Source organism: Citrus sinensis, chromosome 2 (genome assembly GCF_022201045.2).
Source record: "Citrus sinensis cultivar Valencia sweet orange chromosome 2, DVS_A1.0, whole genome shotgun sequence".
NCBI classification, from domain to species: Eukaryota; Viridiplantae; Streptophyta; class Magnoliopsida; order Sapindales; family Rutaceae; genus Citrus; species Citrus sinensis.
In genome coordinates this window covers 19,178,940-19,237,507 of record NC_068557.1, presented here as the reverse complement: position 1 = coordinate 19,237,507, position 58,568 = coordinate 19,178,940, and the positions used below count along the sequence as shown (strand labels likewise).

Sequence of the window (58,568 nt, the reverse complement as noted above, 5' to 3'; positions counted from 1 at the left end):
TGTAACTTAAAAGTTACAGTACTAAAATATTTGGTAAACACAAACTGCTGTAGCTTATAAGTTATGTTGATATGATTTTTAATTTGTATAATAAAAAATCTATTATATCTTTAATAATTTTGTCAAAATTATTATTTAAAATTTATATTTACTACATATTATTAATTTTTATTTGATAATTACAATTTTTTTTTAAGTAACGACACTTTAATCTCAAACGAGAACTAAGAGTTTTTCAAATTTTTAGTGACTAAAAAGAGCCATATTAATTGAATCACGTTTTAGTTATGCTTTTTTTTTTTTTTTTTTGAGTTGTCCCATACATTGATCGAAACTTTTTAATAACCTTTTGAGTGTCCATATCTTTTGTCTTAGATCTTCATTATGTGTGCCCGGGAGTGCAGCCACTTTTGATTATGGCCCTACTTGTTTAAAGAACTTGTTACTTGTTGCTCTTTCCCTTCTCTACAATTTAGTCTTGATAAAAGCGATAGGAAAAAAAAAAAAAGAGGTCTTAAAAAGTGATTACTTGATTTTTGTGTTCGTGTGAGGAGGATCAATTTTGATATTTAGAATTCAGGTTACTACTGTTTTTTTTTTTTAATTTATATTATTTTTGAGCTGTGATTACAATATCCCAATGGTATTGTATCATGCTGTTTAAAAAACTTCACATGGTCAGATTTTATCAATTTTTGTTAATTTTCTAATCATCCGACAACATTCACACTTTAGTGGATAATACCTCTACACAATCACTGAAAGACTTTTCAAATAAAAAGTAAGTTTTATTTGAAATAAAAGACCCTTCAAATAAAAAGTAAATCTTATTTAAAATAAAAGACTCTTCAAATAAATAGTAAATCTTATCTAAGAGCCACATAATTGTTAAAACACTCCAAATGATACTTCGATTATGATTCTCCAAATAAAATATGTTTTTCACTATTTAAATTTTCAAGTGAATTTCTCCCTCTTTAAATAATATTTTATTTTTTTATTGGAGTAAAAAAACAGTTATAAAGCCTATAATTACTATTTTTTTCCTTAAAAAGAAATCTATTAAATATCATTAATCTAATACACATCTCACTGCATAATTTTTTCTAATTGTTGTATATTTTCAAGTAATTTTATGATTAACACTATATGTTTAATTTATTAATTACTAGTTTTTTTTAATTGGCATGCACTAAATAAAAAAATGGACAAACGTAATGGAAAAATATATTAAGAATTATTAATAGATAAACTTATTTAAAACATAATAATTATAATGACATTTAAAATCAACACAAAATTACTTATAAAGAAAGAATTGGAGTAATGAAATGGAGGATAATTATATTTGTTGGGAGAAAATGGAGGATAATTAATTTTAGTAGAGAAAAATGTTTGATTAAAATAATTTTAACTTGTTCATATTTAAAGAGAAAGCTTATTTTTTTTATTTTTTTAAATTTACTATAGAAAAATAAAATTTAAAGAAACTTTTGGTGATGCTTATCTAAACTCTTATTTTAAATTTTTACTCAAAGAATTATCCAAACGATTCACATTTTGCTGTGAAAATAAGAGATATAGGATTCAAAATAAGAGTTATTGTTGAGATTGATACGTGTTTTGTCACATGAATTTTAATGGCTTTTGTCTTGAAATGGTTCAAAAGAAAGAAAAAAGTAAATACCCACAATGCCAACTAAAATGTTTGATTATTAGTGTGAAACTTTGATCAATCGGAATTAAGGACAAAATTATGGTGCAACTGTGATACCATGCCATAGTTACACTCAACTATTGAATACAAACACAATTATCACCATAATTGAATTAAATGGATGAAAGCAACTGTCATATGATATCACAGTTGCACCATAGTTGAACTCCGAAATTAACGAAACGAAAAGGATGCTCATAAAATTCGAAGACCAGCTACCAGTAGTATTCAAAAGAAGCCTTTAATTTGCTTTTGCAAATTCACGTGACCACCGTCCTGTGTTGAATAAAAGGGCAGTCAAATTCAATACAAAGACGCCTGTGTGTTTGGGTGAGAGCGCAAGGAAGAGGCTTGATTTGCTCTTTTTGACTCACCAATTTAAATTATGCGGCCAACCTAACATATCATTAGAGATCAAACTCATCTAGTTTTGTCTGCTAATTATTTGATTTTAATTCATTCCAATTTTCAGTACAAAAATTTGGTAAACAATTTTTTTAAAATAAAATAAATACCCTCGGCTAAGTAAATGCCTTTTAAATGTAAATAATGAATGAAATGTGATGTTTTAAATGGGAAAAGTGTTTATGTAACAAATTTTGAAGATATGGAGGCAGAAATATCGTGCCAAACCAATTTGATGGAAGTGACAAAAGTTAGGTATATGCGTTTAATATAGTGAGAAATTTATTACTTTTTTTTGCAAGTGGTGCATGCATGCAATATTTATGCGTGTTTATTATGAATCCACTAAATCTTGTAAAAGCAAATATTTGTCTCTAATTAAATTTATTTTGATAAATTCAATATAGAGCTATACTTTTTGATGATCCACATTTGACCCACATGCATGTAATTTTGTTGGTGCACTTTTACCTCATTGAATAACTATTTTTAATAACAACTATTTTGTAGATCTAATTATTGAGATTAGTAAACCAAAAAATTTAAACTCAACTTTTAATATTCCTTTGTGGAGTGTGGGCTAACAATTTTTTATAATTTGAAAACAATTTCGGTCGGACAATTAAGCAAATGAATAAATTAATTATTTTGAGAAATATAAATTAGCGTGTATGAAATTAAAAAGAGCTATTAGTTACTAACAAGTGCGTAGATTAGCTGACATGGGACTGTTCTAACTTAACCAAGATTTTTGGTTTCGAGGTTTGAGAATGCAGTTGTGTTAAATTCTTATTGAGAGAGTTTTACCACCCTAGTGGTCCTACCCGGCTTGAATCTGAATTAGTCGGGGTCTAATATAATCTTCAGAAACCTATGATTTAATACACACAAAAAAAAAGCTATTAATTCTACAGTAAAAGAATAAAAATAAAAATAAAATAACTAGATTTTGGGGGGAGGTTAAAATTATGGATAGGTGTGGGGACCACTAAACAATGTGAGTCGAGTACATGGCCAAGTGATTCGGTCTTTAAGCAGCGACGGAGTCAACCCGTTATTGTCGGTAAAATACGCATGGAACCAGTCCTACGTGGCACTAGTCAAATATATATCGAGATCAGTGGCCCCCACGGAGTCAGTATTCTCACAAACTGTGTGGGCCCTAGGTCCCATCAATACCGTTGACTCAGATTACCCTTTTTCACTGATCCAGAGGCGCCGGGCCAATCGGGGCGATGAATTTTTGGAACGCGTCAATCTCCACGCTGCCTCTTTTCTTTTCATTTTCCATTTCTTTTCTTTTAAATCGAAAATCTAATTTAAATGAATTTCACTATTGACCGATTGGGGCCCACGTGGGCCCATCCCCGTGGGTGGTCGCATTGGCACCTCAGCTACTTGTGGGAGTCGGTTTTAATGCAAATCGCCCAACCCTTTTAGTGGCAAATGTCATATTATCATGCAATTGAAGGAAAATATTTTGACTCTCTTATCTCTTCTCTTTTCTTTTCCTTTCCTTTCCTTTTTTGTTTTAGATTGTACCGGTGAAATTTAATTTGGTCATTAATGCATCAAAATGTCACACTTTAAATAGGGATGATCTCCACATAAATTTGATTTAATCTCTTTAAAATCAAATTAGATTGCATTCAATTTTATCTTGAAATCACTTTGAATTGAATTGAATTTTGCAAAGCTTAATTGATATTCTATTGCATTATAATGTTCCCTCAAAATTTAAAAACATATTTCTTCTATAGAAAAGCTTAAAAATAGTATAATTTTCATTGCACTAACTTTTGTTTTAGTTGCCATGGGACTTGTAGTCGAATAGTCATGATTGTGAGGATGGTGTATTTTTTTTTTAAATGTTATTAGTAGGGTAAATTTTTTAACAATACTCAATAAATATATGAGTTGATTCTATCCCAAATTGTAATGCAATATCTCTATATCTCTATGAATGGTAGTAATTTAAAAAAAATATTTTTAGTCAATAGAAAACAATAATAAAATGAAAAGAATGAAAAATAAAAAAAATACATCTACCCAAGTTGTAAAGTTTGTAGATCCCAATATTTAAAAAATAAACAATAAATCCCCACCATTTTAGAATGGACATTGATACTCTATTTTGTTAATGAATTATGTCTTTGAAAAGAGATAAAAACATTACGATATTTTAATGTTGGCTAGCATTTCAGTACATTTTTGTTATTAATAAGGTTTGAGTGTCATTTTTTTTTTAAAATAGTAGTGTAATTTTTCGCTCGACTTAACTTTAAGCTCTGACGACCATTAATTTTTGCTAGAATTTATTTTTAAAAAAAAAAAAAGCGAAAGGAAAAACTTCCTTCAATTGCTTAGAACACAAATCTAATAAAAAAAAGTAAAAAATAAAAGTAAAAAGCAACAAAAGAAAAGACTAATTAGTAATTAGCAATTAGTGATCATGACTAATACTACTGTTTGGTCTTCTTCTAAAGTCACCACCCCCTTTTTATTTGCCGAGTCCATTGCACCGTCTCAAGACTTCACTCTCCACATCTCTCTCTCTCAAAACCTCTTCTTCATTTATGGCCAAGGGAAGTGGACTCTCCATTGATCATAATATTTCAGATCCCATTGCAGGCAAGAACAAGAACTTCTTTCTTTGTCATCAGCCCGCTGTCCTCAATTCTTTCTCCGACGATCATCACCACTTCCACAAATTCCATTATTTAATGGATGCCAAGAGGTCTCCTGCTACCACTCCATCGACTATTCAGTTCCCCGTCTGCCTTAATCATGATGAGGATTCTCCCCAGCAGTCGTCTGATGATCACCATCATCATAATAAACGGAAGGTCATTGATGAGATGGATTTTTTCACCGACAAGACTACCCACAGCCGCGATCATCACCATTATAAAGACTCCAAATTGGAGCTTAACGTCAACGTGAGTATTACCTACATGATCATGTTCATGGCTATTGACTTATCTCCGTTTAATTTTTTTTTTTTATATTTATTTGATTCACAAATTTTTTGAATTGAATGCTACAGACTGGGTTGAATCTTCTCACTACAAATACCAGCAGTGATCATTCCACGGTCGATGATGGAATTTCGACAAATATGGAAGATAAAAAAGCTAAAAATGAGGTAACAAATATTAATCTTTAATTAAGCTTTTTTTATTTTTCAAAATTTTCGAGTTTGTGAATTTTGACTAATTAATTTAAGAAAACTGTACTATTGGTTTTGTTCTTCAGTACGCCGTCGTTCAGGCAGAGCTTGAGCGAGTGAACGCGGAGAATCAACGTTTAAAGGACATGGTAAACGAGGTTACCAACAATTACAACGCGTTACAGTTGCAATTGATGGCATTTATGCAACACCATAATGCTAGGGCAGCTGATGAAAACAGTGATGGGCGGCAAGTTGAAGAAAAGAAAGGACAGCTTGCGGCACCGAGGCGGTTTATAGATCTTGGTCTGGGCGTTAATACAGCCGATACTGCTGATGAGCCTGCGCTTTCTTCTTCAGAAGGAAGGAGCCGCGACCTCGGAGGTTCACCGGTGAATGGAAATTCTAATAATAATGAGGAGAGTAACGTTCTGTTTGGTCAAGACAAGAAGGAATTCGTTAAGAGAGACGATAGCCCCGATCGAAACTATGGGCCTAATAAGGTTCCTAAGTTTAGTTCATCGTCTAAAAATGTCGATCAAACCGAGGCCACGATGAGGAAGGCTCGTGTTTCTGTTAGAGCCAGATCGGAAGCTCCCATGGTAATTGAGATATATTATAATATAATTTGTTTGATTTGAAGTGGATTAGGTAACTCACTGATTTGAGTTGTTGAATTTTTTGGCTAAAGTTTGCTTAGCTTTTTTCTTTTGTTCAAATATTTTTTCTAGATCAACGATGGATGCCAATGGAGAAAATATGGACAGAAAATGGCGAAGGGAAATCCTTGTCCTCGAGCTTACTATCGTTGCACAATGGCTGCTGGTTGCCCAGTTAGAAAACAAGTATGTTTAATATGCTTAATTTGCATTTTAATCGTGTATTTAGTATTTATTTATTTATATGTTACTTAATTTAGTTTTTTATTAGAAAACAAGTATGTTTAATAAGCTTAATTAATGAAATAGGTACAAAGATGTGCTGAAGATAGAACGATTTTGATCACAACATATGAGGGCAACCACAACCACCCATTGCCGCCGGCTGCAATGGCAATGGCATCAACAACATCATCGGCGGCGCGATTGCTGCTATCGGGTTCAATGTCAAGCGCTGACGGACTGATGAATGCAAATTTTCTAGCAAGAACTCTCCTCCCATGCTCCTCTAGCATGGCCACTATATCAGCTTCAGCCCCATTCCCAACTGTCACATTAGACCTAACACAGACCCCCAACCCCTCAAATGTCCAAAGGTCACCAAACCAATTTCAAGTTCCATTCCCAAACCCATCCCACAATTTTGCCGATGGGGCAGCGGCAGCAGCAGCCGGTTCACTGCTGCCTCAGATATTTGGGCAAGCATTGTATAATCAATCAAAGTTTTCTGGGTTACAAATGTCCCAAGATATGGACCCTTCTCAATTGGGTAACCAATCACAATTGCCATCACCAGCAATGCAACAAGGGCAGCAGCATAATTCATTAGCCGACAGTGTGAGCGCTGCCACTGCTGCCATTGCTGCTGATCCCAACTTTACTGCCGCTTTAGCAGCAGCAATCACGTCTATCATTAATGGTGGCACCCCCCAATCAAACAACGTTACCAACAATGAGAATACCGACGACCTAGCAACTACTACAAATGGCAATGTCAAGTTTTCTCAATCATCATAATAGTTTAGTTTTTTTTTTTTTCCTTTCTATGTGATGGGAGAAAGTTTAGAAACGAAAGTTATACATGTTCAACTTCTTTCTTTTTAGGGTTAGAATCAACAATATGGTTTATTATTCTTGATTATTTCAATAATTCCAAATTTGTAAGTCAATATAATGCCCCCCCCCCCCCCCCCCCCCCCCCCACCCCTACCAAAAAAAAGAAGAGGGAAAGAACTAAGAAGAAAAAAGAATACCATACTAAATTGTTATTGTACGTATCCGGATTTCAAAGTGAGAGGTGCTTTAATTCTATCCTTTTTTGTCTGTGGTTTCTTTGTGATGAAGCCGGAGCTAAGACAAAGAGATGATGAACAAATAAAAAGATAAAGTAGACAAAATCATATTTATTGCCTCATTGGAGTTACGTGTTTGATGTGCCAAAGCAGTCAGGACGAAAAACGTCCACAAGTGGTTAAAAAAGAGGAAAAACAAAAGGATGGGATCCATTCTACACGTAATGAAAGTGAAAAAGAGAGAGATGATTGATTGTGATTGTTTGTCACATTTGTTAATCGTTATTGTCCTTTTTCTCCATTTTAAGCTCCCACTTGACGATCGAATGACTTGCTTGCGAGACTGTGGATCGATTTAAGTTCAAATGGATATGATTTGATGGCGAGTCCATTTAAGCTCGTTTCTTCTAGGGAAATTTACACCAATAGCCATAAAAATTTTGGCTTTTTTTTATCTTAACTCCCCAAATAAATTTCTATCAACATTAGCCATAAAAGAACCTTTGAGAGCAAAATACCCCTCTCTCTCATCTCTCCCCCAACACTCTCTTTCACCCATCTCTCCCAAACCGAACAAACTCCCATCATCGGCGGTAACATCAGCCCTCGTTGGCGGCTGCTTCATCCATCGTCGGCGTTCGATCTACCATCTACAGTCTTCAACAAAACCTAAGTTAGCTATTTTATTTATTTTCATTAATACATAGTGGTATGAGTTATTTTCTGAACTTGCTCGAGAGTTTCAGTGAACTGCAAGTCGTGGGTGAATCTGGCGACAAGCAACCTGTCGCACGAAGCTTGGTGCTACAGGCTGCCTGTCGCTCCAAGCCTTGGGCGACAGGTTCCCTATCGCGTGAAGCTTCGTGCGACAGGCAGCTTGTCGCCAGATTCACCCACGACTGGCAGTTCACTGAAACTCTCGAGCAAGTTCAGAAAATAACTCATACCACTATGTGACACCGATTAATGTTGGATCTGCATATATTATGATCGGATTTCACTTTTATCGTTGCCTTTTGTCGTCGCCGTTGGTTGATGATTCAAGAGTAGAAAGCTACCTTTAGTTTGACGAAAGGGGAGAAAGAAAGTTGCTTTTGGTTTGTAAAGAAGGGTAATTTAGGGAAAAAAGCGTGTGTTTGGCTAATGTTGATAGAAAAAAGTTGAGAGGGTTAATTGTGAAAATAATAAAAGTTTTATGGTTATTTTCATAAATTTCCCCTTCTTTTCTTCGGTTGGTTTCCAAATTAGGACCACAATGCTAGTTTCGACTTTTGAATCGCCTAATAAGTTAACGAGCTTAAATACCATGATATTTGAGACACAAACTTTTTAACACAAATAAATGTGAGCAAATGTGAAACCAGCACATACTTGAATGAAAACATTGATTCTCATTAAAAATATTATATTGTATATGACAATAACGAAATAGCTGAAGCAAAAAATATGATAACGAAAATAGAATAATAAGATAATTGAGCACCTTGTCAAATGCTAAATTTATCAAGTCCAAAAGATAAAAATAAGAAGAACCAAAATGAAATAAAACGCTTCCTAAATTGTCGTACATCATACAACAAAAATGTCCCATAATTAAAGTTTAAACCAAATTGCAGCCACATTAGTTAGATCTAGCCCATAACAATGAAAGAGATTTCTAAGATGGGAACTAATATTCTAAGTAAAGAAGAATGAAGATAGTTGTGAGAGACAAAGAAACAAGCCCGATGAGACTATTACTCAGCTGGTTTGTTGCGCATACGCTTGCATTTGCATAGAGCCATAGAGAGACTAGTAGGCGCTACGACGTTACACCTCAGTGCCAGCCACAAACAATATCTTAGGCCCTAGGGTCCGGAACCTGAGGCTTCATTTTAAAGAAGAGCCTACACTGCCTATTAGGCCTTGGTGTATCTAACTCCCAGCCCATTAACAAGTAGGCTTCGATTTCTAGCTTTAAATGTCAAGTTGCATTACCAACCTGCTAGCCGCTTTGGCCCACAGCTACATTTACAGCTTTATCAAACAAAATTTGCTCCACCTATTTGGTGGGTGTGGGGTGGAGGGGGATGGGGAGGTGGGGCGACGAGGGGGAGGGAAGGGATTCACAAAATATATTATAACAATCAATAATTAGGGGAAAAAATGCGACAATAGGTGATAGGGTGTTTGCAGATTGGATTTTGTGGATTGAACATCAATTTATATCAAATTCACGATTTTGTAGATTATAAATTTTTAATCCAATCCAAAATCAATCCATATATTTGTATATTGGATGCGGATTTGATTAATTTCATATCCAATCCACCATTTTGTAGATTGGTTTATGAATTTAAAATTTTTAATTTTGTCTAATCCACGAACTAATTAAATAAAAAATTAATATAAAAAATAATTTTACTACTGATCAAATTCAAAATTGAATAAAATTTAAATAAATTTATTACTTAAACAAAGCTAGAATAACACATCCAAATTTTCAAAATATAACACACCAAAAAGAAAAAAAAAATCTCATTTGTTTAGATCAAAACGTGAAAATTAACTATTTAGGAGGCTATGTTTGTTTCTTTAATTATTAAATTATTTTTATTTTATATTATTATCATATAAGATATAATATAATATTAAAATAACTACATTTTAACTTATTTATTAGTAAGTAGTAATGCCACATTCACAAGTTTATGTTTAATTAAATAATTATTTTTTTTGCGAATTCACAGATTTTTGTAGATTTACAAAAGTAAATCTATATCAATCCATCGACTGTGGATTTTTAAATTTTTTATTCAATCAAATCTACCAATCCACAAATCGAACTTTTACGGATAAGATTTTTGTGGATCAAACGGATTAAGTGGGTTGGATTGAATTCTGAACACCCCTAATAGGTGATTCCTATGCGTATACTTCTAAGAGATTTGATTAAATGATTCTTCATATGAGTTAAAAAATCTACTATATCAAATAAAATAAATAGATGCATTGAGATCTTCTTCAAAGATGATGATATCGTGAATTGTGGAATAATTTGATGAAATTTACATAAATAGCCCAATAGTACCACTCATTCCCAAAACGTATGCAATTTCCATCAGTCCTCGCCCATTTTTGAATTTCTTGGTTTATGCTTTGATCATTATTTGGATATAATGTTACATACGGAGTTTCAAGGCATGTCAAATTTTTTTAACTTTTACTTTTACAGTAAAAATTATTAATTACTTCATAATTATGTTAAGTTTACCTTAGAATACTTATAAGTAAAAGATTACCCAATTCGCAAAAAAAAAAATTTCTTAGTAGTTGCAACTTTTATTTTACTACAATCTGTAACTTAAAAGCCAAAATATCTCTCTAAACAATAAACACTTAAGTAGCGTTTGTTTTTTTGCCTGAAATTTAAATGGGTCTAAATTTTTTTAAAGTCTGAATGGGTCTGAATACGAAAATCTAAATGACATATTTGTTTTTATTTTTTTAATATCTGAATATATGTGGCATCTTGTTTGTTTTTACAATTAAAAAAATCTTAAACTTGGTTATTTGACATTTATGTCCTTATAAATTAAAATAAAAAAAGAGTATTAGATTTTATAGTTTAAGAAATAAGTTATTTTACAGAGATATTTTTTGAATATAATATTTACTTGTCATTCAGACATTTTTCCATTCAGATAAAAGTTACAAAAGTTTACTTTTTCTATTCAGATGTAAATGTCTGAAAATCAAACGTAAGTTTCAAAAAAAACAAACAAGTAAATTTTAGAAAAGGTCTGAAATTAATAAAATTTCAGACTTCAGATATTTAACAAACAACCTCTTAGTCTCGTGTATATGTGATTAAATGAATCCCATTACAATGTAATCCGTCGCAGTTGTTCGTGTCCTTCCAAATAAAGTCTTATATAATAGGTCATTACATAAGATCACAATAAAATAATCAAATAATCACAACCAAATTAAGCGACCATCCAAAGTTTAAAAATTTCGGCGGCATTTGCACCTTCTAGATTTAGGCTTCGTTTTGAATTTTATGGCCGGTAATTATAAGTTGCACAAGTTGTGAAATAAAAATTTATAATTTTAAAATAAGAATCGATAGTGTTTGATAACATAACTTTCAAATAATAATTTAAATAAAAATTGTTATAAATTTTTTATTAAACTAATATATATGGAATAACTTTTAAACCATAATTACAAACTATAGACCCGTTTGGAATAGCTGCGCTGCCACCGCGTAGTTGCCCCAAACGGATCTTATATCTTCCTAAGCCAACTAAAGGCCACGGCAACCAAACCCCTTTACCAGCTCATAATCTTTAGCTTTTCAGCAGAGCAATCGGAAACGCACAGGAGTCTCGTTTAACTTTTTACTTTCAGTTTCATCCCTTGCCTTGGCCGCCAATGTCTCCCTCCCAATATGAATAGTGAAAGCAAAATGACAGTAGAATAATTAAGGGGAGAAAAAGCACACGTGTCAAAATTTACATAAATTGCGAAAGACAGAGAGGATCTAAAAATTGTAAAAATTATAGAAAGATATGATGAAGAAAATAAAACCTCATAATTATTTTTATGAAAATTCGAACACATGGTCGTATTAATGGTGAGAACAAATGTTCTCCCAGTAAAGCCAAGATTTATCGGTAACAATTGTAAGTAACTTGAAAAGTCAATAGTTGTCGGTAATCTGCTGACAGCCAAGCACTAGTGTAACGTCAAAAAATACCAAAACTTTGTATAAGAAGTTAAAATAAAAATAAAATAAAAATAAAAATTGTATGGTTTATGCGGCAAGCTAGTAAATGCATGTGAAGGCTGGATAGCATTCTTCGCACCATGGAAGTGCGTGTTGGAATAGTATTTATCTTAGAAAATTTAAAAAAACAAAGGATGTTCTTTTTACTTCAGGATTAATAGAGAGATTCAGGGATTGTGGTAATTCATTTCAAAAAATAATAGTTTAAATTAAATAAATGATTACAACATAGACGAACATTGGTAGTGTAGCGAAAAAAAAAAACAATTAGGGTGGTGGATTGAAAATATCATCGATGAAATTTAATTTCCATATATGGTATGCTATATGGAAAGGGTAGTGACAGATTTGTAAAACTGAGCACATTCTTATTGATAAATCAACAGTATATAAATACATTAGAAGATAATTGAAGATCCTATAAACTAGGGAAGTTACAAACTGAATCCTATATCTATGGGTGACAACTATATACAACTAGATACATTGACTAATACAAACTGAAATGAAAGTCTAAGTCTATCAGTTGAAAACAACTGATTATCTCTATTATGCCCCCTCAAGATGGAGCTCGGGAGAGAAGTCCAATCTTGTGATAATTGAAGATCATGAGAGGTAGTTGGTGGAGGTGAGTTTTAGAGGGGTTTGGGCAGCAACATTTATGCTGATGAGGGCGTTTTGGGATTCATTGGTGCTGAGAATGGAGGGGAAAGAGGTAGCCATGGCTGTTCAAGAGTGATGAAAGGAATGGGATGTGAGAAGAAAAATAAAATGAATATTTGAGTTTGTTATCTCTGGTTCGGCTCTGATACCATGACAGATTTGTAAAACTGAGCACATTCTTATTGATAAATCAACCGTATATAAATACATTAGAAGATAATTGAAGATCCTATAAACTAGAGAAGTTACAAACTGAATCCTATATCTATGGGTAACAGCTAGATACAACTAGATACATTGACTAATACAAACTAAAATGGAAGTTTAAGTCTATCAGTTGAAAACAACTGATTATCTCGATTAGGTAGTACAATATATAATTGTGAATGAAATAGATTCTAGGTATAAAGCAATATTGCAATATAGTTCTGACCGATATTCAAACTCGAAGTCCAGAACAAAATTGCAATTTAGGGCATTGTTTTTGTGCATTGGTGATTTGTCATGTATGAGAGAAATCACCATCCCAAACACCGTTCTCAACATAGAGTGGTGCTCTTCCTTCCGTAGTCCCGAGAAGGTCGTAGATGTTTCTGGAGATTATTCTTTATCTATTCACCATCTGATACGAATATATCATAATGATTGGTTAAAGTATATACATGATACGAAGTAAATGAAAAAAAAAATAGTACTCTAAGAACATTCAGAAATTTTCCAATCTAGCGACATGAATGTGTCTTGAGTCATTGTCTTAGTAGTCTTCATCTAGGTCATTAATAAATAATGATTTTTACTTGCCAATTTGAAATCCATCAATGACAATAATAGAATATAACCACATGTCATGAGATAAGAAATATAAATTTCATTCAAGTATCATTCAAGTTACATGACATGATTCCGTATGATATTCAATTCAACTGATGGTACAAAAGACCTCACACATATAATATTGAAATAATAACCACAAAAGTACTATTAAATTCTGCAGCAGTTAATTGTAAACCATTAAAACAACTGGCCATACACTCCGATCAACACTCATTGTGACAAATAGGTTAAATCCATCATTTGCTTGCCCTAATCCTACATTGTGAGGATCTGAACGAAACTCTGGATAACGTTCATCAAAGCTTTTCTAGGCTTCAGAATCAGTGGGATACCTCAACATAACATCTTTGACACGATCATTTTCATGCCACTACATAAATGAAACTGCGTTTTGTTTTTTTTTCATGTAATATCTTTGAAGCCTTGGTATCAAAAGAAAATACCGCAAAATTTTGAAAGAATTTTACGAGTATTATTAAATGATTGGTTTGCAGCTTCTGGTGTGGCTTTCTCCTCTAGAAGCGCCAGATACTGAATATGAAGAGTGCTGACTTTTTCTCTTTCCTGTATATATAGCATACAATCATTAGTACAAGCGTCGAATTGGTTATACCCGAGGCCCAAATCATTAATGGTTTTCTTTGCCTGATAAAATAACTTGGGCAATATTCACATTTTAATTATTTAAATTGTAATTTGAGTAATAGTTTCATATAATTTAAAAAAGAAGTCACTTGCAGTTGTTGCGGGGCTCAATGTAATTCATTGAATATTAGTGAACAATTTAGTACATGCAGCCTGCATGATAAACAATTGGGTAACTACCACTGTGGCAACGTAGTTTTGCCTATTTTCAATATAATCTATCATTATTATTTATATCATTTTTTTGGCAAAAGTTTTGATAGGTTTATAAATTTTTTCCCTGCAACACTTTATAAAGTCTCATGACAATTAAAATTGCTCTAAGAACATCGAAAAACCGATGAGTAAAGAAAATGTGTTATTCATATTACTTTATATATTTTATTAGTGGTGGGCTTTCATTTCAATTCTATTAATCAAGCGGAATTGTATTATGGCAGTTTGATTTGGCGGCAAAACCAAATGGTTCATAAATCTTTGAACCAATTGATTTTTATTGGGTTCTATTTAAAATTGAATCAAACTGAAAAATCATACAATTCAAATAAAAAAAATTTAGAATAGATTTTATGCTATTGAGTACGTGTGATTAATATTGTGATAGTAGACACTTTATTTTAATTTACTTAATTATTGCTGTGTGGTTTGCTTTAAAAGATAATATAAGTATTATGGATGTAGATGTGAGTTAGTAACTTAGTGTGGAGTTCTAGTATATATTGTTAAAGACATTTTAAAGAATCAAAAAGTTGTGAATATCAATGGTAAATTGGCAATGGAACTTGAAGTTTATTTTATATGTGATTTTTATTTTTGCTTTCTTATTTTATTTATTGTTGTGGATTCATAATTTGTAGTAGATTTTTATACTATGTAAGTTTATTTCATGTTGGACTTTATTATGTTAATTTATTCAACTTATTATATTCTTTATTAGTTGTGAATTTATAGATTCAAGATTATTATTCTAGTAGTAGCATATTACTATTATTTTTTTTTTTCATTAATAAATAGGGTAAAATTGCTCGAAACAAACAAAACAAAATTGGGTCAGTTAATTTCTATTCTAGTGTTTGGTTCATATTTGATTTACAAAATCATAAACTAATTGGTTTCGATTTGATTTGCTTCTAGGCCAAAATCGAACAAATCAGATTTTGGCCAAACGTAATATTTTGATTATTGATTTTTTAACTAAATTAAAATATACATTTATCATAGCGACATCTCTCTTAAGTATATCATAAAAATTATTGGCCTACATTAAAAAAAAAATTAGAGGTGATAAACTAAATATTTAAAATATCAAGACACAAAAATAACATGTTTATATGAGAAACTTGATTAGTTTATATTGTAAGGTGATATTATCAAATTTATCTAATGCTAATAAAGGCCAAAGATAATCAAACGATTTTAAGTGACAAAAAAAAATTAATTGATTAATCGTATAAGGTAGAGGGACTTTAAAATAAATTATCCTCTAGGTGAGGACATCGGCTTGGGATAGAAGAAACATCCTCACCTTTTCCTAAATCGTAATCAACATCATAATGACAAATCGGACAATGTAGATCAATGTCCCCCCCGCTTTTTTTCGCAAGTGGACTAAATAGCAACTGTACTGTATTCGGACAAGGATTTTTTTAATTTTTTTCCTCAATTTTTTTAGTAAAATAAATCATTAATAACTAATTAATTTTTTTATTTTATTAACTAAATCAATTTTTTTTCAATAAAGGGCGTTAGTAACTTAAAGTGACTTAACTTAATTAATTAAATTAATTAGAGGTATATTTTTGTAATGTAATTAGAATTTTTTTAAATAATTTTAGTTTAATATAATAAGTCAATTTTATTTGCTTTTTATTGAATGGAGAAATAAGCTAATTAATTTTTAATGTTAAAAATATTCCTACTTTATAATTTATTTTTCATGTTTATCCAAAAACCCATACATACATATTTACTTAATAATAATCTCATTTTATGTACTATTATCGAGAATTTTGTGATAAAATTTAAAACTTTTAGTATTTTATATATTATAATTTTAAAATCATTAAGTATTCACTTGAACATAATTTTATGTGTTATGGTATTTGTGTTCTTTGAAATATAATATAATAACATATTAATTATTTGACATTCAAATTTAATAAAAACACAAATATAAAAATACATATTTTTAATTTTTTAAGTTAAAATAACAAACAACTTTATACTTATTTTTTAATTTTTTTTAAAAAAAATATTATTTAGATTTAAAAATTCAGATTTATTTAAAATCTATTTCAAATACTTATTTTCAGATATTTATAAAAAAAATATTATTTAAATTTCAGAAAAAAAGAAACACTTTCTAAATTTGAAAGGTTAAGAGAGTAAAACGAGTGTGGACCAATGGATTCGTTTTACTATTGCCAAGGTGTCACAATGATACAATCTCATAACGCCACGTCACCATTTCGGTGCCATAAAATAGTGACGACCGCCAACACCGTCGGATACAACAATTCAAACTCGAATTAACGGCCAAAGCACATACTCCAGAAACGCATTTTATTCGCTTTTCTTTCTTTATTCTGACCCTCGATTTCTCGGTCTCGTCAGTCCACTTCTTTACTCTGTCTGTGCTCTTTTGAAAGATACTCAGGTATTTAAGCTAACTTTGTTATTGTTATTTATTATTTTAAATTTAAGTAAATAATTTCTAATTTTTGTCTGAGATCGTGTTAATAAATATCTTTGTAGATTTTACTGTTAATTTTTCGATGGACAGTTTCAGTTGCTTTCGACTGTTAGGACCTCTGTTTGGCTGCTAAGAAAACGCGAGAAATTGAAAATTAATTTCTAAATATGGACTTGCTAAATTTGAAAAATGTAAAAGTCAAACCTAAAATGTTCCAAAGTTTCAGTTACATGTATTATACCAGTGGTTTATGATTAATTAATATTTATTTCAGTTGTCAATGTTCTTATTCTTCTCTGTTTTTGTGTTTTCAAAAAATCTATCATGTGCTTAAATTGATTATGATGATCCATAATAGCTTGTTTTGATTCTAATTATTATTATTATTTTTTACCAGCAGCACTTTGTGTATGTTGCGTGTCAGCTCAAACTAATGGTTTATGTCGATTACAAAAACCTTAATGGTTATATTCTTCTCTTTGTAGTTTATTTGGTTGCAGAGGAGATGATTGAAAAGAAATTGATTAATTTTGAATATAATGATGTCTACTGTTTTTTTAATTTAATTATGACTGACAAGCGTGTCTTGATGGTAGTAGGTTCTACTGATTTAGAATGATATTTCTGTGGTGGCTTATGTCATGATAAGAGTCAAATTTTGGACAAACTTATTGTTTATTACAACTTGCTCTTGATGATCAAATAGAATTTGTATTATTGGTTTATCACAATTTTTCTCAAGTTTGGTGCCTCCTAGTCCTATGTATGATTGCTAAACTAGAAATTCGGATACTGGATTTTACAGTTGTCGACATGGGAACCAAATTCACAGCCATTCGGGTTGCACTTTTTCTTTTTCTCATTTTGTCCCCTGCGGCCTTTGCTTTGCCAAATGATGGATTGGTAAGAATTGGGCTGAGAAAGAAGAAATTGGATCAGATCAATCGCCTTGTTGGACAGACTGTATCTAAGGAAGAGGAAACGATGAGAACACCTGTCAGAAGATATAATCTCCATGGTAGTCTTGGAGATTCTGATACTGATATTGTTGCATTAAATAACTTTATGGATGCTCAGTATTTTGGGGAGGTTAGTATTGGCACACCTTCCCAGACCTTCACTGTGATATTTGACACAGGAAGTTCTAATCTTTGGGTGCCTTCTGCGAAGTGTTATTTCTCAGTAAGTTTCTTCTATCTCATTACTTAAGTTACTTGAGAACTTTTTCTGTATCCAACTTTAATGTTGTTGATTGGGCAAAATAAGATTTATATGTTTTCTTCCAGGTTTCTTGCTATTTCCACTCCAAGTATAAGTCCAGCCATTCAAGTACCTACAAAAGGAATGGTAAAGTCCTTATTCCTGGTTCACTATTTGGTTTTAGACTAGATTATGTTACTCCATTCAAGTCTTTCCCTTCTCCCAACACTATCACCCTTACTAGAGATTTTTTATATATTCTGATGATTGATCCCTAGGACGAAATGATACTATTTTACCATTGAGAGCTAATATTGTTTCATTTCCTGTTTGCTATTTGAAATATGTACAGAGTCACTCGCTTACACACATAAATAAGTAGGAATATTTTATTCATATTGATGGCTAAAGAACCATATATTTGAATGACAAGGATCTGAATAATTGGGTAATTGATAGACTATTAGTTATCACTATTATTCCTTATAGTACGTCAGAAAAACACGAGAGCTACAAAACTAAGGTAAAAAATCCAAGGTGTAATATAGGAACCAATTTATGTATCCCCACAAGGCCTTTTTTAAATATGCTTATGACTGTCATAAGTAGTATTTTCATTTTTATGCAGGGACATCTGCCGCAATCCAATATGGGACTGGAGCAATTTCTGGTTTCTTTAGCCAGGACAATGTGAAAGTTGGTGATCTTGTTGTTAAGAATCAGGTAAACTTTGGCAGGATTTACATATTTGCGATTTTGAGTTCAGTATTCTGTTTGAGTCACATTTGCTATTTTCCATTAGGATTTCATTGAGGCAACCAAAGAAGCTAGCATCACATTCTTGGCAGCCAAGTTTGATGGTATACTTGGGCTTGGATTTCAAGAGATCTCAATTGGAAAAGCCATTCCAGTCTGGTGTGTCATTGCATCTCAGTTGTTAACATGTCAAGAATTGTCTGAGTGAATCTTGAGTTCATACAATAAGTTTTTCCCAATATATGCTATACATGACTCATTTGCTCAGTAGACTATGACCAAATTATCCTTTAAATTGAGCATTTTTTGCTATTTTCTTACAGGTATAATATGCTTGATCAAGGTCTCGTTAAAGAACCAGTTTTTTCATTTTGGTTAAACCGTGATATTGAAGGTGAAGAAGGTGGGGAAATTGTGTTTGGTGGGGTTGATCCTGATCATTACAAGGGTGAACACACATATGTGCCAGTGACTAAGAAAGGCTATTGGCAGGTTGATTGTCCAAGCTTTCCATCTTTGCTTGCCTTCATAAACTATATTTTTTACTGTTTGTTTCTTTCTCAAACTTGGTTATCTATTTCATTTGTTGGCAGTTTGAAATGGGTGATGTCCTGATTGATGGTGAAACAACTGGTAACTATCTGGAACTTATTTTGTATGCTTCTTTATGTGTTTCTATAATTGTTACTGATATGGTAATAATGGTACTGAGAGATGATCATACCACTTTCAGGATATTGTTCCACTGGTTGTAACGCAATTGCTGATTCTGGAACCTCGTTGTTGGCGGGCCCAACAGTATGTATTGCCAGCCATTAGAATGTGGTTTTGTCCTTTTTGGTTGCGTTATGACATGATTGGTCATATAATGTGATTGCACTCGTTATTCATTAATTAGTTTCCCATAGTGTGTGGGCTTGAAATGGAACATCCAAGGATTTGTCAGAGCTTTGTACTGGTCATAATTTTAACAGTGAGCTCAACTGGCTGAAGTACTCATGAATATGTATCTGGTCATGTTTGTCTTTAACAGTCATCTTCAATATAACTGCATCATCTAGTGTGAAGTTAGCAACATGCTAGTATCTTGTTTGAAATTGATTTCCATCTGGTTCAACCTTCTGTTAGGGCCTATTAACATAAGCATCAGCGAGGTCCAAGTGTTGTAGATGAAATCACCATTTTGTCCAGCGATATCTCTGTATGAATAAGTGGAAATTTTCTGTCCATTAAAAATCTATCACGTTTCAGACTTTCTAAAGGTCTGTTTGCTAGTTGACATATTAAACATCAAAATTTGTCATCTCACTTTGTAACTACATTGTCTGCTGTTTGGTCATAGCCCTGCCTCACTTTTGTTTTGCTATCAGATTCATATGAATTGCATTTATTTGTAATTGATACTGCTCTGTGGCAATTTCACTTTTCCAGACCATAATTACACAAATTAATCATGCCATTGGAGCTTCTGGTGTCATAAGCCAAGAATGCAAGACTCTGGTTGACCAATATGGAAAAACCATATTGGAAATGCTGATAGCTGAGGTAAATTGATGGATGTTTGATTTTCCTTTTGCCACTTGTTTACCCGTCAGTGCTCTGCCATCTGAGACAATTAGACAAATAAACGTGGCTAAGATATGATCCTACTTGCCAGTTTTGTCATTTGCCATATTTCGATTGAAAATTTCTTGTGAACTGATAAGTGCTTTATGCCTGATTGTTTATTAGACACAACCACAAAAGATCTGCTCTCAGATGGGTCTATGTACTTTTGATGGGACTCGAGGTTTTAGGTCAGTATAAACCACCTTCATACACATGTTATAATAGATTGTAGTTCTCATTTTGTTCGGGTTTTCTGCTAGTTTGTAAATTACTAAGCTACTTTTTTTACCAATGTGAACAACAATACTGTCTTGCAGCATGGGAATTGAGAGTGTCATAGATAAGAGCTCAGACAAGTCATCTGATGGTGTGCATGACTCTGCTATGTGCTCTGCTTGTGAGATGGCGGTCATATGGATGCAGAACAAGCTGAGGAGAAATGAGACAGCAGATCAAATCTTGAATTATGTAAATCAGGTATATATTATCATTCTTAGTCATATTTCTTGGGGAAGTTTCCTTGAGACAAGCTTATGCCCTAACTTGCCTTTGCATGGCAGCTTTGTGACCGTCTGCCCAGTCCAAATGGAGAATCAGCTGTTGATTGTGACAATTTATCTTCCATGCCCAATGTTTCATTTACAATTGGTGGCAAAGTATTTGACCTTGCACCGAATGAGGTATGGTTTTATGCTGATTTTGAGGGATCTATGCTCCATTTGGTCAAAAAACGACTCTTCTGTTGCTCCCTTGTTATTTTCATTTCATTTAATTTGTTTTACTTGTAGGAATATGAAAAATTTTTGTGTCTAATTAATGCTGCATTTTTCCTCTTTTTTTTTTCTTGTGATAACCCAGACTCCCGCACCGGCCCAGACCGTGGGTGTGGGAGTCTAATGTCTTCCAATTGAGTTTTTATTAGTTAGCTGATAATCATATGCAGTTGGGTATTTGAGTTTTTAGCTCCTTTCATCATTATTGATGATCCTTTGGTTCTGTGTAGGTGATCTATGTTATACTTTCAGGATTTGTTTATCATTATATGTCTTTTGATGTGCCATTGGACTTGTAGCCCACTGGTGGGCTGGTGCCCTCTACATTTTTTAGGGCCACCACTACAAGCCCTTATGAGGCTCTTTATCCCCTTTTCACAAAAATAATGTGAAATAAGAGTAGACGTCTCCCCAATATTAGTGAGAGTAGATTTCTAAACTGTGCTTGGTAGACCGCTGGATTGTACTATGTGTATGTATCTGGATTCCCAATAGATCTGAGACTGTAATATACCTATACACTGTATCATTAGTTGTATCATTAGAACGGCTGGTGAAAATTTGATCACGATTTAAAATAAGATATGGGTTCACTTAGTGGAGAATAGTAGTTTACATTACTATTTGCCCATCATATTTTTATTTTCTTAGGACCCGTTTGGGATTGTTTTTTAGGTGCTTAAAAGTGATTTTGAAAAGCTAAAAGTTAATATTAGTGTTGGGTAAATTTTTTTAGAAATCACTTTTGGCAAAATTAGTCCATCCCACAGTAGATTTTGAAAAGCTCATTAACTTTAAAGAGATTATTATTATTATCAATTATGTTGATATAACAAAATAAAAAACATAAAATTAATGATATAAAATATTTATATTAGTTATCCATTATTATATATACACAATAAAAAAATATTTCATATACATGTTTAGAAATGTATAAATAAATTTTATTTAGACATTATGTCCAATTTAGCCATCTACATTCTTACAGCAGTTTGATAGTAAAATTTACGAAACACATTTGATTCTTTTTAAAACTCACAGTAATTTTGTAAACAAGTTTTACTAAATATTTAATTGATTCTTTTCCCAACTGATAATTTCTACAGCACAAGTAATAGTAATTATTTTAAAAGCTACAACATTATCAAATTGACCCTTAATCTATTTCCTCAGTACTCATTGCTTTATACAAATATGTTTATAAACTTGAGTTTATTATTGTCCTTTCTCTATGCTAATGCTTTCTTTTTCAAATTTATTTATTTATTCTGGATGGTGCTATCAGTATGTTCTTGAAGTGGGAGAGGGAGTTGCAGCCCAATGCATCAGTGGATTTACTGCTTTCGATGTGGCCCCTCCTCGTGGTCCTCTCTGGTATGTTTCTCTTTTGCTCTCAGCATATTTTTTTACTGTTTCTTCCTGTTGTTGACAGCATGGATAACAGTAACTATGAAGCCGTGGTCAATTTAAACTGAAAGCATTGTGCATCATCTGTACTGAAAATTTTGGGGAGTGGATTGCCAATGCAGTAATTCTGGGTGTCATGTCTATTGAGAAGATTTCAGTAATTGATTTTCAATCTTTTTTTTTAACTTTTTTCCGTACATGATCAAATTATCCACTCAAAAGAAATAGAAAGAGAGTTTATCAGGTGCTTTAAGTTTTAACAATACATCATTATCCAGTATTGGTCTGTTTAAAGAAAATTCTGGTTCTGGGTTGTGTTGCATGCACAGACAGTTATATGCTATATCATTTTCTCGTTATATGGAACATCAGCTTACATATGCACAAGAACATTGCCATTATGTGGGGATTCAGTTTTAGATTTTGTTGGGTTCTATGTGGAACATCTGCTTGTGTATGCACATCATGTCGGGATTCAGTTTTAGATTTTGTTGGTTTCTATGTGGAACACCTGCTTGCATGTATGCACAAGAGCTTCGCCATTATGTTGGGATTCAGTTTTTGTTGGGTTCTTTATTTCACTTGCTGGCAAAACACACACAGCATTTAAAATGCCTCGAAAGCAGCTGCCGAAATTTAAGATTTCTTTAAAGTAGTCTGCCATAAATTTAATGTCATCAATTCATCAAACCACATGAAATTATCATCCACCAACGTTACTTGTTTGATACAGGATTCTGGGAGATGTTTTCATGGGTCGCTATCACACTGTGTTCGACTACGGCAACTTGTCTATTGGATTCGCCGAAGCAGCTTGAACAAAATCCACTGGCTTCGTCCATTTCCATAACTAGCTTGTTGTAATAATTATATACACATGCATACATACATATATATGTGTATATATATGTGTGTGTTTGTGTCTCTGTGTGTGTATCATAATCCAGTCCAGGATCGGACTTTATTAGAATCCGGAAAGGTTATTAAACCGTGCGGTTTAGGTTTAAAAGCATAATGCCATTCTACTATTAAACCATGTAGTTTGATCATTTTCATGGTCATTATACTATTAAACCAAACGGTTTAATAACTTTCCCAAGCATTAACAAATGCAGATCCTAAACTAAAACATTTATCTATATATGCACCATGGTGATAGGATATAGACTTATACTAAAACTCATTTGTAAAATATTTGCAGTTAATAAATAATAATGTGTATTTGCCATAAAATAAAATACAGTCATCTAGTAGAATATTATTTCAAATGTAAAGGTTTTATTTATATTAATTCGAGAACATCAAAATCAATTTTTTAGCATTAAAAGGAAAAATGGACAATTCTGTAGTGATTCATGTATTTGGGATCATTTTCGATTCTAGAATAAGCAAGAAAATTAACACGAGCGCGGCGATGGCGTGGCTATCAAAATCAGCGGCTTCCTCTTAATTTCTGGAAGCAATTTAAAAAGATAAATTAATTGGACGGGCAGATATTACACGTGCGCAGGCAATAATTAAAAGGTCATCGTAATTTTCGACCTTTACCTTTGTAACGGAACGTCAAAGCAAGCAAGCAAGAAACATCATCGGCTCATTACAATGCCGGCTAACAACCTTATCGTTGCGAAACGAAGCAACGCAACTCTCATTTCTTTTGTTTTTTGTTTTTTTTTTCTTTCCGGAAAGAAAAACTAATAAAACGTCCCAATGAGAGTAGTTCAAAAAACATAGCAAATATTGTCAGCTCTCATTCCTTGAGTGCACAACAAAACTAACCTAGATATAACTTATAAGGGCTTTCTTTCTTTATTTCTTTTTTTTTAAGAAAATCAATAAATAAATAAATGGAAACATGTTCCATGACACCACTTTTTTTTAAACGTAATTTCTTGATCATTGGATCTATAAACTTTCAATGGTTGAGATTTAGTTTGAAATATGTCATTGATGCATTGCAAATTAATGCACACTTAAGATTTAATCTCAAATATTGATATTGCGTTGACTTCCCAAATTAGGGAATTGGAATCGTGGGGTCCACCACAATTTGAGAATGAGGAAGAATGAGTCTCTCATTCCTAGAATTGATTATTTTGCCCTCCCCAAAATTAAAAATACCCATATTATTCTCATTTATAATTAATTAATATATTATAATTAATTAATATGTTATTAACAATAATTATTAATAATTATAATTTTTGATAAATAATCACAATAATTTATATATTTTTATAATAATAATTAATATAATTATTATAATTCATTAGTATATTATTATAATTAATTAATTTAAAAAGTTTACAATTAATTAATATGTTAATATATTATTGACAATAATTAATAATAATAATTTTTGAATATTAATCACTATAATTAAAATATAAAATAATAATTATGATAATAATTCATTAAGTACTTTTTAGTGATTTGTTATAATCTAACTCATTCCGATTTCGATTCCAATATAAAATAAACACATCAATGATACTTCAGCTCATTCCGATTCCGATTCATGTAGATCAAGTAAGAAACTTATTCTGATTCTGATTCTCCATTCCCATTCCAACTCATTCTGATTCCAGTCCATTTCAATTCCAACCCATACCGATTATTGACAAATAAACGAAGCATGAAAGTGCACTAATGCAGTGGTCTAAAGATTACATAAGAACTTGTGTAAAAATGTCCGATGCTAAACAACCTAACCATTACAAATGATATTAATGATTTCTCACTTCTTTTTGCCAATTTTGTTTGAAGGACTTTAAATCATACGAAATATTGTCTAAATGTGGGGTAGATTTCTTCATTATTGAAATTGAGCAAATATCTCATTTATTAGAATCATGTTTTAATTGCATTTTACTTTGATATACTGATAAGGATTGATCTGAATGGATTTTTCTTTTAATTGTATTATTAGTTAGATTGTAGTATAGTATTTCAAATACACTATATATATATATATATATGACACATATAATAATTATAAATTAACTCCAAAGAATAAATTTTCTTCAAAAAGAAAATGGCGGCAGAGTTATGATGAAAATATGTTGTCATCCTTATGCCACTACAATATCTGTTGATGCTGGTGATTGGTTGAATAAAATAGGGAGTTTGAGTGGAAGAATTAATTTAAATTTATAATCGTATAGAAGAATAATATGAACATAAAAGAAAAAGAAAAAGTCCACTTATTTAAAGAATTAAATTAAAAGAGCGACCCTATAGGAAGTGAGTAATAATATGAGGACCACCAAATTTAGTAGAAGCTTCGATATCACTTGCATTGAACGCATGCGGGCAAGGCCGCAAGGGCGTTACCGTTTCCTACCATTCGCATGCGGCCACGCTCTCAAAATGACATCGTCCAACGCACACACCCGCACCCGTTTTTCTTCTCCACGTATAAAACGTGCTCTCTCTCTCTCTCCTCCTGTTTCATGACGTACACACGTGTTACCTCATGCTTGCAATCTGCCGAGGGCATCACTTGCGCTTTCTGTTGTGGACCCCACTCGCTTTCTTCTCATTAATACGCAAAGGCTTGCATAATAATAAAAGCAAATGATTTAAGAGAACTAAGGATATTAAAAAATATATATATATATATATATATATATAAACACGTGACTTGCGTGTGAGTAAAGCCTTCACTAACTCCTTTGAACTTTTCTTCTTCTTTCTTTGTTTCTCATTTCATGCTTAGCTATCTTATAAGCCACGCATAAAATATCTTATGCGCCTATTGCCGTATCTCTTGTTGTTCTAGATTAATTCGATCCCGCCCGCATATTCTTTAAATTAATATATTATTTTTAGGGGCTTTTAATTATTTACTGGTTAACAATAACTAAACCCCACCACCTTCACCTGCTAGCTACTGCTTTATTTGTTTGACCAAATTAGGCTTTAGCATTTTGGCATTAGTTACACCTTCTATAACACCCTTCTTTTTTTTGCTTTCAATGTGATTGTTGTGGTTGATTGATTCCTCTCTCTTTAACTTCTCCTTCACACCAACAAAACTAAACTAAACTAACTTCCCCCCATCTGCTTCCAAGTTTTAATTTAATTAACTATTTAATTATCCCAATTCATCATATTAATTAGGACTTGTATTTTTGGATTTTATTGAATTGTTATCTTCTAATAGTTAATTAGCATTGAATCAATACCGAAGTTCTCTGTTCGGATCTCTCATGTCCTTTGCCTCAATTAAGAATATCTATTACACAACAGTAATACTACACATCTTAAATTTTTTATTCCAAAAAATTATCCCAAATGATGTGTCATTTATCAATTGGTTGGTGAGATAATACAATTAATTCATTTGGACCTTCTAAAGAATTATCAACTACTCAATTAATGACACATCATTTGAGATAATTTTTTGGGATAAAAAATTTAGGATGTGTAGCACTACTGATTACACAATTAAAATATAAAAATGAAAGCTTGAGAATGATATCTTTTATACTTAATTCTTTTGTAGTGATCTATTATATTAGGCATCCGTTTCAAGCAATTAAATCCAAATGTACACGAATAAACGGCTTGTATTATTTACTCAAATGTCAAATAATATTTGCCGATTTCACAAACAATTTCCTTTTTATTGGGATTGTTTTTCAAGTGTACCTTTTAGAGGATATATATGATTATAGCTTTTCAGTCTTGGACGTATGGAGAAGAAGCCAATTAATGAGTTTATAATTATAATTTGTTAGCCAGATGGGCAGCTTTAAATGGGTCAATATCAATTCTTTGCATGCAGTATTGACAAGCAATCACGGGATTATGCTAGTATGAGTACTTACGTCCAAGATTTGATCATGATTGCTTTGCTTGCAGTACAAATTTCCTCCAACATTAAAGTCTGATTAATTGAAAAATAATTGGTTGCTCCAAAAGTAACCATGGTTAATAATTAATCACAGTAGTTACAGGGTATTTAATTCGATTATTATTAAATTACAAAAGTTTGGGGGGAAGTCTAGAAAAAAAAAAAAAAAAAAACGAACACGTTATCAATGTTAAAATAAAAAATGTTCGCGAAAATCCTAAAAGGTGCACGGTTTGGATATGCCAAATTCGAAACTAATTACACTTGGGTAGAAAATAACCAAATGTTCCCACTCATTTGACTTTGACACACACCCATTCTAGACTTCAATTTTAAAAGATATACATCGCCACATAATTGAAAAACCCAAGTAATTGGTCCGATTCAACCCATCATAACAGCACAGGAATGATGCTAAAATTCAACCATTTTTTGGTGGTTCAACCCTCCCCACACCCCTTTACGATAAAACCCTAAAGATTCAAATTTTCAAAAGTCTACTGTCGTCTCGTACAAAATCCAACACTAGGCATCCACCAAATAGAAGCTTTGATTATCCATTCAATCCACCAGCCAACCGCTCTTCACCACTTTGCACCAAACCAAATCTACAATGTACATATACTTCCCCATTTGTTCCACACGTGGCAGAAACCCCCATGCCATTGCCGACCCGGGTTTCGAAGCTTTTATTGCCAACCGAATTTTGACACGTTGTGGGCTCGCGTTAAAGGAATCGTCAACTCCTTCTCGAGAGAAAGGGAGAGAGAGCCAAGTCACCCCAACCTACCAATAAAACTAACCCATTTAAAAATCTGAAGCCTTACATGCCCTGCTAGCTGCTATATATATTAAGGCGCCTTCGTAATATCAAATTAAAATATACCAACTAAAAGCGAAGCTCTCTTCATCTTCTTTTTCCCTCATTTTTCAAGCGTACAAAACATGGACTGGACCAGAGGCCACACCATCGGCCAAGGCTCCTCCGCCACCGTCTCCCTCGCCACCTCTCTCCGGTCAGGTGATGTCTTCGCCGCCAAGTCGACCGAGCTACCCAAATCCGAATTCTTGCAACGGGAACAAAAGTTTCTTTCTTCTTTGAATTCTCCTCATATAGTCGGCTACAAGGGGTGTGACGTTACTAGTGAAGACAACAAGCTCATGTACAATCTTTTCATGGAGTATGCCCCCGGCGGCACGCTTAACGATGAAATTCACCGAAATGGCGGCCGACTTGATGAGTCCCTGATCGTGTCATACACGCGCCAGATATTACAAGGCCTGGAGTACCTACATTCAAATAGGGTGGTACATTGTGACATTAAGAGTAGAAACATTTTGATGGCGGAATCTGGCGCCAAAATCGCGGATTTCGGGTGTGCCAAGTGGGAGTCAGAGGCGTTACAGAGAGGCGGCACGCCGATGTTTATGGCGCCGGAGGTGGCGCGTGGGGAGCACCAGGGGTTTGCTAGTGATATATGGGCAGTTGGGTGCACCGTCATTGAGATGGCTAGTGGTGGCGCCCCGTGGCCTAATGCCGCTGACCCTATGACAATTCTCTACAAGATTGCATATTCTCGGGAATTGCCTGAGGTTCCAGCTTTCCTATCAAAGCAAGCAAACGATTTCTTGTCAAATTGTTTAAGAAGAGATCCAAAAGAAAGATGGGCAGCAAGTCAACTTCTGAAGCATCCATTTCTGGAAGAGTTCAGTTCTTGTACAAAGCAAATACAAGAATCTAATTATTCTCCAACAAGTATTCTTGATCAAGGTATCTGGAATTCAGTGGAAGAAACAGAGGAAAGCTTGGGAAATCTGATCCATTCAAGCTCCAAGACTTCAGCTCGCGAGAGGATCGAACGGTTGTCGTGTTCCCAGGGGCCCAGCTGGGGTTGGGATGAGAGTTGGATCACAATTAGAGAGAATAACAATGAGGAAAGCAATGCAATTATGGACGGGATTGAAGCCAAAGGTGATATGATTTGTGGGTCAGTGTCGGATTCTACAAGTAGTGGCTCAGAGAAGCAAGAAAGCTTTGCTAGTAGTATTAGAATTAGAACAATATGTAAAAAAGATAGCGCCGTAGTTAGTAGTAACCTCAATTTACAGAGGCACAGAGATAGGTTGTCATTTCCGTTAATCTTAAGTACCTCAATTTTATAAAAATTTTCACCTTTCTGTCTCTATGGTGTTTTTTTTTTTTTCTTGGTTATTTTAACTTTTTAATTTTGCTTCCTTCCAAGTAAGTACTTTCAAGCCAAGCTGTCAAGCTGACCACTGGCAATGGAGCAGAGAGGGGCATTTGGGGAAGTCAAAATGTGATACTGGGGCTTTCTCAATGCCCCCAACCTAATCCTATATTCTGCTTTTGAGGGTAAATTGCTTATTAGCTCTAGTCATAACTCCATAAGGCAGCTGCCAGATTGCCTATCTGGTTGGCCGCTCTCAGCGCAAATCCTCACACCTCAACTTATTTTTTGCTTCTCTGTTGTTAGGTTGCGTTTGGTTAATTCCCATCTGCTATATTCAATTAACAAGCAGCCCAACTTCTCTGTTTCTCTATTAATTGGTAAAAGTTGAGTCAAATTTCATGTGTAAATATACGACACCCCACATAAAAATCTTATGTAGTAAAAGCACAGCAATATGGTTTATAGATACAGCTGCTGAATAAATTAGGTAAGGTTCTTGCCAGCTCATGCAAAAGGCTAAAAGTCTGGAAACTGAATTTGCATAAACTTGATCTCTTTGAAGCCACTTGTTCAAACCAAGCATGACCACGTGTTGGTTAGTTAACTTATATAAGTGAAATAAAGGAATTGATACAAAATTCCATATCAAATTAGTGAAAGCAAACGCTAATCACTTTACAAATAATTTAAGAAAATGGCAGTGATGTGTTCAGCATCCAAAGTTAGATTGAATGGCTGGGAATTGGACAAATGGACGGCCCGAAAGTTCTACGAGTTTCCAAGCTTTGGTGATTTGTTTTCTAATATGTGGTAAGGCCCTTAAAAGTCTCTTTTGTAAGAAGCTTCCTTGCTGTTCTTGCAATTGAAGTTTCCATAAACTACTTAGAAGACAAGCATGTGAAGGATAAGAAAAAGTGCTTTTTGGGCATCAGAAAGGGAAGTACAAAAGCACAAAATTTTCAAAGGCAAAAGCAATCCCATTTTCCGAATTCCACCAACTGGAAAGAAAGGAAAAATTCCCATGTATTGTTTTATTGTTTTGTGAGAGATAATGCAAGCAAAACAAAAATGGATAGTAAAAGTCTTTATTGGAATGGGCTCTGAAGAACGTGAATCTATTTCCTAAATCCCAAATTTAATGAGTCCAATTGATGTTAAGAATAGGCCCCCTCTGTGTTCTCTATCCCCTATAATCTCCATTTCACTCCCGATAAATTTTTGCGGGCAAAACTACTTCGATGTAAAAATATTATTTTAGAGAGCAAATGATTTGAAAAAAGAAAAAAAAAACACTATATATTTTTGTGTGAACATTTTAAATACAATAACTGAAAATAGACAAATGAAGTGGACGGGAACTTTTATTTTACTCAAATTTTGACAATAAAAAAAAATCTATAAATTTTGTTTGAAGTCAAGGTTTAACTGTAGTAATAAGGGGAAGTCTTCTCAATACTAAAGTCTTGTTTCAAGTTTCAATAGTTACGAGTTAATAAAAAAGAATACTAGAAATTTTTTCTTATTAAGCCCCTATTTGGAATTGAGGTTGAAACTCAATAAACTGTTTATTTTATAATTTATGATAAAAATAGTGTTTGGTAAATTTTGTAAAAACTATTTATGTCATAATTTTTTCTATTTTGACAACAACTTTTAAAAGCAGGTAGAGAGTTACTTTTTCATAAGCAACTTATTAAATAAAGTATCATACCTTTTTAAAGTTCCTATTATAACCTTAATATTTAAAAATAATAATTATATCTTATATTTCCATACACCATAATATTAAGCCACTAGATATCATATTACCACCACAATCAAATTACCACCACAACTACTATATATTCTCTCTAGTATCAAAGTTTTGATCCAGAAAATTCATATTTTTTTTATATTTTACTTGTATTTTCTATTATAAGATTAAAAAAAAGTTTGCCTATAATTATGTAATTTTTTTTAAGGGAAAATGACACAGAGACCCCCAATGTTTGAATAAGGGACACAGAGACCCCAAAAGTTTGAAAAAAGGACACAAAACCCCCTAATGTTTCAAAAAAGACACTCAGACCCCTATTTGTTAATATGCTATTATAATTTTAAAGTACAATTACCATTATACCCTTATAGCATATTAAAAAATAATTGTTCATTGTTCAATTTATTTCTATATTATTAATAAAATTACGAATATAACTTCATTATCCAATTTTTCCATTTAATTTTTGTCAAATTTTCTCTTCAACTAAATAAATTTAATCCATTGCTCAAGAATAAAAATAAATTAAATTGATTGCTAATATAATAAAAATAACAATTCTCCATTTAAAAATTTATTGAATATGTTATTTAGTACATTTAAGATTTTGTAATTATTGTTGTAACCAATTTTTTTTATTTTGTTGATTATATAAGTTTAAATGGAGAATTGTTATTTTTATTATATTAGTAATCAATTTAATTTATTTTTATTTCTGAGCAATGGATTAAATTTATTTAGTTGAAGAGAAAATTTGACAAAAATTAAATGGAAAAATTGGGTAATGAAGTTATATTTGTAATTTTGTTAATAATATAGAAATAAATTGAACAATGAACAATTATTTTTTAATATGCTATAAGGGTATAATGGTAATTGCACTTTAAAATTATAATAGCATATTAACAAATGGGGGTCTGAGTGTCTTTTTTGAAACATTAGGGGGTTTTGTGTCCCTTTTTCAAACGTTGGGGATCTCTATGTCTCTTATTCAAACATTGGGGGTCTCTGTGTCCTTTTCCCTTTTTTTAAAATTTGAACAATTTCACATGAAAATTAACCATAACTTTTAAAATTAATTTCATAACCATGGTTTTTAATATTCAATTTGTTTATTTTTTTCCTATAATTATGATGTTTATTGTATTAAGTTTAATATGAATGTAATGCATATTACTTTTTTTAATTTTTTTTAATTATGTATTAGTATGAATTTTTATCATATTTTATATAACAAATTTATTGAGTTCTTTTTTCACTTTATGTAATTGTACGTGTTTTAAAAAGAAAAAGGTCTGTCTAAACATCATTAAATATACTAAAAAAAGGTAATTTAAACTTATATCTAGTTTGGTCATTATATAATAGAACAATATATTTGTAATAAAATTTACCAAACGCATGTGCATTGCTTTTCAAACTCACAGTAACCATAACAACATAATTTATCAAACAACATAATTTACTAAACATCAAGCTACTTTTTTAATTAGTTGCTTATTGCATCCGCACAGTAAAAGTAACTTATTTAATTAGTAATCGCAATCCCAAATTGGCCCTAAATTACTTCAATTAACAATTAATCATGATTGTCGGGTATGATAATTGTTTTATTAAATTTAGGTTAATCAAAACACGACCTATTTAATAATTGTGTTAAAATATTAAAATCTGAACACGATATGAAAAATAAACGGATGACCCAACACACCTAGTTTATAATCATGTAATTGTGTCACCCAATACAATACAATCCAATAGCCCAATTAATACCAATTTAACACGATTTGCATCAATGTATTGCATACCCATAATTGTCGCAATTGTATACACACACACACAGAGAAATATCATTCTGCCTATAATCTTATAAAATTGAACACTACATAACGTTCATCCTTCACAAAAAAAAAAAAGAGAATTATGTTTAATATTTAAATTTTTATAATAATATTCTTAAATTAATTCAAATTTGAAAACATAATTGTAATTTAGATTCTACAAATATAAATTAAATATATTGTAATTATTTAATAATCATGTCACTAATATAGTAAATGGATCAAGAAATTAAAATTTGACCCGACTTGAAAAGAAATCGTGTTGACCCAAACTAATTTCATCTAATAATTGTTTTAATTTTTATGATTTAAACTCATTTATTCATGTCGTGTTTCTATCAGGTATAAAAATCATGCCAAATTTTGTCAACTTTAATGGTAATTATAAAACGGAAAGGGAAAATACCTCCACCATGTCTAAAAATAAAAGAGTTTACAATATTTTTCAAATAATAAGGCGCCAAGCTAAAAAAATCGTTATTTTCCACGTCCACCCATTCTTGAAACCCTCTTTAATGATCAAGATGAAGACTGGGCAACCACAAAAAGAAGAGAAAAAAGGAAAAACAACTTGTAAAAATCTTCACAAAAGATGATCGCTCAATCCCTTACCGTAAACCCATTTCCCAATTCTTTCTTAAAATGTCACCGCCCAAACCCTGGCTTTCTTTCTCCCTCTGTTTCTTTAAACGGTGAGTTGAAATTTCTTATTATTTTGTAAAAGTTTGTTATATTTGCTGATGACGCGAATTTAATGAATTGGGTTTATTTGCTCTGTGTGATTTTTCTTGTTTTTATTAATTTTTGTTGTTTGTTGATAGTTTCACGATGGAATGAAGCTATGAGCATGCGTTTATCACGTGAGAGGACTGTTGGGACAACTGTCTTAGCTTCTAAGGAGCAGAGTTCCAGTTATAATTCGGAGAAAAAAAGGTTATTTTTCTTTCAAATTAGGGCATATTTGATTATATATTTCTTTAGCAAAGGATACCAATTACCAATTTAAAGTTTGAAAAATCAGTAAAGATTTTCATTTTCTTTTTAATTGTGCCTACTGTATTGAAACACCAAATTGTATAACAACTTTATTGCAAATGATTGCCTCTGATATTTTCTTTTTAATGTTTGAGCAAAGGATTGATTTTTGCTTATAATTGTCTGTTATCTTTTATTATAGGAAAGTAGTAGAGCACATTTGTTTGCTCAAAGCGAAGAAAGATTTATCTGAAGAGGAAGAAAATGACATGCTTGATTATCTTTATACTTCTCAGTATCAAATGGGTGGTATTGTTGCAATATCTTTGGGTGAGTTTCTGTTTTTGAGAACACAAATGTTGCTTTTGAGTGATGAGAACATATTTTGAATAGTTTGGACTTTGGACTAACGTTTATTGTATGTTTTTCGGCCATTACATCTTTGGGTAAATTTCATTGATATTAACTATTCAAAATATGAATCTGAAAATTTTCTTAATTTTGATACATTTTAGGGGAATTTTCTTCTGAATCTGAAAATTCATGTAGGTTACTTAATCTAGCTCTAGCAAACTTAATCTAGCTCCAGAAGATGCTTAAACCATTGAAGTATTCATCTATTCTATGAGAAAACCATGCCCCTGCATGTTTATATATTTTCTAAATTACCTTGTATGACATATATGTTTTGATTTACTCATGTAGGACGCATCTCTAATGAAAATGTAGAGAACTATACCCATGGTGTTTTCATGCGATTTCAAAGAAAGGAACAACTTGTGAAGTTCTACGAGAATCCTTTTTACTCAAAAGTTCTCAAGGAGCACGTGATGCCCTACTGCCATGTATGCCCTGACATGTAAACACCAATACTCAAATAGCCCTTAATTTGCATTTCCTTCATTTTGTACTAAAATTACTCATAACTTGTGATTCTAATCATGTGCTGCGTATTTACAGGGGTTAATGAATGTGGATTATGAAACAGAAGTTGAAGACGATATACTTCCTATATTTCGTAAAGGAGAGGTAACAAACTACATACCTGGACTTTATGGAATTTTAATAAAAAATTTTTAGTTACTTTACTTATTTGTTCACTGAATATAAGTTTAAAGTACCTCATGATTCATGAGTAAGTGCTTCCGATTTGAATATGGAAATTCTATTAGGTGTTTCAAATGGGAACTATAACCACTCATTTTGCCTGTTGGTATGGTAGCCAGAAAGTTCTGAAATAAGATGAACCTCATTTGGTTACAGGATTTCAACTTTGGTGTAGAGTTTGTCCTTCTAATTTCATTTATTCAGAGTGCATTTGGTGGACCTGCAGAAGATGCATTGGAATCTCTTAAAAGGCTGACAGCTGAATTTCCATCTTTGATTGTCCAATCTACACAAGGTGAAAATCAAATGAAAATGCATTTTTTTTTCTTTTTATTTTTCATATCACAGATTTAGCATGCTAATTGGTGATCCTTGTTCTGTGCTTTTGTTTCCACTGGAAAATTACAGGATTTTAGGCATTTAGAATTGATGCTTACTGCTCAAATCAAGTTCACTTTTCTTCATCATGTGGCAGAATAATAAACTTATTTCTGTAAGATTGTAAATGGTAATTTATATCAATTCCCACTCATATATGATTGTCAGGTTCAAATTTTAATCTCAGCAGTGAGATATACACACATGCTGTAGTGATACGACTTCGGTCAGGTAAATTTTCTTTCTTATTTTTAGTATCTTTAGTTCTTTACTGCTTGATGCATTCTGTTGATGGCTAATTACTGGTATCTTCTGCAGTTGAGGCCTTTGAGATGTTTGTGGGCAGCTCAGATTACAAAGAAGTAAGATGTGTATGACTGATTAAACTGGCATATTTACATTAAAGATTTAAACTTGGTGCAATGCTAACTGTCTAAACAATTCCCTGCTCCCGCCGGTTGCTAGTACAAATTTCTAAATTGTCAGTGAAAATTCTCTGTCCTGTAATTCCTACAAGAGAACTAAGTATCATTTGGAAATATGAAATTTTTATGTAGTAATAGGCTGATAAAAAAAAAGTCTGAACTGTCTTTGATTTGAAATCCCAGATGTGGAGCAATAAATTCCAGCCAATCATCAGGACACAACTTCCTGTCCATTTCTCTGTTGATCCAGTGGGTACTGAAATTATGTGAGTGAATCCTTATCTTTCGGTTAATATTTCTGGTCATACAAGCTAAGGCATACACGATTATTATCCGTGGATGGTTGTAATGTACAAAAGGCTCTCCAGCTCGGTGTTCTTGATCAAGCTTACCGGTGAGGAATTTTTCTTTTTGATGTGGAAATTCTAAATTAACCATCACTTAATGTTTCCATTTTGTAACTTTGACCGGACCAGTTATTGACCATTTTATGGTTAGATTCGCTATTATTTCCTTTCTGACATTGTAAGTTCCTTTACTCCAAATAAACACATTTGCCATTTACTTTTGCTTCCTATCCTCGAGATTCTGTTCTGTGGAAAGCAACGATTTGTAGGCAGTTCAATCTATTTAGTTAGTCCTATTATTGACCACACTGGCAGAGACCAGGAATTTTTGTGCCAAAGAAAAACCTTCACCTTTCCTTCCCAGTTCCCACGCCCCCTTTCACTTTCGGTGACATATATACAGATTAGAGCAAAAATGGGACCAAAAATTTCTGCTTTGGGGAGCGATTGAATAATCGGTTTGATCTAATTGTATTCAAAGTATACACACTAGCGTCAGAATTGCCGCCTATGGGCTTCAAAAATGGTTGGTAAACTAATTATTCTTTTCAGCTGGGCTTCCTAGCTCGATGTAATGTGCTACATCTACATGTATCTTTTTATCATATAACTGATCGGAAGTTCGATTTCCCTGAACTCTTTTTGTAGTTACTGAAGGTATCTCAATTCACAAATACTTGATTGAATGAACGTCTAGTCAGAATTTTTCTCCGGAAGATGCCAAAGTTTATTCTTAGTTGTGGCAAGGAACTGTAACAGAACATGTATATGAAGAATATATAAATAAATAAAAATTGAAGTCCCATCGCCAATGTACTGCTTAATTTGGCTGGGGATATGTATGTTTAACTATCTATCGGGTTCGGTTATGTTGGAACCGCTATAAGATATAATATTTTTTCGTAACCACACGATTAAAATTATAACGTATTTTTACTATTTATGACTTTATGTGTATGTGTATGATTTATGCTTTATCTTAAAACAGTTTCAAGATGGTCATGGCCTTATCTATATCATTAGCACACCAACAAAAAGTTGTCAGACGGATCTATTTCCTTCTTGAGAAGATGGGGGAGTTTACGGCACAAACTTCTGCCTCAGCAGAGTTGGTATGCGCTACGAGCTAGAGGCAGGAGATAACGTGTTACTAGAATCACTTGGCGGACTACTGCTTTCAGAACTTGAAACACGAAGGCTGTCCGGCACAAACATGTTGGTATTGATTGCAGTGAACACCATTAAAGCAAGCGATACCAAAACTGAGAGTGCCGATAAGACAAGCATCATCGCTTGCGCGTTGCCGCTTTTCACCTCCTGCGCGTACTCGGCCGATGCCAGCGCCAAGACTGTTATAGGGAAAGAGTATGCCCACCATGTTACGCTGAACTTCTTCATTGATTTTCTAAAAAGTGCTGGCCTCGAAACCTGTTTAATAAAAAAATACACGCGTTTAAAACATCGTTCCAAACTCGCCCATAAGTTCAGATCAGAACAAGATCCTAATTCTAACTGAAGCTATTACATCAAGTGTGAAATCACTTCGACGTCACTGGTTGGAGGATTATGTCTCACTTTTCTTATGAGAAAACGACTTGAACCGGTCCCATTAAGACGTCATCATCAATTTAATTACTTAATCAATTTTAATTCTTCTTCTTTCTACGTACCAGTGACAGGAAGAGGAACAGCGAAAGAAAAAAGAGCATTTTGGCTACGTTGTCAAAAGTCCCTACTATGGCATCCCATGCTAAGCTAGCCATGCTTGGTGCTGCAATGAACAAGAAAAAAACCGGCCTTAGCATCGCCGGCAGGTTACTGCTCCCTGCTAATCTTTGATAAAGTGTAACAAACAGCACAAGATAGTGAGCCATGCCCAAAGAAAACATGCACACAGCAGTCTCTCCCCACCCCATCTGCGCCGCCGCCTTCGCCGCCACCAAGTTCCCGATCACCGATATCTGACTCGTCGGATTCGCCACCACGGATACAAATCTTTTCCCTTTTGTAAACCACTGGCCGTAGATTTTAACATCAAGGACCAATATGGGAACCACAAAAATCCACCAAAGTACCAAGTAGTACATGGACTTTGGAGATATAAAAGGTGATGACTGAAGCAAGAGAAGCCATGAAATCCAAGGAGCAAACAAGTAGTTAACTCCCACGTGGTGCAAGAACTCATCTTGCACCATTTTAAAGTGAAACAAACATCTTAGAATGTAAACAAGAGAGAGTAAGGTTAATGTGAACAAGGCTACCGACCAAAGCAAAGAAAAGGCCGCGGAGGGTAGCAAAGAAAGCAGCCGGCGAAAGGGGTGTGCATCCTGCGCTGGCCGCTCTCCGAGTAATTTCCATAGCAAGGCCTGGCTGCATAAGGAGAGGCTTATTCTAAAGTAGCCTGCATGGAAACTGGTTAAGATTTGTGTTAACGAGATTGATATTGATCGTTTGATGATAATCGGCGGGATTTCACAATGTGATTGTGATTGTGATTTTGTTGGCTCGATGATAATCTCAATTTGGGTTTCTGATTTTAGCTCGGCAGCCATATTAATTAATCTGCTTAGTACAAAGATTGTTTTTTTTTTTGTTTTTTTATGTAAGTGTGACTTGTGAGTGATACATTATTTTTCATATACATTGGGGGGATTATATAGATAAGTAAGTTCGGAAGTTGATAAGAGCGAAAGTATTGTACTTGATATGGATTTAGAAATTGAGTCGAGGCGGCTGTCTCGACTCGCATAGTGAGTCGCATGCCTTTTTGGACTCTTTTTCATAGCAAAATGAGTTGTTTCACGCTCTTTACAGCTAGACCCCATGCCCAAAAGCGACCAAGTTGTAAAGAAATTACACATTCGATCCAAAGCATGCGACTTAAGTAGAAGGGCTTGTCTCCTGAAACATATGCTCAGGAGTCAAAAAATCAAAATTGTGGCCTCAAACATAACATACAAGGGCTTGTCTTTCGTAATTTCGTTCATACAGAATGTACTCGTTGTCCTATACATTCCATTTAATCCATAATGTTGTTTTAAAGTTATTTTTCTTCGTGAATGGTGTATGTTGATTTATAGTTTGAAACTTTGACCCAAATCATCACCTACTATTTTGTTGGCGACATGCCTGGCTGTAGTCGAAGCTTCGAAGTTGCTTCTTGTTTTTGTTGCAAAATCCAGCTTATGGCAACAAGTTTGTGCGAATTGTGATATACTCAGTGAGTAATTAATTGATAAACAACCCTTTTGTCTCCTAGTTGCTTCAGAAACTTATCATTATTTTCTATTTTAAATGGTACAATCGGATAACGGATTGTTTCAAAAGAAACGAAACGGAATTAATTATGGGGATAAGTGGGCAGCCTAGCTCATCATTCTTTGTTTGCACAAACACGCATACATGCGCAAATGTACCTGGTCATCCACATTTCCAGGAATCAGTACATGGACTTTAACATACTTGCGTATCACACAACGAAATATTTTGGCTTGTATTTAGTTAGAGTGAATAATTAGATACAGGAAGGTGCTAGCTGGAACAACTAATACAACAAGAGAAAGCAATTTAATGACGCAATTATAATTTTGCTTGTCATGAATACATAACTTTCAAGTTATGGGAACCATTACTCTTCCTTGACCTATGCTTTTATCGTAGCAAGTAGAAGTGGGTGATGAGAGCGCTGAAATCGGGAATGAATTTCCTTAATTAATGGAAATTGTGGCCAGGTCCAGCTAGTGAGCTACTCATCTAAGCTCATAAAGTTTGCACCGTTGAGCCGTTTAGTAGTGGCTTTAATAGCTGAATAGATGCCTACTGGCCCTAATGTCCTAGCACGACGCTGTGGCATGATGGCCACAGGAATTGGGGTGCGTGGTTTCTCAGAAAGCATTCTATTTTGAGTACGGAGTACATTGCACGATGCCTAACGAGTGGTGGATTTTTCACAGAAAACGTTCTTTACCCCCAAAAAAGAAAAAAGAAAAAAGAAAAAAGAAAAAAGAATAAGGTAAAAAGTCAACACAAGTGGATGTGGATCAAGTGGTGAGCTGATGATGCCCACGGAATATGCCTTTCCTTTTTCAGTTATTACACAGAATTTAGCTGCACTACAGCTGTTTTTCAGAGCTACCGTACATTAATTATTCTATGTTTGACTAAGATGGTAGTTGTTTTTTATTCTGAAATTTAAATAGAATTAAATTAATTGAATTCTAAATAAAATTAAATGTTTGAATTTAATTTTCAAACTGAATCTATGATAATAAGCATTTAGTTGCTTTTTGTTACCACAAAAGTATTGTTGAAGCTAAAATATTTATAACTTTTTTTTTCTTGCGAAATGCAAGTGAAGTAGTGACATTCCTCGTCTGTAAGGGTAATTTATCTGGATATGTATTTTATAAAATTTAATGTAATCATATATAAGTCCCAATTAGATATATCTGATTGTAAATATCAGTGTACTATTGTGAAAACAGTTGTAAATATTTATACAATATAGTAATTTGATGTGTAACCAGTATTTAAAAAAAATTTAAATTTATGAAAATTAGTACTTTTAAGTTTGTATTCTTATAAATTTTAAATGTTAAAAAAATAATAAATATCTCAATACATATAAATAAGATGATATTTTATCATAACATAAATGATGTTCGAGTGAACAAGACCCTTTAGTATTTTAAATTCGAACGTCTTAATCAATGTTATTGTAATTTATGATGTATTGTATGAAAAATTCATTAAAAAAAAATGTTTGTGATTTTACCAAAACTCGAGGACTCCGATGTATGTGATGATAAGATAATAAGGAGAAAATCTATCTGCAAGCAAAGAGTAAACGAGTTTCCACTCTAATTTTATTTTTCATTGATTTTCGAAATCCGTGTAATAACTAATAACGCCTGAGCCTGCGTAGCCAGCGAGTCGTGTCCTTCAATAATAGATTACGAAGTACGAACTGTGTGGTGCAGGTTAAAAGAAAATTCTTTTTCAGAGCAAAGCTCTGGTAGATAGTAATCGCCTTGCGATTTCAATCAAAGGTTTCTTTTTGTTCAGGAATAAAAACAATCTTAGTGGTTTCTTTAATGGGTTATTGTTCCCCACGCCTCTTTTGATATACGCGATCATGTTTTATGCTAATCGAATCGAATATGGTCCTCTCATCTCTTCAATAAAATCTAGAAGATTTAACAATTTATAAATGGGTAATTTTTAAAAACCTCCCCTGAGGTTTGGGCTTGTTGCAAGTAGATGGCGAGAATTGATTTATTTGTAAAAAACCCCCTACCGTCAGTTAAGTTTAACATTGACCGTTAGTTGACCGTGTAAAGACAATATTACCCTTAACAATAGTTTGTAAACAAAAATAACTAAAAAAAAACCAAAATTATTGGTGCAAAAAGCACAAACCCTATTTTTTGACAATTTTATCCTTGTCAATTCTAAAAATTTACAATATCATAGGTAAAGATTATGACTATTTCATTTTTAAATTTTTAATTTTATTTTTCTTGTAGGAATTTTAAGGAAATATCAATAATTTAAAGAGGATTTTTTAATTTTTTAATTTTAATTTTTTATAAGAACTTTAAGAAAATATTAATAATTTTAAAAGTGTAAAATAACTAATAATTTTGGTTTTTTTTATAGTTATTTTCGTTTATAAACTATTGTTAAGGGTAATATTGTCTTTGCACGGTCAACTAACGGTCAATGTTAAACTTAACTGACGGTAGGGGGTTTTTTACAAATAAATCAATTCTCGCCATCTACTTGCAACAAGCCCAAACCTCAGGGGAGGTTTTTAAAAATTACCCATTTATAAATGTAGCTGTCCGTGAGTCAAATATAGACAGTCAGACAGACAAAATTACAGAGACTTAAATAATGGGTCAATTGGCACGATAGAAATTAGACATAGTTTCTTGTATTTTTTCTTTAAATATATAATTAGAGGAGCTTCCAACTCCAAGAACAAAGCAAGAAAATTCAAAGAAAAGTTGCGTATCTTATCCCAATTCTTCACTAGTAGATCGACATCAATATACCATGTTGTTGAGGTAGAGCTAAAGAAACACAAAAGATCTTGTTACTTTCAGTGAGACACATTAGGAAATAATTCTAATCACACACATTAATTTAGAGACGTGATCTAATGTTCCAACTTTTAAATCTCTTGATCCACTAATTAATGAAAATATCCCGACCCAAATCTAGTTTTAAATCAGAAAGAAGAAGAAAAAAAAATCAAACCAAATTGTTGAAAGAAGAATGCATCATCTGATCAAGGGTCGTCAGCAGAAAGTAGTTCTTGGTCTTGGTGAAGCATTCTGTAAAGTGTAAACATTTAATCTTGACGATACATGACCAACAATGTACATATAGTAAAAGATCAAGAGAATTTCAGCTAATTTATAGGTTATAATCAGTGACTATATTCCAAAACAACATAAGATTAAAAGTTATAACACTTCAACTTAGAAACTGATTGGAGTTCTAGAATACAATAAATATTTTATGATTATTACAACAAAATTTCTCCACAATGATATTCTATATAGAAATAGCCTTCATATAGTTATAAAAAAATATGGTTCCAATTTGGACCAGTTATAAATAAGAATAACTTTGATATTATAGTAGGCTATAACTTTTCTTGATCCCTTACTAAGAAACTTGCCTCTACATAGTAATAATTATTCGTGTATTATAAAAAAAAATGCTATATTACATTACAAGTTTAAGATAGAAGAAAATATTTTTCTAGTATTGTTTGGGGAATAATTTTATTCTTAAGACTTTTAATAAGATGCTTTTAGAAAATTCCCAACACTATATAGATGATAAATATTTGTACTAGTTTTTTGAAATTATATTTATCTCTTTTATTGATATTTACACATTGGATTTGAAATGCGCCATTAATTAATTTTATCTCGCTATTGATTGCACTAGAAATAACCAAGTCCAAACAATATTTTTTGTATTTATATCACTATTAAGTTATAACCTACTTGAAGTAATAAAATTAGTTGGTCAATATGATTATAAAGAGGTTTTATGTATTACAATATGATGCAGGCTTATTTATATAGATTCAAAATGCAAAAACCACCATGATTTTCAAGTGTACATTCACAACTTGCAGCCGATCGATTATGCTTCGAGAAACCGAGCCACTAGTTCACATTATGATCTTTTGTTGGAATATATACAGTTCATGTCTTGCAGGTGGCTTAGTTATGTAAGAGTAATAATCAATCCAGTTAATGTGAACAAGCAGAATAATTTAGTTCTACGATGTCCATTGTTCCTGCGTTTAACTTTGACTTCTAGTTTGTCAAGATAATAAACTAATAATAATTTTTTTTTCTTTTTAAATTTAATATAAAATTTAATCTTAAACTCTTACTTTTCTTTTTACATACACACACACACACCCACGTTTCTAACAAAATTGTGATGAGAAATCCCTCAACATTCTAATGTGTTATCTATGGATCACCTAATGCGTGTATACATATAAAATATATCCCCCTTATTTCAGGGGCGGAACAAGCCATTCTTGGCTGAGAGGCCAAAGAATTTTTTTTAAAAAAAAATCAATAAAATTTTTAATGTAAATAAGCAATTATTAATATAATAGAAAATAAAGTACTTTAATCAAAGTTCACATTTTGTTTCAAAACATACAGGCAAGTGAACAAACAAAATTATAAAATCTCCTAAACTTGAGCTTTGCGTTCTTTCATGAAACAAAAATCAAATACAATAGATTTTGTACCAAAGATTTCTACAATTTCTTTTTCGATGTGAACAACCAAATAGTTTGCTAGAAATCCATCTCCCATCTTGTTACGAAGGCTTGTTTTAACAATCTTCATAGCAGAAAATGCTCTTTCTGTTAGGGGTGGGCATTTTACCCGACCCGACCCGATCCGACCCGACCTGACCCGATAAATTTCGGGTTCGGGTCGGATCGGGTCGGGATCGAAACCCGATCGGTTTGAAATTTACAAACCCGATCGGGTTGTGATCGGTTCGGGTCAAACCCGACCCGATCCGAATACCCGATCGGGTTCTTAAAAAAAAAAAAAAAACGTACTGACCCGAATTGACCTGATTTCAACCGACCCGAACTGACCCGAACTGACCCGAATTGACCCGAATTGACCCGAACTGACCCGAACTAACCCTATTTCAACCGACCCGAATTGACCCGAATTGACCCGAACTGACCCGAATTGACCCGAACTAACCCAAATTGACCCGAACTCAATTCTACCCATTTTAAATCCAACCCGATCCAACCCGAACATAACCCGAATTAATGACCCGACCCGAACCGACCCGAATATAGTTCGGGTCGGTTCGGGTCGGGTCATTAATTCGGGTTATGTTCGGATTGTTCCTTGTCTAACCCGAACAACCCGAAACCCGATCGGGTTGACCCGAACCCGACCCGAACCCGATTTTGCCCACCCCTACTTTCTGTAATTGCTGTGGAAACTGGAAGTGTCAATATAAGACGAATTAATCTATCAATTAAATGATAACAATGTGATTTTCTTTTTTCCACCAGTCCTCGACATATTTCAGATAATTTAGACATACTTTGAAAAATTGGATGATGAGGCACATCTAACTCATAATGCTGCAACTGATATTTCAAAACAATTCTCTCTTTTCTGTAAGTTTGCAAATATCATCAATATTAAATGATCTAAAACCATCCTTTGGGTCTAAAGCTAAGCTAAGAGTAATCAATTCCATTGTTTTCTCACTGAATCTACAATTTAGCTACTCGAACTGACAGTCAATTGTAGCAGTAAATAAATCAATCCGATAATGATGCTTAGTTGTAATTTAGTCCTTTTGATGACAAGAACGACCACGATCCATTATGTAAAGACCACTCATATCAGGTACATCAATTTCATACTTTCACAAAATGATTTTGTAGTTTCAAGAAAAGAATCCCAACTATCTTCTCTCATTTTTTGAATAAGAGCTCTTGTTGTTGACACATGGTGCATAACATTTAAAATATCTTGAGACGTATGCTGTAAAGCTTGACAAAGAATATCTGTAATTCCTAGAATCTCCTTCACTAAATGCAAGATAAACACAAAATCAAAAGATGTAATAATATTATAAGTTGAATCAGCATCACCTCATTGAGAATAATTAGATCCTCTCTTGACAATGCTTTGAAGAACTTCACAAGTTGCCTTAAACATCTTTATTAAACTGCAAACAGAATGAAAATGAGAACCCCAGTGAGTATCACCTGCTTTTTGTAAAGTTCCAATCTGGTTTGCTCCTTTACCAGTCTCAAGTTCATCAATAGCAATCATATTAGCGATTTCATGTATTTGAACTGATTGTAGTTCACTATTACGCTTGCTAGATGCACTAAAGAAGTTCACAACAAAAGTCAGTTTTGAAAAAAACTGATGCACATGAATCACCTCTCTAGAAGCAGCAATTAATGCTAATTGTAATCTATGCGCCATACAATGTATATAATAAGCATATGGGCACTCACCAAGAAATAATGCTTGCAACCCATTCCATTCACCACACATGTTGCTAGCACTAGCATACCCTTGTCCACGCATGTTTTGAACATCAAGTGCATATCGACAGAGTATGGAAGATAACTCTTTTTTTAAAGCCATTGAAGTGGTATCCTTTACATGCAAAATATCAAAAAACCTTTCTCTTATGAAACCATCATTATCAACAAAATGCCACACAAGTGCCATTTGCTCCTTTTTAGACTCATCTTTAGTTTCATCCACAAGAATACAATACTTTGAATCTCCAATTTCTTCGCAAATTTTCTCCCTCACTTTGTTAGCAAGAATATGCAAAATTTCTTTTTATATTAACCCTGCAGAATACTTGGCATGTTTTGGAACATTTTCTAATACAACTTTAGTAATATCATCATTATATGTTGCTAAAAGTTTTACCTATTTAATGAAATTTCCCCGATTCCTAGAATTTACACCCTCATCATGTCCTTGAAAAGCCAATGATTGAAATGTAAGCCATCAGATAGCATCTAATGTAGTCTTAAGCCTTAACATATTCATCTTTTTTTCTTCTCTAGTTGTGCATTCATTCGTTTATCAATATGACAAGATGGATTCATTAGATTTGCACAACTTTTTTCAGCAGCATTATGTGATTCCCCCATGTGAACCAAGAATGCACACTTTTTCCCATCATTAAATTTTTTCCAATTTCTAAATCCATGCACTGTAAATGTAGTTGATGCAGGACGTCTGTTGTGCAAATTTTATTGAACTCGCAAGCGCACGAATCTATTGTAGAATAGATTAATGGTGACGAGTGTCGATTCCACGAGGAGGTAGATTTTAATTACGTGTAGAGTTAATTTTTGAATTGGGTAATTGGATTTGTGGTGGAAATAATTTGGAATATTCTAAAACTTAAATTAAAATGGCGAGAATAAATTGAAGATAAATCTATTGAAATGAAGCACTTGGGTATCTAGATTCGTATCAACATGCACTATAGGCTAAATATTCCTTATTAGTGCTAATTAAATCATGAGGGGGGAATTCACACCTCACGAACCACACTCTAATCAATATGGTGCTAAGGGCTTATCGTGCCAAATAATAATAACCTTGTACTAGGGAGCCGGTGAAACCATGGCGGTATCTAGACAAGATTATTATTATTTGTCAACGAAAAGTCAAAACATCCACAATAATTAGAGGGGAAGAGAAAGTAAATTTACCAAATAAAGCCCATGACACATGTTGAGACTTCACCTTCAACCCAAGCTTGAAAGAAAATTAGCTACTCATAATTGAACTAGGGGCAAAATGAGAATTTATTAAAATACGTAGAAAATACAAGATGATGAAGGAATTTCAAAAAATGGAGCCCAAAAATGGATTCAGAGCTGCCAAATTAGAGGGGGAGACCCCATTTTTATAGATACATTGAGTAAATCATGGCTATCGGATTAAAAACAGTTTGGACGCTTAGGATTGTGCCACGTCATCAGTCAACAGTACGCGGTTTGAACAGTGACACGGTTTGAGCACGCAGTTTGAACAGTCAACCGGTTTGAACAGTGACGCGGTTTGGTTGAAAATAATCATGTGTATATGCATGTACCGTACACGCGATTTTTGGTCCACTGATATGCTGCCACGTCATCGATCAACAGTACATAAGAATTTTAGTCCAATAGAATCGTGACACCTCATCAGTCAATGCCACATCATCGGTCAATGCCACATCATCGATCCGTCTATGTAAACAATGTAGTGAACAATAACATAGATAATACGGTACATGTGAATAGTACCGTACATGTGAACAATAACATTTTTCCTTTTATGCTCCTCCTAAGGTTTTCAACTGTCCTAAGTTCAAAACTGATGTCCGTTTTGCCGTCTGATTTCTCGTTCATTGTGAAATGACCATGATGCCCCTAAAATACATAAAATACTTAATTAAAATAAAACACACATAATTAAATCACAAGAAGTTTAAATACATAAAAGTAAGGGTGTTAGTAAAATTTGAAGTGTAAAATGACCATTTTTTCCTTTATAAATATACATTTTCTAACACTCAACACACCCCCCAACCAGCTTATTTATAGTCCCTAGCAAATAAAGCAAAAACAAAATTCAAATCCAAAATAATTTTTTTTTTTAACGAAGAAGATGCGTTTCTAGAGCAACTACACTCCATATTCAACCATCTTCAACACAAAGTTAGCAACAATTAGTTTCTACTACAAAAAATTAGTAAAAACTTAACCAAGATTGAAGCATTCCACAATTGTCAACTATTCCCTCCCCCCAAACAGAATGAAACATTGTCCTCAATGTTTTAAAGGAAAAAAGTAGAGTTTAAAAGACATCACCTGGGTGATGCAACACAGAAGAAAATATTTACAAGCGGAGAGTTAAATCTAATTTGTACTTCTTACTGCGGCTACTGTTACCATCATTATTTGGAGACTCCAATACAAGGGTCCTTGAGTCTAGCTCTGGTTTATAAACTTGTAACAGATCAAGTAACTCATTAGCAGTATAAGCACAAAAAAAAATCTTTTTAGCCGTGGAAGGAATGAAATAATTTTTTATTTCATGGTTAAGAAATGTAATGAAGCCATCATAAAAGTTATTGACATTTAACAAACCGATGGGTTTCTGATGAATGTGCAGATGGGCCCAAGATGCTAGTGTGATAAGTGCCTCTAGTGTTGCAAGATCTCCTGGAAGAAAAATAAAAGTATCAACATGATTAAGCATTTCAGTTATTCTTTCTTGCATACTTGAGACGACTAACTCTTTTCCAGTCGGTGAGTCAGACAAACTGCCCAAAGGTTTTAGGGCTCTTGGGATGATGCCTAACACTTGACTTCCTTTGACAAAAGCAGCTTCTGAGACCAATTTTGATAACCCTCGGTTACCTCCTCCATACACCAAGTGTAGTTTTCTCTCTGCTATCCTTCGACCAAGATCTATGGCTGCTTCAACGAACTCTTTATGTTTGACATAGTTAAATCCAGAAAGCACACAAATGTTCTTGAATTGTTTATTAGGAGTAGCTGTCATTGGGATACTTCTAAAAAATAATTTGTGAGTGCTTAACAAAAAGTCATATTTAAGAATCTTGGTGACAGTGGGTCACAACTGTGTATGAGGTAACATGTTAGTGTCAAATAACACGTAAAGCACATGACTCGCGAGTCAAAAAGGGAATAGTAAAAAGAAAAAGAAACAATGATAAAATAAAATTATTAAAGACAATAATGCAAATGATAAAATAACAGTGAAATAAAATAACAGTGAAGTAAAATGATATTTATAGGTAGTTGCGACTGTGGCTCACATTTTCCTTTGGTTTTTCATCCAGAAACGGCTTGAACGCCCTCTATGGTTCGAGGATAGGCTTCCAATCCCGTTTTCTTATAAATTGGCAAACATGGTCGTTTATAGTCAGATTCCCGAGACTATATCGTGCATGCTCTTTCTGGAATAATCGATGTAACTGGAGAATCGCTCCTTACACATATCCACTGGGATGCGTTTCAAGAGACAAAAGGATATCATCCAATGACTCCTTATTCAAGTCATCCCTAATGAATTGAATCTTATCTTCCTGGTTATCAGACACAATTCCTAAAGAACATAGTTTTTTATCACAACTAATTCTGGCACACTTATGACAAGCAACAGAAATCCTTCGAGCTCTTCGTTTTCTTGCATAATTTCTTTTACCACAACCAGGCATGTATGCAATAAATTTTGGAGGTAACTCACCTGCCAATCGTACTTTAGCCTCGATTAACCAACGGATGTCAGCAGGTATGTTATTCCTCATAAGCAATCGCATGCGTTCGAACCGGGCTTTATAGATTGTAAGGAGGGCATTCTGAGGAAGTGAAGGGAATCGATTGTAAAGCTTCGCTAGAATCTCGTTTCTGTCCATACCTTCCCCTCAGAATATCAATTATTATAGGAAACTGAAGTAACCGACTTGATTATCACGAAGTACCGTTATCTGCCACTTCACCGGGGTAACAAACTAAAGCACACAAACAAAGAAAAATAAACTAAAACACATAAAGAAAATTACAATCGTCCTCTTATTGAATTTACCTCAAGCTCCAACTGGATGTTGTAAACACTTCTCTCAATGTCTCTGAGTTGGCTTTCTAAATTCTCAACAAAGAATACTAACTTTGGTGGTTGCAGAACCCAAATATGATGTGTTTTACAAAATTGAATCTGCCTTTTGAGATGAGATTTTACACGTTGAAGTGGTTTAAGAATGTCCAGGAGGAACTGTTTGGCTATGGCACTCATGATTAACAATGATAAGAGAAAAACTTAATGGTTAAACAAACATACTTATGCAAAAATAATTTCAATTAGCAAAAGAATAATAAAAAGAAAGAAAGAAATTTATTTCGGTGTCTTCTCCACGTGGTTGATACTCTAGATATGACTTTAATCTTTGACCATTAACTTTAAACGTGACACCGTTCTTTAGGTCCTTAATTTTAATTGCCCAATGTGGAAAAACAATATGAACAATAAAGGGGCCAGACCAACGAGAGCGTAACTTACTTGAGAATAGGTGCAAGCGAGAATTGAATAAAAGTATTTTCTGACCTAGAGTGAAAGATTTTCTCATAATTTGCTTGTCATAGAAGACTTTTATTTGCTGCTTGTAAATTTTGGCATTTTTGTATGCATCATTGCGAATTTCTTTAAGTTCTGCCTGTTGTAATCTTCTTTCTGACCTAGCTTACTGTATGTCAAAGTTTAATTTCTTGATGGCCCAATATGCACGATACTCAAGTTCCAGAGGTAGGTGGCAAGCTTTTTCATATACTAGCATGTAGGGTGACATCCCAATTGGAGTCTTGAAAGCCGTTCTATACGCCCATAATGCATCATCAAGTCTTAATGACCAATCTTTTTTGTCTAGCCTCACTGTCTTTTCTAATATGTGCTTTATTTCTCGATTAGAGATCTCAACTTGGCCACTGGTTTGTGGATGATATGGGGTTGCCACTTTGTGAGTGATTGAATACTTTGTCAAAAGAGTTTTGAATGTTTTGTTACAAAAATGGGTACCACCATCACTGATTATCGCTCGAGGGAATCCAAAGCGTGAAACAATGTTCCTTTTCAAAAATCCTATCACCACCTTGTGATCATTGGTTCTACATGGAATTGCTTCTACCCATTTCGATACATAGTCAACAGCAACCAATTTGTATTGATGGCCAAAAGAAAAAGAAAAGGGTCCCATGAAGTCGATGCCCCATACATAAAAAATCTCAACCATTAAAATTGGATTTAGTGGCATCATATTCCTTCGTGTAATGCTCCCTATTCGTTGACACCTATCACATGAAAAACAGAAGGTGTAAGCGTCTCGAAATATAGTTGGCCAATAGAAACCACATTGTAAAACTTTAGTTGCTTTTTTCTTAGTACTGAAATGACCTCCACAAGCTTGTTCATGGCAGAATGAAAGAATATTATGAATTTCTCTTTCTGGGACACATCGTCTAACAATTTGATCTGCACAATACTTGAACAATTAGGGGTCATCCCAAAAAAAATTCTTTATTTCCGCAAAAAAATTTGGCCTTGTCTTGCTTGGTCCAATGCTCTGGAAGTTGACATGTAACAAGATAATTAACTATATCAATATATCAAGGTAATACTTCCACACTCATTAATTTTTTATCTGGAAATGACTCATTCAATGTTAATGGCTCTGTAATTATGTCAAAATGGAAATGAGAAAGATGGTCTGCCACAACATTTTCTATGCTTTTTTTTATCTTTGAATTCCAAGTCGAATTCCTGCAAAAGTAACACCCAACGAATTAGTCTAGCTTTTGCATCTTTCTTTGTGAGAAGATATTTAAGAGCAGCATGATCGGTGAACACAATTATTTTACAACCAATGAGATAAGATCGAAATTTTTTCAATGGAAACACTACTGCTAACATTTCTTTTTTAGTAGTTGAATAGTTCAACTGTGCATAATTCAATGTCATATTAGTATAGTAAATAACATGGGGAATTCAATTAACTCTTTGTCCTAAAACTGCTCCTACTGCATAATCAGATGCATCACACATGAGCTGAATGATGGGTGATGATGTCAACAATTGCTTTAATTTTTCAAAAGCCACAAGACATGAATTATTGAAGATAAAATGTATATCCTTAGCAAGTAGATTGCATAAGGGTCTAGAAATTTTGTTAAAATCTTTAATGAAACGTCTATAAAAACCAATATGCCCAATGAAAGATCTTATTTCTCTGACTGTTTTGGGTGGAGAAAGATTAGAAATGAGATCCACCTTGGCTTTGTCAACCACAATACCTTTGCTCGAAATGATGTGACCGAGAACAATACCTTGTTTTACCATAAAATGACACTTCTCCCAATTTAAGACTAAGTTCTTCTTGATACATCTCTCCAGAACTAATGTTAGATGATCTAAACATTGATCAAATGAATCACCAAAGACAGAAAAGTCATCCATAAAGACTTTAAGGAATCGTTCAACCATATCAGAAAAAATGCTCAACATACATCGTTGAAATATAGTAGGTGCATTACATAATCCAAATGACATTCTCATATATGCAAAAGTGTCAAAATGGCAAGTGAAAGTGGCATTCTCTTGATCTTTTGGTGCTATGAGGATTTGATTGTATCCTAAGTAGCCATCTAGAAAGCAATAAAATTCATGGTCTGCTAATCTATTAAGCATTTGATCGATAAATGGTAAATGAAAATGGTCTTTACGTGTGACAGAATTCAAATTTCTATAATCAATGCATACACGCCATCTTGTAGTTGCTCTAGTTGGTATTAGTTCATTATCAGCATTGGTAACTACTGTGACTCCTGACTTTTTAGGGACAACTTGTACAGGACTGACCCATGAACTATCAGAAATGAGGTAAATGATACATGCATCTAATAGCTTAAGAACTTCAGTTCTAACAACTTCTTTCATGTTAGGATTTAACCGACGTTGCATTTCCCTAGTAGGTTTAGAATTTTCATCACGGTGAATGTAATGCATGTAGTCTACTGGGTTTATAACCTTTTATGTCCACTATGGTCAATCCTAATGCTCATTTGTGCTCTTTTAAAATATCCAACTTACCTTTTTGTTCGTCGTTTAGGGATGATAAGATGATTATCAGTAGAGTAATTTCTTCTCCCAAAAATGCATATTCCAATGTGTTGGGTAATGGTTTGAGCTCGAGTTTCGGTGGTGATTCTGATGATGGGATTAGTTTTTTCTCTGATGGTGCTAGTTGTTCAACTCTTGACCTCCATTTATTAGTGTCCATGGATGGTGCTGAGTCAAGTAGGGCGTTGATCTCATCGACTGATATGTCAATATCAAAATCCAAACCAAAGTGATTTAAGCATGTTTGTAAAGGGTCATCACTAAGGTTTGAAAGAAAAGTATTATCAACTAATACTTCTATTAAATCCACATCAACAATTTCATCATCTGCATTGTGAAGTTGTTTAACAATGCTGAAAATGTTTAGCTCCATAGTCATGTTGCCAAAGGACAACTGCATATTTCCAGTTTGCATTGAATGTGAGCCAAGAAAGGTCGACCTAGAATAATGTGGATGTGCTTCCTTGAATTATGTATTGGTTGAGTATCAATTACAATGAAATCAACAGGAAAATAAAACTTGTCTACCTGGATAAGCACGTCCTCCACAATACCACGGGTATTTTCGTGGACCGATCTGTAAGTTATAACACCATTGGGTGTAATTCTCCCAGTCTAAGTTTCACGAAAACTGAGTAAGGTAACAGATTTACACTAGCTCATAAATCCAATAAAATATTCTCAATTGTGTGATTCCCCTTACTACATGAGATAATAAGGAAGCATAGATCTTTGCATTTTAAAGGAATTTTGTGTTGAAGTATAGAACTAACGTTTTCTGTTAAAAATGTCTTCTTTTGAACGTGAATGTTTCTCTTTTTAGTACAAAGGTTTTTAAGAAACTTAGCATAAGATGAAACTTGTTTTATAGCATCAAGTAAAGAGATGTTAACACTTACCTGTTTGAAGATTTCAAGAATCTCACATGTGGATTTTCTCTTCTTTCCTTTAGCTAACCTCTGAGGAAATGGAGCTTTAGGAACATATTCTCGTGGATTGATTTCTTCTTTCTCTTCCGATGGTGAGTCCTCAATATTCACAGGTACAATTTGATTTTCTTTTGTCACCGGCATCTCCACTTTGTTGTCGACTTCTTTTTCTTTTCGCAAAGTCATGATTGCTTTGACCTCTCCATGCTGTTGTGGTGAACTGGTACTTACTTCATGCACTCTTTTAGGATTAGGCACTAGTTGACTTGGAAACTTGCCTTTCTCAACAGTCATTGCCCAGATCTGAACTGAAGAAGCAAGATGTCCCACCATCTTCTCGATGCTTGAAGCTGATTGGGCTTGTGAGTTGAAGCATGCTCTCATCTCATTTCGTATTTCATCAATGGTGCGGTTTTGTTGCTCAATCGTGGAGTGAGTAAGATTCTTGAGATTCTGGAATGAATCCTCCCATGGTTTGGGTTGAGAGTAGTTCTGGTTCTGATTGTATGATCTAAATGGTGGCTGAGAGGCTTGAGGAACTTGAGGAATTAGTTGCATTAGTGGAGTTGGAGCTGCTGGTCCATTCTGTTGGAATCCTTGAGACCATGAAAAATTATGGTGGTCTTTTCATCCAGGGTTATATGTGTTGGAGTATGGGTTGTAATTTGATGGTTTTCTCATTACACCTATGGCATTGGCTTGATCTGAGTATGAATCATGGTCATGTGGTTATGTTGATTTAGTAGTCGTTAACGATGCTATTTATGAGAGAGACCTTCAACCATCTCCTTGACTTCTTTGATTCCCGAAGTTGACTCGCCAATGTGAACCTCATTTACTCCTTTAATTCTTTTAGTATTCCTGAGTGACCGACTCTGTTGTTGGGAATTATCCGCTTGTCGCTGGAAGAATTCCTAAATCTCTTATGCACTTTTTGACATTAGCTCTCCTTCACTTGTTGTCATTAGTCATTTTTGCACATTCGGCAATAATCCCTCCAAAAAGTATTTGCATTGATGCCATTTCTCATACCCATGATGTGGACACTTCAAGAGTAGCCCATTGAATCGCTTCCATGTTTCGAAAAACTGCTCGTCTTCTCTCTGGGTAAACTCTGAAATTTCCCTGCGAATAGCATTGGTTTTATGAAATGAGAAAATTTATTCAAAATTTTTGTTACCATTTGTTCCCATGATGTGATGCTATTGGCAGGCAATGTATTAAATCATGAACGAGCTTTATCTTTTAAAAAAAATAGGAATAATCTGAGTTTAACATCATCGTCTGAAAAAATTTTATATTTAAATGTTTGGCAAACAACATGAAAATCATTCAAATGATTATATGGATCCTCATTTTCTAGGTCACAGAATGTTGGGAGACAATTTAGCACACTAGGTTTTAACTCAAAACTCCTAGCAGCTACATTTGGGTATCTTATGTATGATATGCTCAAATTAGCTAAGGGACTAAAATAGTCCTTAAATGGCCTCTCATGCGGTGCTTGTTGCTGTTGCAAATCCATTTCACTTTTATTTTTAACGTGTTTGTGTGTGCGCAATATTTTTTCTAGTTCAAGATCTATAGACTCAAGATTAGGTAATAATGACCTTCGACCATGCATGTAAAGAACATAAATAAATGGGAACAAAACAAATAAAAATAAAGAAGAAGGAGAAATTACGATACTAACCTTATCACACTATTAAAACCTTTTTATAAAAACACTAAAACAAATACGTGAAATGAATTAACTAAAAATAAATTAATAAGATAAACAAAAATTACAAAGAAAAATAACTTGAAAATTAAATTATAAAATTTTAAAGAAGAGAAAAAGAAAAGAAATACTAACCTCTAAATGCAGATTCACTTTTTTTTTTCATTTTTTTTAAATAAAGAAAAAAATTACAAGAAAATAATTAAAAGAAATTATTTACAAAAATCAATTCTACTAATTAAAATAACTTACCTCCCCGGCAATGACACCAAAAAATTATTGTGCAAATTTTATTGAACTCGCAAGTGCACGAATCTATTGTAGAATAGATTAATGGTAACGAGTGTCGATCCCACGAGGAGGTAGATGTTAATTATGTGTAGAGTTAATTTTTGAATTGGGTAATTGGATTTGTGGTGGAAATAATTTGGAATATTCTAAAACTTAAATTAAAATGGTGAGAATAAATTGAAGATAAGTCTATTGAAATGAAGCACTTGAGTATCTAGATCTGTATCAACATGCACCATAGGCTAAATATTCCTTATTAGTATCAATTAAATCATGAGAGAGGAATCCACACCTCATGAACCACACTCTAATTAATATGGTGCTAAAGGCTTATCGTACTAAATAATAATAACATTGTACTAGGGAGCTGGTGAAACCAGGGCGGTATCTAGACAAGATTATTATTATTTGTCGATGAAAAGTCAAAACATCCACAATAATTAGAGGGAAAGAAAAAGTAAATTTACCAAATAAAGCCCATGACATATGTTGAGACTTCACCTTCAACCCAAGTTTGAAAGAAAATTAGCTACTCATAATTGAACTAGGGGCAAAATGGAAATTTATTAAAATACGTAGAAAATACAAGACGGAGAAGGAATTACAAAAAATGGAGCCCAAAAATGAATTTAGAGCTGCCAAATTAGGGGGGAGAGGCCCCCTTTTTATAGATACATTGAGTAAATCATGGCCATCGGATTAAAAACAGTTTGGACGCTCAGGATTGCGCCACGTCATCAGTCAACAGTATGCGGTTTGACCACGCGGTTTGAACAATGACACGGTTTGACCACGCGGTTTGAACAGTCAACCGGTTTGAACAGTGACGCGGTTTGGTTGAAAATAATCCTGTGTATATGCATGTATCGTACGCGCGATTTTTGGTCCATTGATATGCTGTCACGTCATCGATCAACAGTACATAAGAATTTTAGTCCAATAGAATCGTGACATCTCATCAGTCAATGCCACATCATCGGTCAATGTCACGTCATCGATCTGTCTATGTAAACAATGTCGTGAAGAGTAACATAGACAATACCGTACATGTGAACAGTTACATTTTTCCTTTTATGCTCCTCATAAGGTTTTTGACTGTCCTGAGTTCAAAAGTGATGTCTGTTTTACCGTCTGATTTCTCGTTCATTGTGAAATGACCATGATGTCCCTAAAATACATAAAATACTTAATTAAAATAAAGCACACATAATTAAATCACAAGAAGTTTAAATACATAAAAGTAAGGGTGTTAGTAAAACTTGAAGTGTAAAATGATGATTTTCTCCTTTATAAATATACATTTTCTAACACTCAACAACGTCCATTTGACATTACAAAAAGAAAACATGGTAAACAAAATGCAGCATCCTTATAAGGAGAATACTCTAGCCATGATGAAAATTTTACATACCAAGAAGACTGAAATCTCTGAGGATGATCTTCTGGCTCGGATGCTAGATATTTTGAAAGAACAATCTGATATGGTCCCGCTTTAATATAAGCTCGACGTATTTCGTCCCGCTCATTCACAAGATAATCTCATATTTGTTGACGCAATCCGGGATCACGTTGTAAAGAGTTCAACTTATCATCTTTTCTTGATTTAATTCTTGGAGATTTAGGAGGACGCTGCTCTTGGCAAAGGTTGAACGTTCAACATTAATTTGACATGGACTCAAAGACATTGGACTTTCTGATACAATTTTTCTCTTAAAGAATGCATCTAGAGTCTTTTGTGGCTTAGCCATAATCTGAAGAAAAAAAAATATTTTTTATAAATAAAGGTTACATGACTATTTACAATGCAATGGCAAAGAATTATTATTTAAAAAATTAAGTAGACATTTTTTAATTTCTAATTTGCCTTTGAATTCCATTCGGCTTACAGTGTATCATTGGCCAATTTGATCATTTTAATACAATTTTACTTATCTTAAAAAAATACATAATATGAATATAATTGAAGACGCAAAACTGCAGTTATGCAAAAGTACAAGAACAGAACATTATAAAAAAAAATAAAGCCAAAATATCTTTTCTTGAAGAAGCAAGAATGAAGAATAATAACTAGAAGCATTCTAGTATTCCACAATGGACATTGGGACTGAAAAATCAGTTGGCTACTCTTAATTATTTGCTAGAAATAACAATAGAAAATTGGAAAATCATTGTTCATTATTCAAGTTCAAAAATCAAGAAGCAAGACAAATACAAACTAATATTAACAAAATCATTGTTCAAGATCAAGATTTACCTTGAATTGATAAGTTGTCTCGTGATTCGTCAGCCAATCAAGCGTTACCCATATATTTCAACTTCCTTATTAACGATAAACTTGTATTTGTATCTTCTTCTTCTTTCAAGACTTTGACTCTTCTTCTTCTACAAACTTCTTCTTTTT

General features: G+C 33.3%; 5 protein-coding genes and 1 long non-coding RNA gene across 9 annotated transcripts; 4 read left to right on the top strand and 2 right to left on the bottom strand.

Moving 5' to 3' along the window:
• The first annotated feature begins 4,616 nt into the window (after nt 1-4,616).
• LOC102607530 (probable WRKY transcription factor 31) lies at nt 4,617-7,139 on the top strand. The gene is made up of 5 exons (XM_006495174.4): nt 4,617-5,061; nt 5,169-5,267; nt 5,378-5,893; nt 6,023-6,136; nt 6,260-7,139. Exons 1-5 carry the CDS (start codon nt 4,699-4,701, stop codon nt 6,965-6,967), a joined length of 1,800 nt encoding a protein of 599 aa, XP_006495237.1. The 5' UTR covers nt 4,617-4,698; the 3' UTR covers nt 6,968-7,139.
• A 9,518-nt stretch (nt 7,140-16,657) lies between these two features.
• Nucleotides 16,658-23,773, top strand: LOC102628488 (aspartic proteinase A1). Its single transcript, XM_006469600.4, has 14 exons — nt 16,658-16,811; nt 17,653-18,029; nt 18,134-18,194; nt 18,676-18,770; nt 18,850-18,962; nt 19,127-19,295; nt 19,397-19,436; nt 19,537-19,601; nt 20,235-20,348; nt 20,535-20,599; nt 20,729-20,888; nt 20,972-21,091; nt 22,473-22,561; nt 23,328-23,773. The coding sequence occupies exons 2-14, from the start codon at nt 17,661-17,663 to the stop codon at nt 23,410-23,412; spliced, it is 1,545 nt and encodes a 514-aa protein (XP_006469663.1). The 5' UTR covers nt 16,658-16,811; nt 17,653-17,660; the 3' UTR covers nt 23,413-23,773.
• Nucleotides 23,774-28,251: 4,478 nt separating this feature from the next.
• LOC102628791 (mitogen-activated protein kinase kinase kinase 18) lies at nt 28,252-29,634 on the top strand. Its single transcript, XM_006469601.4, has one exon. It carries the CDS (start codon nt 28,398-28,400, stop codon nt 29,613-29,615), a length of 1,218 nt encoding a protein of 405 aa, XP_006469664.1. The 5' UTR covers nt 28,252-28,397; the 3' UTR covers nt 29,616-29,634.
• Nucleotides 29,635-33,701: 4,067 nt separating this feature from the next.
• On the top strand, nt 33,702-36,690 carry LOC102629349 (uncharacterized). Of its 4 annotated transcripts, none has more exons than XM_052435429.1 (9): nt 33,702-33,933; nt 34,063-34,174; nt 34,419-34,546; nt 34,946-35,061; nt 35,177-35,245; nt 35,480-35,618; nt 35,870-35,932; nt 36,020-36,072; nt 36,310-36,690. In XM_052435429.1, the coding sequence occupies exons 1-9, from the start codon at nt 33,834-33,836 to the stop codon at nt 36,394-36,396; spliced, it is 867 nt and encodes a 288-aa protein (XP_052291389.1). In that variant the 5' UTR covers nt 33,702-33,833; the 3' UTR covers nt 36,397-36,690. The 4 variants fall into 4 exon arrangements, with proteins under 4 accessions (XP_052291389.1, XP_024951162.1, XP_015383017.1 ...); XM_025095394.2 differs by having other exon boundaries at nt 33,704-33,933; nt 34,922-35,061; nt 35,528-35,618; XM_015527531.3 differs by having other exon boundaries at nt 33,706-33,933; nt 34,922-35,061.
• Nucleotides 36,691-37,167: 477 nt separating this feature from the next.
• LOC102629061 (S-type anion channel SLAH1-like) lies at nt 37,168-39,130 on the bottom strand. The gene is made up of 2 exons (XM_006469602.4): nt 38,144-39,130; nt 37,168-37,901 (listed from the first exon to the last, which is right to left on the bottom strand). Exons 1-2 carry the CDS (start codon nt 39,023-39,025, stop codon nt 37,593-37,595), a joined length of 1,191 nt encoding a protein of 396 aa, XP_006469665.1. The 5' UTR covers nt 39,026-39,130; the 3' UTR covers nt 37,168-37,592.
• A 5,396-nt stretch (nt 39,131-44,526) lies between these two features.
• On the bottom strand, nt 44,527-44,969 carry LOC127900417 (uncharacterized). The gene is made up of 2 exons (XR_008052520.1): nt 44,691-44,969; nt 44,527-44,600 (listed from the first exon to the last, which is right to left on the bottom strand). It is a non-coding gene; the product is annotated as an uncharacterized LOC127900417 (long non-coding RNA).
• Nucleotides 44,970-58,568: the final 13,599 nt, after the last annotated feature.

Bases quoted from the DNA above. Each gene is read 5' to 3' on its own strand.
- LOC102607530 (XM_006495174.4), top strand. From the start codon at position 4,699: ATGGCCAAGGGAAGTGGACTCTCCATTGATCATAATATTTCAGATCCC. The intron at 5,268-5,377 runs GTAACAAATATT...TTTGTTCTTCAG, and splicing joins ATAAAAAAGCTAAAAATGAG to TACGCCGTCGTTCAGGCAGA. The intron at 6,137-6,259 runs GTATGTTTAATA...TTAATGAAATAG, and splicing joins GTTGCCCAGTTAGAAAACAA to GTACAAAGATGTGCTGAAGA.
- LOC102628488 (XM_006469600.4), top strand. From the start codon at position 17,661: ATGGGAACCAAATTCACAGCCATTCGGGTTGCACTTTTTCTTTTTCTC. The intron at 19,602-20,234 runs GTATGTATTGCC...TCACTTTTCCAG, and splicing joins CGTTGTTGGCGGGCCCAACA to ACCATAATTACACAAATTAA. The intron at 20,349-20,534 runs GTAAATTGATGG...ATTGTTTATTAG, and splicing joins TGGAAATGCTGATAGCTGAG to ACACAACCACAAAAGATCTG.
- LOC102628791 (XM_006469601.4), top strand. From the start codon at position 28,398: ATGGACTGGACCAGAGGCCACACCATCGGCCAAGGCTCCTCCGCCACC.
- LOC102629349 (XM_015527531.3), top strand. From the start codon at position 33,834: ATGATCGCTCAATCCCTTACCGTAAACCCATTTCCCAATTCTTTCTTA. The intron at 34,547-34,921 runs GTGAGTTTCTGT...TTACTCATGTAG, and splicing joins TATTGTTGCAATATCTTTGG to GACGCATCTCTAATGAAAAT. The intron at 36,073-36,309 runs GTATGACTGATT...TTGAAATCCCAG, and splicing joins ATTACAAAGAAGTAAGATGT to ATGTGGAGCAATAAATTCCA.
- LOC102629061 (XM_006469602.4), bottom strand. From the start codon at position 39,025: ATGGCTGCCGAGCTAAAATCAGAAACCCAAATTGAGATTATCATCGAG. The intron at 37,902-38,143 runs GTACGTAGAAAG...TTTATTAAACAG, and splicing joins TGTTCCTCTTCCTGTCACTG to GTTTCGAGGCCAGCACTTTT.